Here is a 72,089-nt window from a genome sequence, read left to right on the forward strand (position 1 = left end):
CCTCCCCGGCCCCCTACTAAGTCAGGCAAACACTAAATAAAACGTGTCTTTGTGCACCACCGGTGTGGGAGACTGGGGTGTGGAAAAAGAGGAAAAATACCATCCCCTAACACTGGAATTACACATGCATCAGCAGATGACAACTTTTCTCTCAACACGCCTCCCTCTCGCTAACCTGGAGTCTGTGCTGCTCTACTCACCACTAGTAGTCCATCATTATGTACAAAGAATAAAAATAGAAAAAAAAGGTCCAATGCAGAGATCAACTCCTCCTCTTGGTTCTCCATGCAGTCTCCACAGACAGCGCCCCCCTGTGGTTTTGCCAGGCCCTACCACACTGTGCAGCGGTGACCAGAGTTCATCGGGGAGCCAGTGGGGCACTGGAAGTGCTCTGCAAAGGCTGGCGAGTTGGAGAGGGTGCCGATGACGCGGTACTTTGGGGGGCTGTGGCGGTCTGTCATGAGTCCCTGGTGGGCACGCTCTGGGGTTCGCACGGAACACCACACCTGAGAGAAGAGAGAGTCCCCCGATAAGTCAGACCGTAGCTGTTCTCCTCTCAGGACTTCAAACTGTTGTGTCATTCATTCACTTGGACTCAGTTTGGTTGAACTGTTGTGTGTCATTCATTCACTTGGACTCAGTTTGGTTGAACTGTTGTGTGTCATTCATTCACTTGGACTCAGTTTGGTTGAACTGTTGTGTGTCATTCATTCACTTGGACTCAGTTTGGTTGAACTGTTGTGTGTCATTCATTCACTTGGACTCAGTTTGGTTGAACTGTTGTGTAATTCATTCACTTGGACTCAGTTTGGTTGAACTGTTGTGTCATTCATTCACTTGGACTCAGTTTGGTTGAACTGTTGTGTGTCATTCATTCACTTGGACTCAGTTTGGTTGAACTGTTGTGTGTCATTCATTCACTTGGACTCAGTTTGGTTGAACTGTTGTGTGTCATTCATTCACTTGGACTCAGTTTGGTTGAACTGTTGTGTCATTCATTCACTTGGACTCAGTTTGGTTGAACTGTTGTGTGTCATTCATTCACTTGGACTCAGTTTGGTTGAACTGTTGTGTGTCATTCATTCACTTGGACTCAGTTTGGTTGAACTGTTGTGTGTCATTCATTCACTTGGACTCAGTTTGGTTGAACTGTTGTGTGTCATTCATTCACTTGGACTCAGTTTGGTTGAACTGTTGTGTGTCATTCATTCACTCGGACTCAGTTTGGTTGAACTGTTGTGTGTCATTCATTCACTTGGACTCAGTTTGGTTGAACTGTTGTGTGTCATTCATTCACTTGGACTCAGTTTGGTTGAACTGTTGTGTGTCATTCATTCACTTGGACTCAGTTTGGTTGAACTGTTGTGTGTCATTCATTCACTTGGACTCAGTTTGGTTGAACTGTTGTGTGTCATTCATTCACTTGGACTCAGTTTGGTTGAACTGTTGTGTAATTCATTCACTTGGACTCAGTTTGGTTGAACTGTTGTGTCATTCATTCACTTGGACTCAGTTTGGTTGAACTGTTGTGTGTCATTCATTCACTTGGACTCAGTTTGGTTGAACTGTTGTGTGTCATTCATTCACTTGGACTCAGTTTGGTTGAACTGTTGTGTGTCATTCATTCACTTGGACTCAGTTTGGTTGAACTGTTGTGTCATTCATTCACTTGGACTCAGTTTGGTTGAACTGTTGTGTGTCATTCATTCACTTGGACTCAGTTTGGTTGAACTGTTGTGTGTCATTCATTCACTTGGACTCAGTTTGGTTGAACTGTTGTGTGTAATTCATTCACTTGGACTCAGTTTGGTTGAACTGTTGTGTCATTCATTCACTTGGACTCAGTTTGGTTGAACTGTTGTGTAATTCATTCACTTGGACTCAGTTTGGTTGAACTGTTGTGTGTCATTCATTCACTTGGACTCAGTTTGGTTGAACTGTTGTGTGTCATTCATTCACTTGGACTCAGTTTGGTTGAACTGTTGTGTGTCATTCATTCACTCGGACTCAGTTTGGTTGAACTGTTGTGTAATTCATTCACTTGGACTCAGTTTGGTTGAACTGTTGTGTGTCATTCATTCACTCGGACTCAGTTTGGTTGAACTGTTGTGTGTAATTCATTCACTTGGACTCAGTTTGGTTGAACTGTTGTGTGTAATTCATTCACTCGGACTCAGTTTGGTTGAACTGTTGTGTAATTCATTCACTTGGACTCAGTTTGGTTGAACTGTTGTGTGTCATTCATTCACTTGGACTCAGTTTGGTTGAACTGTTGTGTGTCATTCATTCACTTGGACTCAGTTTGGTTGAACTGTTGTGTAATTCATTCACTTGGACTCAGTTTGGTTGAACTGTTGTGTGTCATTCATTCACTCGGACTCAGTTTGGTTGAACTGTTGTGTGTCATTCATTCACTTGGACTCAGTTTGGTTGAACTGTTGTGTGTCATTCATTCACTTGGACTCAGTTTGGTTGAACTGTTGTGTGTAATTCATTCACTTGGACTCAGTTTGGTTGAACTGTTGTGTGTAATTCATTCACTTGGACTCAGTTTGGTTGAACTGTTGTGTGTAATTCATTCACTTGGACTCAGTTTGGTTGAACTGTTGTGTGTCATTCATTCACTCGGACTCAGTTTGGTTGAACTGTTGTGTGTCATTCATTCACTCGGACTCAGTTTGGTTGAACTGTTGTGTGTCATTCATTCACTTGGACTCAGTTTGGTTGACACTTCTCTCAAACAGTAGTTGTAATAGTCCACTCTTACTACCACCCCAGAACACATTCACCCCCGTGTCTTATTCCATGAAGCAGGGCCAGAAATTCATCCTGAGCAGGACCTGACTAGGAAAAACTTTTACATTATATATATATGTATATGCATTCATACACGTATGTGGACACGCCTTCAAATTAACGGATTAGACTATTTCAGCCACACCTATTGCTGACAGGTGTATAAAAATCGAGCACACAGCCATGCAATCTCCATAGACAAACATTGGCAGTAGAATGGCCTTGCTGAAGAGCTCAGTGACTGTCATAGGATGCCACCTTTCCAACAAGTCAGTTTGTGAAATTTCTACCCTGCTAGAGCTGCCCCGGTCAACTGTAAGTGCTGTTGTTGTGAAGTGGAAACTTCTAGGAGCAATAACAGCTCAGCCGCGAAGAGGCCACACAAGCTCACAGAATGGGACAAGTAGTCTGTCTTTACCACAGAGTTCACAACCGTCTCTGGATCAATGTCAGCACAAGAATTGTTCGTCTGGCGCTTCATGAAAATGGGTTTCGGTGGCCGAGCAGCCACACACAAGTTTAAGACCACCATGCGCAATGCCAAGCACCGGCTGGAGTGGTGCTCGCTGCCATTGGACTATGGAGCAGTGGAAACATGTCCTCTGGAGTGATGAATCACGCTTCACCACCTGGCAATCTGACAGACAAATCTGGGTTTGGTGGATGCCAAGAGAATTCTACATGCCCGAACGCATAGTGTCAACTGTAAAGTTTGGTGGAGGAATAATAATTGTCTGGGACTGTTTTTCATGGTTCTGGCTCGGCCCCTTACTTCCAGTGAAGGGAAATCTTAATGCTACAGCAGACAATGACATTCTAAACAATTCTGTGCTTCCAACTTTGTGGCAACAGTTTGGGGAAGATCCTGTTTCAGCAATGACAATGCTCCCATGCAAAGCGAGGTCCATACAGAAATGGTTTGTCGAGATCAGTGTGGAAGAACTTGACTGGCCTGCTCAACCCCTTCAAACACCATTGATATGAATTGGAACACCAACTGCAAGCAAAGCCTAATCGCCCAACATCAGAGTCCGACCTCACTAATGCTCGTGGCTGAATGGAAGCAAGTCCCCGCAGCAGTGTTCCAACATCTAGTGGAAAACCTTCCCAGAAGAGTGGAGGCTGTTATAGCAGCAATGTTCCAACATCTAGTGGAAAGCCTTCCCAGAAGAGTGGAGGCTGTTATAGCAGCAATGTTCCAACATCTAGTGGAAAGCCTTCCCAGAAGTGTGGAGACTGTTATAGCAGCAATGTTCCAACATCTAGTGGAAAGCCTTCCCAGAAGAGTGGAGGCTGTTATAGCAGCAATGTTCCAACATCTAGTGGAAAGCCTTCCCAGAAGAGTGGAGGCTGTTATAGCAGCAATGTTCCAACATCTAGTGGAAAGCCTTCCCAGAAGAGCGGAGGCTGTTATAGCAGCAATGTTCCAACATCTAGTGGAAAGCCTTCCCAGAAGTGTGGAGACTGTTATAGCAGCAATGTTCCAACATCTAGTGAAAAGCCTTCCCAGAAGAGTGGAGGCTGTTATAGCAGCAATGTTCCAACATCTAGTGGAAAGCCTTCCCAGAAGAGTGGAGGCTGTTATAGCAGCAATGTTCCAGCATCTAGTGGAAAGCCTTCCCAGAAGTGTGGAGACTGTTATAGCAGCAATGTTCCAACATCTAGTGAAAAGCCTTCCCAGAAGAGTGGAGGCTGTTATAGCAGCAATGTTCCTACATCTAGTGGAAAGCCTTCCCAGAAGAGTGGAGGCTGTTATAGCAGCAAAGGAGGGTCCAACGCCATATTAATGCCCATGATTTTGGAATGAGATGTTCGACGAACAGGTGTCCACATATTTTTGGTCATGTAGTGTATTTGACTTGAACTCTAACAGGATGCGTGTAATGCATTCTGTTGACAGTCCCATGACCCACCTGGGCGAATCCCACAAAGAACAGTTGGTCATTGGTCAGGTTGACCGCCGGCAGCCTCTTCTCCTCACCGTTGTCCTGCACCCATGACTGGTACGCCTGAACAGAACAGAAAACACCATTACCTCACTGCTGCTCGATCATTCTATTTTTCCAACTTAATTGAGGAAAATAAGAACAATCCTAAATTTATTTTTGACACTGTCGCAAAGCTAACTAAAAAGCAGCATTCCCCAAGAGAGGATGGCTTTCACTTCAGCAGTAATAAATTCATTAACTTCTTTGAGGAAAGGATCACGATCATTAGAAAGCAAATTACGGGCTCCTCTTTAAATCTGCGTATTACTAAATGTAATGTGTTATCAAGTCGGGAGACCCACTCACATTATAGGCTGCCTTTAGGCCGCCGTTGTCAGCAATGTTCTCTCCCAGCGTCTGCTTGCCATTTATATGCGTCCCATTGATGGTAAACCCGTTGTACTGCTCCACCATGCATTCCGTGCGATTCTTAAATGCGTCCACAGAGGAATTTTGCCACCATGGCCGAAGGTTCCCGTCTTTGTCGTATCCCCTGCCTGATTAAGGAAAACAAATATATATATATATATTTAAAAAGCACACCTGGTGATCATGTACAGTATATGTATACATGCTGGTGTGTGTTGGTCAGTGGGTGTGTTTGTGAGTTCTGTGAAGTGTAAGTTAAAGGTGGACACTAACCCTGGACACCAAAGGCATGAGTGAGTTCGTGTCCCATCACCACTCCGATCCCCCCCGAAGTTCAGTGCTCTGCAGAGAATTCACATGGGGTCAGAAATGCACACACTCGCATGCACACACTCGCATGCACACACTCGCATGCACACACTCGCATGCACACACTCGCATGCACACACTCATATGCACACACTCATATGCACACACTCATATGCACACACTCATATGCACACACTCATATGCGCACACTCATATGCACACACTCATATGCACACACTCATATGCACACACTCATATGCACACACTCATATGCACACACTCATATGCACACACTCATATGCACACACTCATATGCACACACTCACTTGGGGTGATGCTGGGCGTAAAAGGGTGCCTGAAGGATTCCAGCTGGGAAGACAATTCCATTCTTGTTGGGCATGTAGTAGGCGTTGACTGTGGGAGGGGTCATACTCCATCTAGGGGGATGTGGCGGAGACTAGTGTAAGAGAGCAGACCAGTTGAGGCTCTTGAGAGGACAGCTCATAGTCATTTCTGGAATGGAATGTAGTATGAAGTGGTGTAGTATGTGTTTGTTTTTGTTTTTTATAGCGAATAGAGTGCTATTTGGATTTGCTCCATGAGAATATCAAACAATATATTTTTTTTAATGTAATCAGATTACAAATACTGTTGATAAACTGGATGATTACTTTTTAAATTACTTTTGAGCGAGAGAAAAAAATACATTTGGACACCTTTCAGTTCTCTCTCGAGGAAGGTTTAGTTTTTTATGGTAGTAAAGTAAATGTCGGATAAAAAATGACAGGCCTGATGGAGGAAAAAATACACCAGACAAGGTGGGATCTTTATGTGTTGGTAAAATGAATTACTCAAATTTCAGTGGAAAAGATTTTATGCGCAAATATTGATATAATAACCATCATATCGAAGTAAACTCCTCCCACTACAATTTATTAGGATTAAAGTAGCAATATGTACCTTTTTGGGCGATTTGACCAAATTCACATAGAAATGGGAGTTTTAGATCTATCATTCTACTTGAAAGCAAGTCTAAAATGGGGTAGATCTGTTATTGGGGGGCCATTTCTATGTCTTTTACTTGATGTTTTGTACACCAGCGTCAAAACAGACGAAACAACAATAGAATTGGTTATAGAAAATATATTTCAACGTGGTTAAGATGGTACAATGATTCTCTACACTATACTAGCTTATCTAGTCACAGACTGAAACTAAGCGAACAATTTTAGAAACCAGGAAATGGCGGAGTGATTCCTGCATAGCGCATTTTTAAATGACGAACTTCACAGGGCGGTGAACGTTCAAGATGAGCTTGATGCACCTTTCCAATAAATATCGATGGTCTTATTCTGGGGACATTATAATCTATTACTATCCTTATTTCCATAATAATAAATCGAGAGCTATTGGCTACAGTGCACTTGCCGATCCCAGAGGGTGCACACTCGCTATATAAACGCAAACATGTTAGTTAGAAAACCCTTCAGTAGAGTTAAAAATGCGAGTGTGTAAGGTACATGGGAATTTCACTGCAAATGTTATTTCATGTGCCCTACGTCATCTCACACAGCCTTTTACCAGCAACACGTCAATTTGATGGAAACATCTCTGGTGGGAAAATGTGCATATTGTTTTTAGAATATTCACATGAAAATCTGTCTAATTGGATGGAAACCTAGCTACTGACATTCAATTCAGTATTTGAAAAAAGGCGCAAGTTTAAATTCGTTCCACCTTAGCAGGTCTGACCACAAGTCAGAGACCATTATGATGATACACCAAATGCGCTTGATGGATCCTATTTGTCTTCTTCTAATGAAGCTTCAAGGGGAAAGTAATCCAAAACTAACAATACTGATTACAATTTGACAGGTAACTAGTAACTAAAGGATTACATTTAGAAAGTAACCTACCCAATCGTGGTTAAGGTCAAGAATCAAGTTCATTTACAGTACAAATATGCACTGAGGTATAGTGATGGTGATGATGTGTGTAGCTGATGAAGACTCACTGGTCACTGTTGGGTGGCTTGCGGAGATGATCGGCCATCACCCTGGCGGAGAAGTTGTAGAAGTTGAGCGTGTTCTGGAAAATGTTGTCTTCTGAGACGTCATACTGTGGACAGAGATGGATATACAAACAAAGACAGACAGAGAGAGAGAAATAATTACTCACTGATCTACGGGGCCCTTGTCATTTGACCTTCAACTCGTCAATCATGACAACTGAACAAAAAAGGCACCCACTCACCCAGTCGTAAACATCATCCAGTTCTTTGGGGTCCAGGATAAAGTCAGGGAATCCAATCATGTTGTAGATGGTGTCCGCCTAAAGATCAGGGGGACAAAGTGGATAAGAGAGAGGGCAAGATGGAGGAATGGGGCTGGAAAACCTCCTCGTTCCATTATCTGGAGATCTAAACAAAGAGGGCTATCTATTCAAACTGCTGTATTATAACCTGTAACCCTATAATACTCCCTACCTGTCCTCTTACACACACGCAGAAACGCAGACACACGTGATACCCTGTGGCAACCATGCATCCAGTAGGAGACATCCTGTGGCAACCATGCATAGCCTATCCAGTAGGAGACATCCTGTGGCAACCATGCATAGCCTATCCAGTAGGAGACATCCTGTGGCAACCATGCATCCAGTAGGAGACATCCCTGACCTTGTCTTTGGCTGCCATCCGTGTCTGTTTGTCCATCCACTTGATGTGATCCAGAGCATCTTTGAACGCAGTACGGATCTCATTGATCATCCCCTCTACCTGATAGTGGGGTGAGAGACATACATTAAATGTAAGAAGGAAGAAAGATGGAATAGATCATTCTTCTACAAATAGACTCTGATATGTAAATACCCGCGGCAATCCGAACCAGCCCGTCCCTCAAACATAAGGAAGTTTTGATAGAAACGTGTAACCACTAAAAATATGAACAATTGTGAGTGACAGTCTATAACCCCCTTGCCGGTCCTCACACTGTGCCTCTCCGCTTCCATGTCTCCCTCTTCTACTTGCCCCTCTTTTCTCTACCCAACAACAATCTCTCCTTTTAATAGTCCACTTTTTCTCTTCTTTATCACTCTATATATCTCCCTCCCCTCTACAGGACAGGGAACTAAATTAGTATTAGTATTTCATTCATTGTAAACATCTATAAGACATTAGCATAGGCGATCAGCATTATTAAAGTTACAATTCATAAGCATTTATAAAATCATACAAAGCATTTATAGGCATTCATAAACATTGATAATAATTTAAAATAGCTTATTATAATAAAGTGCTAGCAAATAGGGTTATTTTATGATGGCTGTGTTTACAGTGAGACCCCATGACATTTCACTACACATGGTAACCACTAGGAGGCAGTCATACATCGTTCATCTGGTTCTTAAAAAAACACAACAGGCTTGAATAGACATAAATGCAGTTGTACGCCTATCAAACTCACAATCTTTTTGCTGTGTTTATCAAACGTCGCTTTTACAAAGAGCGCTCCCAGGGCGAAGCCGAGCGTGTCATCTGTGTTCCCAATGCAGGTCTGCCATCGAGGTGTGCGGGACTGAGCGAACACACGCAGAGACAGACAGACAAGTCTCACACCAGCTGTTTACTCTATCATTTTGGTTGTGAAAAGTGTGTGTACTGCAAGTTTGTGGAGGTAGCACACATTGCTTGCTAGGAGCCCAAAAAGTCTCACATACAAATTGCAAGTGCTGGTCTCCCGGACACAGATCAAGCCTTGTCCAGTACAAAAAAATCAGCTCAACAGAGGATCTCCATTGAAATAGCTCTTTAGTCCTCGACGAGGCTTAATATGTGTCCGGGAAACCAGACTTAACCAGGTATTTCACAAAGCAGGGTTAATCAACGGCATAAGTAAAAATATGGTTGCGTCCGAAATGATACCATATTCCCTAGTGCACTACTTTTAACCAGGCTCTAAGGGCCCTAGTCTAGGGTAGTGCACTACATAGGGATTAGGGTGCCATTTAGGATTCAGCCTATAAAAAAATCCCACACCTTCTTGGTTCCATACAGGCGCTCTAGCAGCTTGTCCTGGGTGTTCTCAAAGCGCTGGTCCAGACTGGACGCTCCCTTCTGCACCAGGTTCCAGATCATGTAGTTGTTGAGCAGGCTGAGAGACAGAAGAGACGGGGAGAGACGAGGAGGGAGGAAACAGGAGGACAAGTGGGTGACAAGAATAAGCAATCCAATGACTGTTTTCCCACAGTGCCAAACTGGTTGCAAGGATGTTATTATGACGTTTTTCCATTACATTATGGTCAGATTGTATTGGATGTCATTATGACGGTTTTCCATTACATTATGGTCAGATTGTATTGAACTGTGCCTTCAGAAAGTATCACAACCTTAAAAATGTGGTTTAAAAAAAATGGGATTAAAATAGATTTGTCAACAATCTACACAAAATAGTCTGTTGAAGTGGAAGAAAAGATCTAACATTTAATAAACATCTATTCAAAATAAAACAATATCTTGTTAGATTCACCCCCCCTGAGAAAGAACATGTAGAAACACCTTTGGCACTGATTACAGCTGTGAGTCTTTTTGGGTTAGTCTCTCTTTCCACGCCTGGACTGTACAATATTTGCCCATTATTCTTATTAACATTTTTCAAGCTCAGTCAAGTTGGTTGTTGATAATTGCTAGAAAGTCATTTTCATGTCTTGGCAGAGATTTTCAAATAGATTTAAGTCAAAACTGTAACTCGGCCAACATCCAATGTCTCCTTGGTAAGCAACTCCAATTTAGATGAACACTCTGTCAAAGTGACCATCAGCTTATTGGTCACCTCCTTGACCAAGGCTCTTGCCCCCCGATTGCTCAGTTTGGCCAGGGGGGCCAGCTTTAGGAAGAGTCTTGGTGGTTCCCAACTTCTTCCATTTAAGAATGATGGAGGCCCCTGTGTTTTTGGGGACCTTCAGTGCTGCAGAAATGTTTTGGTATCCTTCCCCAGATCTGTGCATCGACACAATTTTGTCTTGGAGCTCTACAGACAATCCCTTCAATCCCATGGCTTGGTTTTTTCTTTGAAATGCACTGTCAACTGTGGGACCTTCTATAGACCGGTGTGTGCCTTTCCAAATCATGTCCAATCAGTTGAATTTACCACAGGTGGACTCCAATCAAGTTGTTGAAACATCTCAAGGATGATCAATGGAAGGACGCACCTGAGCTCAATTTCAATTCTTATAGGAAAGGGTCTGAATAGTTATGTATTGTCATTAAGGTGCATTGTGTGTAGATTTGATGAGAATACTTTTTTTGAATCACTTTTAGAGCCTGTAACGTAACAAAATGTGGAAAAAGTCAACAGATCTGAATACTTTCTGAAGGCCCTGTATGTGCTACAGTAGGCTACTAAATAAACTCGCCAGTGGCACTGACTCACCCAATTATGAAACCTAGCATACTCGGGGATGGCAAATGCTCTAGTGACAATAGCCTATCCGAAGATAAGCTACTTTTAAAAACAGTGCCGTTTGTTCTGAATCGCTGAAAACTCTATTATTATTATTTTAGCTTCTACAGACAGATTAGTCATCTCTTTTCAGCAGTAGGCATTTGCTTTCCCCCAAAAAACATTTTTGCATTTTGCCAAAGACAAACTGACAGCCGCAACCAACCATATAAATACAACCAATAGATGGCAGTTCCCATTCAAATGACCGGCAGCCACATTGGTCAAAATTGCCAGGATTCGAGGTTCCAAAATCCTTCTATGGATTATATGTCTATGGCCACAAGGCAACAAGCTGTTTGGCCTGCATGCTGCCCAAATTGTGGCCTTCCACAGCTATTGATCCTCTGCGGCTAAAGTATGCTCGCTGGTGAAGTATTTTATTTCTATGTCTGTTCAGACAAGAGTTAAATCATTTTTGAAATAAATCTTTATGTTTTTGGAAAAATTATTTTTACTTATCAGGGGGTGCTTCCTGCAGCTATGGAAGTAGTACTTCATAACCACGTGACCTGTGACCCCCTTTGGCTGTAGGGGGTAAGGACGACGAGGTTGGCTCCCGTCCAGGTCCTCACCTGCGATCAGTCTTGTTGATCAGGTCAGACTCCTGCTGCATAGAGCACCACGGGCTCCGTGACGTTCAGGTCCAGAGGGGACAGGACCGAGGACAGGTAGTCCAGCCAGTCCACCGCCGGAGCCAGCAGCTGATGGCGAGAGAGCTTAAAGGTCAGAGGTCACTTTTGTGAAAAGGAAAGTTCACCACAAAAACTACATTTTCAGACATGTTCGGAATCCAAAAGTGGCCTCACGTCGAGTCTGTGTCCCACATTGCTTCATGATTTCACACACGAAATTGTGTCAATCGATCCAATTCATGAGGCATATTGTTGGATCCGCACAACAGATGGCAGACAGAATTAGGAATTAGAATACTAGACAGGACATTAACCTTAAAGTCAGCCATTTTGGTAAGGCAGTTGGTCAATCATGGTTTGCCAGTGCTGTGTTAAGATAATATTCACATTCATTGTTTTAAACTATCTGCACTGTATGTTTTTTAGCAGGCAAGCCAGCCAGTTTTAGAGAAATTATTCCATTAATTTATCAAATTAACTACCAATAGACCAATATTCCAGTCAAACGATGCAGTCAATCCATACATTTATGGCATGTTTACATATTATTTTAGAGGCTATTTATACAGCAAATTGGTATACAAGATGCATAAACTACTTATAATTATATGATTAGTGGAGACCTGTCATTCAGGGAAGGTGGGGCTGCCCCACATTTTTGCAAAGAATTTAATAAAAATAAAAAACTTGGGGGGGGCTTGGCCTGTTTTGCGTTAACACATGTAAAAAGAATAAGAGAGTTAATAAAGCTGCATATACAAACACAGCCTCTTTTTGTTTCCTTGAGTAAGCCAGCTCCAGAATGCAGGTGGTTCAGCCTAGCTCAGTGCTTTCTGTGGTGGGGGCAAGCCAGCAGAAAATCCAGAGCATTGCGCCGTGATTGGCTCAGTGTTCTCTCACTCATGGGGACAGTACGTCACCACCAAGGCTAAAGGTAGAGCTCGAAAATTCAAGCCACTTGGGTGCTGCCATAGAGTTACATTAGGAGTGCCCATCCAAGAAGGCTCAAGGTCATTGGCCACAAATACAATTACGTCAAATCATGTTAAATCTACAGTAGCTTTGATTGGACTGATACTTTCAAAATCTTAGCTAGCAGTCATCATCGACAATCTACTGGCATATCCTTTTTAATCCTTGTCATATGAAGAGAAATAATTAAGAGAAATTACACCTAAACGTATCAGTGCTCAACGACCATTGGACATAAACATTACACAACAAGTTGGAAATCGCAAATTCAACAATGAGTGGTTTGGAAGGAATCAGTGGCTAACTGCAAGCATTGAAAAGCAATCAGACTGCTATTCAGTGGAGTAGCTGTGTGGTCCCAAGGCTAAGGGTCTCTTTTCCTAGTTTAAAATGATAAACATTCAACATTGGCCATGCTGTTAAGGAAGCATGATCTGTGCCGTGCTCATAACAACTTAACTCGCAACTGCAAAAACTGACTTTAGTGAGTTCAAAACTACTGAGAACACGGGGAAAAACGAGGTACGCCTGGGAAAATACGTTTGAACTTTCCTCCAACTCGAAATTGTAAATCTGGAACTCGGGTTCCCAGTTGTCTTGAAAGCACTATCAATCCAGAGAATACCAGACTTTGATAACAGTTTCATGACAACATTTGCCCACGAAGGACCGCCGTGCCACCTTCCTGTTCAAGTGAGCACAGCACAACAAGGTGAGTTCAAAAATGTATTGTATGCTACTGCATACATGATGTAATATGCCAGGAAGATATGTATAATAGCCAATGTGCCTCACCCTAAAATGGTCTATTTCACCTACTGTTCTGACTTGGTGGTGCACATGTAGCCTATAACCCGTTTTGAGAAATGTAATCATCTAATTTTGTAGAGCTTTCATTGTCTGCTTATATGACTCTTTTATTCATCCTACCGTTCTGACTTGGTGTACAGGGAGAATCCTATAAGAACAAGCCATGTTCTGAATTCTGTCACTGTACACATCAAAAGTGCTGAACAAAAAGTTATATTGACTACGTCCATCCTAGCTCGCTCATTAATGTCTTAATCGAAATTACAGATTGCCTCTTCTCCGCTTGTCGTCCCGTTATGCCATAGTTTGTACATCTCAATTGTCAGTGGAAACCACATTTGTTTAAGCAAGTCAGCCATATCAGCTATGTTTTTTTAAAGGAGGTAAATGAGTCTGAATTAAATGTTTGACTGCCACACAAGGCTCCGCTGATAGCCAGGTGTAGGGGGTGTTGGGACTCAGCTTTATGTAGGCACTAACTGTTTCTGGGCACTGTTTGTCACCGTTATAGTGCAATTCATGTATTGTTAAGTGTTGTGTAGTGGCTTTGCTGGCATGCATCCCACATTTATTCATTTTTTTAGCCCACCAAGAATTACATTCTAAAATTGGCAGTGTATATGACAATGTTTTATGTTGATATTAATTTTATTAAACATATCACATGCCTAACTTTTATTTTCCTGTAAAAGCAGGAAATGCATCCCCTAATCCTCTGCCATTCAATTCCAATTAAAATTATTTGGATTTCTCCCGGACACAATAGCTACCATTTTCTAACTTTGTGGGTTTCATGATATAGCCCCTCTAGTAATTTTATATGATTAGACAGCTCAACATAGTTTTTTTAAGCAGTGTGAAATACTGAACGTAGATTTTTTGGGGTGGTTTTGGCAACAATTCTGAATCCCTCGTCCCTTAACGTGCTTAAATCCATGAGGGGGAGTGTAAAAGGAATGGACTAGTGTGAGGAATAAGGAGGAAACGGCCGTCAGGCCAAATGACCAGGGTCACTGAGCTGGCCCTCAGGCCAAATGACCAGGGTCACTGAGCTGGCCCTCAGGCCAAATGACCAGGGTCACTGAGCTGGCCCTCAGGCCAAATGACCAGGGTCACTGAGCTGGCCCTCAGGCCAAATGACCAGGGTCACTGAGCTGGCCCTCAGGCCAAATGACCAGGGTCACTGAGCTGGCCCTCAGGCCAAATGACCAGGGTCACTGAGCTGGCCCTCAGGCCAAATGACCAGGGTCACTGAGCTGGCCCTCAGGCCAAATGACCAGGGTCACTGAGCTGGCCCTCAGGCCAAATGACCAGGGTCACTGAGCTGGCCCTCAGGCCAAATGACCAGGGTCACTGTAATAACTGTTCGAATAGCAAAAAAAAAAAAAAAGTAAACCATAATCTTCTACTCCGCTCCTGACTGTATGTGCTGCCATAGAAATAAAATGAATAGAACATGCATCCCCAAGTCAATTATGGCATAATGGATGGACTGGCTGCCATTGCAAGTGTACCCACAGAGCAAAGCAGGAAGTAAAGTATGTGCTAAAATACACTGCACAAAAAAATAGAGGGAACACTAAAATCCTAGATCTGAATGAATGAAATATTCTTATTAAATACTTTTTTCTTTACATAGTTGAATGTGCTGACAACAAAATCACACAAATCACACAAAAATGATCAATGGAAATCAAATTTATGAACCCATGGAGGTCTTGATTTGGAGTCACACTCAAAATTAAAGTGGAAAACCACACTACAGGCTGGTCCAACTTTGATGTGATGTCCTTAAAACAAGTCAAAATGAGGCTCAGTTGTGTGTGTGGCCTCCACGTGACTGTGTGACATCCCTACAACACCTGGGCATGCTCCTGATGAGGTGGTGGATGGTCTCCTGAGGGATCTCCTCCCAGACATGGACTAAAGCATCCGCCAACTCCTGGACAGTCTGTGGTGCAACGTGGCGTTGGTGAATGGAGCGAGACATGATGTCCCAGATGTGCTCAATTGCATTCAGGTCTGGGGACGGGTCCATAGCATCAATGCCTTCCTCTTGCAGGAACTGCTGACACACTCCAGCCACATGAGGTCTAGCATTGTCTAGCATTAGGAGGAACCCAGGGCCAACCGCACCAGCATATGGTCTCACAAGGGGTCTGAGGATCTCATCTCGGTACCTAGTGGCAGTCAGGCTACCTCTGGCGAGCACATGGAGGGCTGTGCAGCCCCCCAAAGAAATGCCACCCCACACCATGACTGACCCACCGCCAAACCGGTCATGCTGGAGGATGTTGCAGGCAGCAGAACGTTCTCCACGGTGTCTCCAGACTGTCACGTCTGTCACATGTGCTCAGTGTGAACCTGCTTTCATCTGTGAAGAGCACAGGGCGCCAGTGGCGAATTTGCCAATCTTGGTGTTCTCTGGCAAATGAAAAACGTCCTGCAAGGTGTTGGGCTGTAAGCACAACCCCCACCTGTGGATGTCGGGGCCTCATATCACCCTCGTGGAGTCTGTTTCTGACCGTTTGAGCAGACACATGCACATTTGTGGCTTGCTGGAGGTCATTTTGCAGGGCTTTGGCAGTGCTCCTCCTTGCACAAAGGCGGAGGTAGCGGTCCTGCTGCTGGGTTGTTGCCCTCCTACGGCCCCCTCCACGTCTCCTGATGTACTGGCCTGTCTCCTGGTAGCACCTCCAAGCTCTGGACACTCATTGAGCTATACAGAGAAAAGAGCCGGACCGAGAATTGAACCCTGCGGCACCCCCACACTACGCTGACAGACACAGGATCTCAAAATAGGGCTACTTAATGTTAGAGCCCTCACTTCCAAGGCAGTTATAGTCAATGAACTGATCATGATGCGATTGGCCTAACTGAAACATGGCTTAAGCCTGATGAATTTACTGTGTTAAATGAGGCCTCACCTCCTGGTTACACTAGTGACCATATCCCCCGCGCATCCCGCAAAGGCGGAGGTGTTGCTAACATTTACGATAGCAAATTTATATTTACACACAAAAACGACTGCATTTTCATCTTTTGAGCTTCTAGTCATGAAATCTATGCAGCCTATTCAATCACTTTTTATAGTTACTGTTTACAGGCCTCCTGGGCCATATACAGCGTTCCTATCGGACCTTGTAGTCATGGCAGATAATATTCACATTTTTGGTGACTTTAATACTCACATGGAAAAGTCCACAGACCCACTCCAAAAGGCTTTCGGAGTCATCATCGACTCGGTGAGTTTTGTCCAATATGTCTCTGGACATACTCACTGCCACAGTCATACTCTGGACCTAGTTTTGTCCCATGGAATAAATGTTGTGGATCTTAATGTTTTTCCTCATAATCCTGGACTATCAGACCACAATTTCATTACTTTTGCAATCGCAACAAATAATCTGCTCAGACCCCAACCAAGGATCATCAAAAGCCGTGCTATAAATTCTCTGACAACCCAAAGATTCCTAGATACCCTTCCAGACTCCCTCCACCTACCCAAGGACATCAGAGTACAAAAATCAGTTAACCACCTAACTGAGGAACTCAATTTAACCTTACGTAATGTCCTAGACTCCTGACTAGCTTGGAAAGACAGTAACGTGCAGTATCGAAGAGCCCTCACTGCTACTCGATCATCCTATTTTTCCAACTTAATTGAGGAAAATAAGAACAATCCAAAATGTATTTTTGATACTGTCACAAAGCTAACTAAAAAGCAGCATTCCCCAAGAAAGGATGGCTTTCACTTCAGCAGTGATAAATTCATTAAATTCCATGCCGTCCCTAGGAGGGATGCATCACTTGAGTGGGTTGAGTCACTGACGTGATCTTCCTGTCCGGTTTGGCACCCCCCCTTGGGTTTGTGCCATGGGGGAGATGTTCGTGGGCTATACTCGGCCTTGTCTCAGGATGATAAGTTGGTGGTTGAAGATATACCTCTAGTGGTGTAGGGGCTGTGCTTTGGCAAAGTGGGTGGGGTTGCATCCTGCCTGTTTGGCCCAGTCCGGGGGTATCGTCAGACGGGGCCACAGTGTCTCCCGACCACTCCCCTCTCAGCCTCCAGTATTTATGCTGCAGTAGTTTGTGTCGGGGGCTAGGATCAGTCTGTTATATCTGGAGTATTTCTCCTGTGTGAATCTCTCTCGCTATTCTGGCCTGATGACTCCTGGCTGTCCCCAGTCCACCTGGTCGTGCTACTGTTCTGCCTGCGACTATGGAACCCTGACATGTTCACCGGATGTGCGACCTGTCCCAGGCCTGCTGTTTTCAACTCTCTAGAGACAGCAGGATCTGTAGAGATACTCTGAATGATCAGCTATGAAAAGACAACTGACATTTACTCCTGAGGTGCTGACCTGTTGCACCCTCGACAACCACTGTGATTATTATTATTTGACCCTGCTGGTCACCTATGAACATTTGAACATTTTGGCCATGATCTGTTAATCTCCACCCGGCACAGCCAGAAGAAGACTGACCACCCCTCAGCGCCTGGTTCCCCTCTAGGTTTCTTCCTAGGTTTCCTAGCCACCGTGCTTCTACGCCTGCAATGCTTGCTGTTTGGGGTTTTAAGCTGGGTTTCTGTACAGCACTTTGTAACATCAGCTGATGTAAGAAGGGCTTTATAAAAAAAAAATTGTTCCTTTATTTTGGCAGCTACATGTATATTGGCCCACTTACCCTCTTGTTACAGACCAAGGGTAACAAAGTCAACCTTGAAGTTGGCCAAGTTGACCTGTTAAATGTGACTTGATGGTGGCTCTACCGTTTAACATCTCCGATAGGTTGATTTGTTATTGAACATACAAATGACTCGTGGTAGCAGGGTGGCTATTTGTGCCAGGTTTTCCTATGAGAAAAGCTAGGAGCTAGCCACTTTAGACCAAAGGTCTAAACCTCCAGTCTAAGCACAAGTTTGCAAGTATGGACCCACACTGTATAGCCTGGAAACATGTGCCACACCCCGCGGGCCCATAGAGTAAATCAAGTACACATACATATAGGCTTACAGATGGCTAGCTCAGATGACCGCGTCTGCAGCCGGTGACCGTCAAGCAATTAACTTCCGGTCTCAAGGTAATTGACCATTAATGAACAAACACATTCAGCATCTTCTGGCTTCCACACACAACCTACAAGTCTCTAATGCAGGACTTCTACATCTACATTTTAAAAGTCTCATATAATATAGCTCCATCACAATAAATCCATTATATATTTATTTTAGACAGGTCTAAAGAAACATGATATAAAGAAAATGTAGTCTATTTCAGAAGAACAGAACAGCATACTCTGAGTTGTCCTTATGTTAGGTCCTGATCTGGCTGTGGGCTACATGAGTTCATGTAGCTGGCAAGATTTGCTTAGAATTTTATAGTATGAAGAATATAATTGAACATAGCTGAATAACATAGAAAGGGTATTTTCTCCAAAATTATGAGGGAGTGCGCACATGTGGCTATTCTGTGTTGAGCGATTAACAAATCGTTCAACACAAATCGCTTTTTTACTTCATTTCACCTTTATTTAACTAGTAAGCCAGTTGAGAACAAGTTCTCATTTAGACTGCGACCTGGCCAAGATAAAGCAAACCAGTGCAACAAAAACAACAGAGTTACAAACAAACGTAGAGTCAATAACACAATAGAAAAATCTATGTATAGCGTGTGCAAATGTAGAAGATTATGAAGGCAATAAACACGCCATAGAGGTGAAATAATTACAATTTAGCATTAACACTGGAGTGATAGATGTGCAGATGATGATGTGCAAGTAGGGATACTGGGGTGCATAAGAGCCAGAAGATAAATAACAATATGGGGATGAGGTAGTTGGGTAGTGCTATTTACAGATTGGCTGTGTGCAGGTACAGTGATCGGTAAGCAGCTCAGACAGCTGATGCTTAAAGTTAGTTATAAGTCTCCAGCTTCAGGGATTTTTGCATTTCGTTCCAGTCATTGGCAGCAGAGAACTGGAAGGAAAGGCGACCAATGGAAGTGTTGGCTTTGGGGATGACCAGCGAGATATACTTGCTGGAGCGCGTGCTACGAGTGAGTGTTCCCATGGTGACCAGTGAGCTGAGATAAGGCAGGGCTTTACCTAGCAAAGACTTATAGATGACCCGGAGCCAGCGAGGGACAGCCAACGAGAGCGTACAGGTCGCAGTGACAGGTAGTATATGGGGCTTTGGTGACAAAACAGATGGCACTGTGATAGACTGCATCCAATTTGCTGAGTAGAGTGTTGGAGGCTATTTTGTAAATGACATCACCGAAGTCAAGGATCGGTAGGATAGTCAGTTTTACGAGGGTATGTTTGGCAACATGCGCGAAGGAGGCTTTGTTGTGAAATAGGAAGCCGATTCTAGATTTCATTTTGGACTGGAGATGCTTAATGTAAGTCGAAGGAGAGTTTACAGTCTAACCAGACACCTAGCTATTTGTAGTTGTCCACAAAATCTAAGTCAGAACCTTCCAGAGTAGTGATGCTACTCGGGCAGTCGGGTGCGGGCATCGATTGATTGAAAAGCATACATTTAGTTTTACTAGCATTTTAAAGCAGTTGGAGGCCAAGGAAGAAGTGTTGTATGGCATTGAAGCCCGTTTGGACGTTTGTTAACACAGTGTCCAAAGAACGGCCAGATGTATATAGACTGGTGTCGTCTGCATAGAGATGGATGAGAGAATCCCCAGCAGCAAGAGCAACATCATTGAGCTATACAGAGAAAAGAGCCGGACCGAGAATTGAACCCTGCAGCATCCCCATAGAGACTGCTAGAGGTCCGGACAACAGGCCCTCCGATTTGACACACTGAACTCTATCTAAGAAGTAGTTGGTGAACCAGGCGAGGCAGTCATTTGAGTCTGCCGATAAGAATGCAGTGATTGACGGAGTCGAAAGCCTTGGCCAGGTTGATGAAAACGGCTGCACAGTACTTTCTTTTATCGATGGCGGTTATGATATCATTTAGGACCTTGAGCGTGGTTGAGGAGCACCCATGACCATCTCCGAAACCAGATTGCATAGTGGAGAAGGTACAGTGGGATTCAAAATGGTCGGTGATCTGTTAACTTGGCTTTTGAAGATTTTAGAAAGGTAGGGCAGGATGGATGTAGGTCTATAACAATGTTACTTCAGCTGCGATTCCAATGGAGTATATGTTCTGATTTTTAATACATTATAAGGCTGCATGATCCGACTAATTATGATTTGAAGAATGTCGAATGAAAGGCATGAGCTCTGCTTTGTTTTCACATGACAGGTCTTTCCAACAGGCTACATGTGAAGACCAATACACCGGGGATGCAACTGCGCGCTTCCTTAAAACCAATTTCAAGGTGCATATTGAAGATATTGGAAGAACTGTACACATTTACTTCACGTCAGCCAACAAGATGAGCAGGCCAAACGAACAGCAAAAGCATATGTCAATCTACTATCCCCCATAGTACAAAGGTTGACCTATTCTGTGCGTGAAATAAATATTCCAAACCGTCTGGGACAGTTGTGGGATGCAATAGATCCTAAATGAATACCACCATTAGCATAAAAAAAAACATTTTAAAGTAATGAGTGACGCAACAGATCAGAAAGTTTATCGACATTAAGCTAAACGATTAGGCCATTTCTTCAAATTATAAGCGCAGCAATGCACACATGCTATAAGCTCAAATGTTCCATTAGCAGGACACCACCATTCTCAAAAGTGACCGCAGATGCAATTATGCATGTTATGCTTTTCTTATAAAAGGTGCATTTTTATGGTGAAAATTATCTTCCCCAAACTTGAAACTCACGCACTGCTTATGTATTCCAGTTAGGCTCTACACCCCTTGTAAAGAGGATTAAGGTAATTCATTTTAAGAAGTTATTTGGCCACTTCAGTTGTGATACAAACCTTATCAAAACATATAGGCCTATGGGCTAGACTACATGAGGTGTGATAATAACCTTATAGGACTATGGACTAGACTACATGAGGTGTGATACTAACCTTATCAAAACATATAGGCCTATGGGCTAGGCTCCATGAGGTGTGATACAAACCTTATCAAAACATATAGGCCTATTGGCTAGGCTCCATGAGGTGTGATACTAACCTTATCAAAACATATAGGCCTATGGGCTAGGCTCCATGAGGTGTGATACTAACCTTATCAAAACATATAGGCCTATGGGCTAGGCTCCATGAGGTGTGATACAAACCTTATTAAAACATATAGGCCTATGGGCTAGGCTCCATGAGGTGTGATACTAACCTTATTAAAACATATAGGCCTATGGGCTAGGCTCCATGAGGTGTGATACTAACCTTATCAAAACATATAGGCCTATGGGCTAGGCTCCATGAGGTGTGATACTAACCTTATTAAAACGTATAGGCCTATGGGCTAGGCTCCATGAGGTGTGATACTAACCTTATCAAAACATATAGGCCTATGGGCTAGGCTCCATGAGGTGTGATACTAACCTTATTAAAACATATAGGCCTATTGGCTAGGCTCCATGAGGTGTGATACTAACCTTATCAAAACATATAGGCCTATGGGCTAGGCTCCATGAGGTGTGATACTAACCTTATAGGACTATGGACTAGGCTCCATGAGGTGTGATACTAACCTTATAGGACTATGGACTAGACTACATGAGGTGTGATACTAACCTTATAGGACTATGGGCTAGGCTCCATGAGGTGTGATACTAACCTTATAGGACTATGGACTAGGCTACATGAGGTGTGATACAAACCTTATTAAAACATATAGGCCTATGGGCTAGGCTCCATGAGTTGTGATACTAACCTTATTAAAACATATAGGACTATGGGCTAGGCTCCATGAGGTATGATACTAACCTTATAGGCCTATGGGCTAGACTACATGAGGTGTGATACTAATCTTATAGGACTATGGACTAGACTACATGAGGTGTGATACTAACCTTATTAAAACATATAGGACTATGGGCTAGGCTCCATGAGGTGTGATACTAACCTTATAGGCCTATGGGCTAGACTACATGAGGTGTGATACTAACCTTATTAAAACATATAGGACTATGGACTAGACTACATGAGGTGTGATACTAATCTTATAGGCCTATGGGCTAGACTACATGAGGTGTGATACTAACCTTATTAAAACATATAGGCCTATTGGCTAGGCTCCATGAGGTGTGATACTAACCTTATTAAAACATATAGGACTATGGACTAGACTACATGAGGTGTGATACTAACCTTATTAAAACATATAGGACTATGGACTAGACTACATGAGGTGTGATACTAATCTTATAGGACTATGGACTAGACTACATGAGGTGTGATACTAACCTTATTAAAACATATAGGCCTATTGGCTAGGCTCCATGAGCTGTGATACTAACCTTATCAAAACATATAGGCCTATTGGCTAGGCTCCATGAGGTGTGATACTAACCTTATCAAAACATATAGGCCTATTGGCTAGGCTCCATGAGGTGTGATACTAACCTTATCAAAACATATAGGCCTATTGGCTAGGCTCCATGAGGTGTGATACTAACCTTATCAAAACATATAGGCCTATTGGCTAGGCTCCATGAGGTGTGATACTAACCTTATCAAAACATATAGGCCTATGGGCTAGGCTCCATGAGGTGTGATACAAACCTTATTAAAACATATAGGCCTATGGGCTAGGCTCCATGAGGTGTGATACTAACCTTATCAAAACATATAGGCCTATGGGCTAGGCTCCATGAGGTGTGATACTAACCTTATTAAAACATATAGGCCTATTGGCTAGGCTCCATGAGGTGTGATACTAACCTTATTAAAACGTATAGGCCTATGGGCTAGGCTCCATGAGGTGTGATACTAACCTTATTAAAACATATAGGCCTATTGGCTAGGCTCCATGAGGTGTGATACTAACCTTATCAAAACATATAGGCCTATGGGCTAGGCTCCATGAGGTGTGATACTAACCTTATTAAAACATATAGGCCTATGGGCTAGACTACATGAGGTGTGATACTAACCTTATCAAAACATATAGGCCTATGGGCTAGGCTCCATGAGGTGTGATACTAACCTTATTAAAACATATAGGACTATGGGCTAGGCTCCATGAGGTGTGATACTAACCTTATAGGCCTATGGGCTAGACTACATGAGGTGTGATACTAACCTTATTAAAACATATAGGACTATGGACTAGACTACATGAGGTGTGATACTAACCTTATAGGCCTATGGGCTAGACTACATGAGGTGTGATACTAACCTTATCAAAACATATAGGCCTATGGGCTAGGCTCCATGAGGTGTGATACTAACCTTATTAAAACATATAGGACTATGGGCTAGGCTCCATGAGGTGTGATACTAACCTTATAGGCCTATGGGCTAGACTACATGAGGTGTGATACTAACCTTATTAAAACATATAGGCCTATGGGCTAGACTACATGAGGTGTGATACTAACCTTATCAAAACATATAGGCCTATGGGCTAGGCTCCATGAGGTGTGATACTAACCTTATTAAAACATATAGGACTATGGGCTAGACTCCATGAGGTGTGATACTAACCTTATAGGCCTATGGGCTAGACTACATGAGGTGTGATACTAACCTTATTAAAACATATAGGACTACGGACTAGACTACATGAGGTGTGATACTAATCTTATAGGACTATGGACTAGACTACATGAGGTGTGATACTAACCTTATTAAAACATATAGGCCTATTGGCTAGGCTCCATGAGGTGTGATACTAACCTTATTAAAACATATAGGACTATGGACTAGACTACATGAGGTGTGATACTAACCTTATTAAAACATATAGGACTATGGACTAGACTACATGAGGTGTGATACTAATCTTATAGGACTATGGACTAGACTACATGAGGTGTGATACTAACCTTATTAAAACATATAGGCCTATTGGCTAGGCTCCATGAGGTGTGATACTAACCTTATCAAAACATATAGGCCTATTGGCTAGGCTCCATGAGGTGTGATACTAACCTTATCAAAACATATAGGCCTATTGGCTAGGCTCCATGAGGTGTGATACGAACCTTATCAAAACATATAGGCCTATTGGCTAGGCTCCATGAGGTGTGATACTAACCTTATCAAAACATATAGGCCTATTGGCTAGCCTCCATGAGGTGTGATACTAACCTTATCAAAACATATAGGCCTATGGGCTAGGCTCCATGAGGTGTGATACTAACCTTATCAAAACATATAGGCCTATGGGCTAGGCTCCATGAGGTGTGATACTAACCTTATTAAAACGTATAGGCCTATGGGCTAGGCTCCATGAGGTGTGATACTAACCTTATTAAAACATATAGGCCTATTGGCTAGGCTCCATGAGGTGTGATACAAACCTTATCAAAACATATAGGCCTATGGGCTAGGCTCCATGAGGTGTGATACTAACCTTATCAAAACATATAGGCCTATGGGCTAGGCTCCATGAGGTGTGATACTAACCTTATTAAAACATATAGGCCTATGGGCTAGACTACATGAGGTGTGATACTAACCTTATCAAAACATATAGGCCTATGGGCTAGGCTCCATGAGGTGTGATGCTAACCTTATTAAAACATATAGGCCTATGGGCTAGACTACATGAGGTGTGATACTAACCTTATCAAAACATATAGGCCTATGGGCTAGGCTCCATGAGGTGTGATACTAACCTTATTAAAACATATAGGCCTATGGGCTAGACTACATGAGGTGTGATACTAACCTTATTAAAACATATAGGCCTATTGGCTAGGCTCCATGAGGTGTGATACAAACCTTATTAAAACATATAGGCCTATGGGCTAGGCTCCATGAGGTGTGATACTAACCTTATTAAAACGTATAGGCCTATGGGCTAGGCTCCATGAGGTGTGATACTAACCTTATTAAAACATATAGGCCTATTGGCTAGGCTCCATGAGGTGTGATACTAACCTTATCAAAACATATAGGCCTATGGGCTAGGCTCCATGAGGTGTGATACTAACCTTATTAAAACATATAGGCCTATGGGCTAGACTACATGAGGTGTGATACTAACCTTATCAAAACATATAGGCCTATGGGCTAGGCTCCATGAGGTGTGATACTAACCTTATTAAAACATATAGGCCTATGGGCTAGACTACATGAGGTGTGATACTAACCTTATCAAAACATATAGGCCTATGGGCTAGGCTCCATGAGGTGTGATACTAACCTTATTAAAACATATAGGCCTATGGGCTAGACTACATGAGGTGTGATACTGACCTTATTAAAACATATAGGCCTATTGGCTAGGCTCCATGAGGTGTGATACAAACCTTATTAAAACATATAGGCCTATGGGCTAGGCTCCATGAGGTGTGATACTAACCTTATTAAAACATATAGGCCTATGGGCTAGGCTCCATGAGGTGTGATACTAACCTTATCAAAACATATAGGCCTATGGGCTAGGCTCCATGAGGTGTGATACTAACCTTATTAAAACGTATAGGCCTATGGGCTAGGCTCCATGAGGTGTGATACTAACCTTATTAAAACATATAGGCCTATTGGCTAGGCTCCATGAGGTGTGATACTAACCTTATCAAAACATATAGGCCTATGGGCTAGGCTCCATGAGGTGTGATACTAACCTTATAGGACTATGGACTAGGCTCCATGAGGTGTGATACTAACCTTATAGGACTATGGACTAGACTACATGAGGTGTGATACTAACCTTATAGGACTATGGACTAGACTACATGAGGTGTGATACTAACCTTATAGGACTATGGACTAGGCTACATGAGGTGTGATACAAACCTTATAGGCCTATTGGCTAGGCTCCATGAGGTGTGATACTAACCTTATCAAAACATATAGGCCTATGGGCTAGGCTCCATGAGGTGTGATACTAACCTTATAGGACTATGGACTAGGCTCCATGAGGTGTGATACTAACCTTATAGGACTATGGACTAGACTACATGAGGTGTGATACTAACCTTATAGGACTATGGACTAGACTACATGAGGTGTGATACTAACCTTATAGGACTATGGACTAGGCTACATGAGGTGTGATACAAACCTTATTAAAACATATAGGCCTATGGGCTAGGCTCCATGAGTTGTGATACTAACCTTATTAAAACATATAGGACTATGGGCTAGGCTCCATGAGGTATGATACTAACCTTATAGGCCTATGGGCTAGACTACATGAGGTGTGATACTAATCTTATAGGACTATGGACTAGACTACATGAGGTGTGATACTAACCTTATTAAAACATATAGGACTATGGGCTAGGCTCCATGAGGTGTGATACTAACCTTATAGGCCTATGGGCTAGACTACATGAGGTGTGATACTAACCTTATTAAAACATATAGGACTATGGACTAGACTACATGAGGTGTGATACTAATCTTATAGGACTATGGACTAGACTACATGAGGTGTGATACTAACCTTATTAAAACATATAGGCCTATTGGCTAGGCTCCATGAGGTGTGATACTAACCTTATTAAAACATATAGGACTATGGACTAGACTACATGAGGTGTGATACTAACCTTATTAAAACATATAGGACTATGGACTAGACTACATGAGGTGTGATACTAATCTTATAGGACTATGGACTAGACTACATGAGGTGTGATACTAACCTTATTAAAACATATAGGCCTATTGGCTAGGCTCCATGAGCTGTGATACTAACCTTATCAAAACATATAGGCCTATTGGCTAGGCTCCATGAGGTGTGATACGAACCTTATCAAAACATATAGGCCTATTGGCTAGGCTCCATGAGGTGTGATACTAACCTTATTAAAACATATAGGCCTATGGGCTAGGCTCCATGAGGTGTGATACTAACCTTATCAAAACATATAGGCCTATTGGCTAGGCTCCATGAGGTGTGATACTAACCTTATTAAAACATATAGGCCTATGGGCTAGGCTCCATGAGCTGTGATACTAACCTTATCAAAACATATAGGCCTATTGGCTAGGCTCCATGAGGTGTGATACTAACCTTATTAAAACATATAGGCCTATGGGCTAGGCTCCATGAGGTGTGATACTAACCTTATCAAAACATATAGGCCTATTGGCTAGGCTCCATGAGGTGTGATACTAACCTTATCAAAACATATAGGCCTATTGGCTAGGCTCCATGAGGTGTGATACTAACCTTATCAAAACATATAGGCCTATGGGCTAGGCTCCATGAGGTGTGATACAAACCTTATTAAAACATATAGGCCTATGGGCTAGGCTCCATGAGGTGTGATACTAACCTTATCAAAACATATAGGCCTATGGGCTAGGCTCCATGAGGTGTGATACTAACCTTATTAAAACATATAGGCCTATTGGCTAGGCTCCATGAGGTGTGATACTAACCTTATTAAAACGTATAGGCCTATGGGCTAGGCTCCATGAGGTGTGATACTAACCTTATTAAAACATATAGGCCTATTGGCTAGGCTCCATGAGGTGTGATACTAACCTTATCAAAACATATAGGCCTATGGGCTAGGCTCCATGAGGTGTGATACTAACCTTATTAAAACATATAGGCCTATGGGCTAGACTACATGAGGTGTGATACTAACCTTATCAAAACATATAGGCCTATGGGCTAGGCTCCATGAGGTGTGATACTAACCTTATTAAAACATATAGGACTATGGGCTAGGCTCCATGAGGTGTGATACTAACCTTATAGGCCTATGGGCTAGACTACATGAGGTGTGATACTAACCTTATTAAAACATATAGGACTATGGACTAGACTACATGAGGTGTGATACTAATCTTATAGGACTATGGACTAGACTACATGAGGTGTGATACTAACCTTATTAAAACATATAGGCCTATTGGCTAGGCTCCATGAGGTGTGATACTAACCTTATTAAAACATATAGGACTATGGACTAGACTACATGAGGTGTGATACTAACCTTATTAAAACATATAGGACTATGGACTAGACTACATGAGGTGTAATACTAATCTTATAGGACTATGGACTAGACTACATGAGGTGTGATACTAACCTTATTAAAACATATAGGCCTATTGGCTAGGCTCCATGAGGTGTGATACTAACCTTATCAAAACATATAGGCCTATTGGCTAGGCTCCATGAGGTGTGATACGAACCTTATCAAAACATATAGGCCTATTGGCTAGGCTCCATGAGGTGTGATACTAACCTTATCAAAACATATAGGCCTATTGGCTAGCCTCCATGAGGTGTGATACTAACCTTATCAAAACATATAGGCCTATGGGCTAGGCTCCATGAGGTGTGATACTAACCTTATCAAAACATATAGGCCTATGGGCTAGGCTCCATGAGGTGTGATACTAACCTTATTAAAACGTATAGGCCTATGGGCTAGGCTCCATGAGGTGTGATACTAACCTTATTAAAACATATAGGCCTATTGGCTAGGCTCCATGAGGTGTGATACTAACCTTATCAAAACATATAGGCCTATGGGCTAGGCTCCATGAGGTGTGATACTAACCTTATTAAAACATATAGGCCTATGGGCTAGACTACATGAGGTGTGATACTAACCTTATCAAAACATATAGGCCTATGGGCTAGGCTCCATGAGGTGTGATACTAACCTTATTAAAACATATAGGCCTATGGGCTAGACTACATGAGGTGTGATACTAACCTTATCAAAACATATAGGCCTATGGGCTAGGCTCCATGAGGTGTGATACTAACCTTATTAAAACATATAGGCCTATGGGCTAGACTACATGAGGTGTGATACTAACCTTATTAAAACATATAGGCCTATTGGCTAGGCTCCATGAGGTGTGATACTAACCTTATCAAAACATATAGGCCTATGGGCTAGGCTCCATGAGGTGTGATACTAACCTTATTAAAACATATAGGCCTATGGGCTAGACTACATGAGGTGTGATACTAACCTTATCAAAACATATAGGCCTATTGGCTAGGCTCCATGAGGTGTGCGACTATGATCTGAAAAAGTCACACAAAAAAGGCATTTTCTTGCCTTAAAGCTGGGCATCATTCACAAGAGATAATATATTCATAGGGGCGGCAGGGTAGCCTAGTGGTTAGAACGTTGGGCTACTAACCGAAAGGTTGCAAGTTCAAATCACCAAGCTGCCGAGGTACAAATCTGTCGTTCTGCCCCTGAACAAGGCAGTTAACACACTGTTCCTAGGCTGTCATTGAAAATAAGAATTTGTTCTTAACTTATATGCCTAGTTAAATAAAATAGAGGAGATGGGCTAAAAGTGTCACCCATCAGACTATTCTTGATTTAATCTGGTTTTTACATATACTAAATAATATATGTCTGAAATGTGTTTTGATTTAGAATGCACCTGTCTCGAAACAGGGAGAGGGGGGATGAAATACAAATGGAGGATGCTTTCCCCGGGGTTCATTTTCATGCCAGCCAGATAGGCTACACTCCTGTTGTAAAGATAAGCAATGTGCTTAACATTAGGAAAGATGAGAAATAAATATAGTAGGCCTAGCCTATAGAAGGCTGATGGGATCCTCCTTTTAAAAGGCCACCACTCTGTTTTCTCAGGCAATTGCATAGCCGATAGAAATGTAGCGTAACATGAGGTCATGAAGTGATCGATTAGATTTTCGATTAGATTTTCATTGATGTCAGACTGATTAGAGCTACAATAGAATGCTGAGGACCAGGCAGTTAGCAAGTTTGGTAAGCTACTAATGGCCACCAGCAGCATCAGAGCTTGGAGAAGCCTATTTACCGTGACTAATTGGTCACATGGAATTTGACTATAGTTATGACTTGTGACTGCCAGTGTGGCAGTAATACGGTCATTGTAACAGCCTCATGCATGCATGCCTATGTGTGTGTGTGTGTGTGTGTGTGTGTGTGTGTGTGTGTGTGTGTGTGTGTGTGTGTGTGTGTGTGTGTGTGTGTTAGCCCATGTCTTTTAATTTAAAATAGACCCAAAGCCGGAGCAACTGACCTGGATGACGTTGCTATTGGAATTCTTGGGGTCCACACGGACTCTGACTGTGAAGAAGGGCTGGGCGCGGTAGGGGCCCGACACGGTCTTCAGCACCTCCATGAAGTTGTCCTTCTCCCAGGGCCCTGTGATGCTCCAGCCCCCTGTCTGAACACACACAGACCAAACAGAGGGACAAGTTCAGAGGCACAGATAAATGTATTACCTTTGGTCAGTTTTGCATTTTCCCCCACTAAGGAGAGGGGAACTGATTCCTAGATCTGTACCAGTGGAGGCTGGTGGGAGGAGCTATAGGAGGATGGGCTCATTGTAATGGCTGGACTAGAATAAATGGAATGGGATCAAAATACATCAAACATATGGGAACATCGTTTGACTCCGTTCCATTATTCCATTCCAGCTATTACAATGATCCTGTCCTCCTATAGCTCTGTCCCACCAGCCTCCACTGAGCTGTACCTAGGGACAAATTCTCCTCGGAGCATTGATTTCTCTACACTATAGTCAGAGCATTGTCTTCCGATTAATGGCTTCCATTAATCGCACAATAAAGGACTCCTACAGAGTTGCCGACACTATTCCTGTCCAGTGTGGAAATGCTCGTTTAGTTCCACCCTCCAAACAACATATGGCTACTTACAAATATTGATTAAATCGGGCATGCACATCTCCACCTTCCTCTGTGTGCACAGCCCATACGGTCTATGGCACAGCCCACACTTCATGAGTAAACAAAACAAAAAGGCCAGGGTCATGGTAGCGTCGCTAATCGCTACAGAGCACAGCTAGCTACGACAAGAGAGGACCATCCACTCTCCTCCTCCCTCTTCTGCAACGGAATTGAATGATCAACGATAAGCTCCACAATCTACTCCTTTCACCAATAAACCAGGTAGCTACCAGTAACTATTAGTACCTGTAACCAGAGCCATATATTTAGTGTAACGTTTTGAATATTGTTCTAATTCTAGACATTCGGTTACATAGCACTGTTTAAATATTCCCCATGTAATGTAAATGGGGAGCGAACGTGGCTGCCATAGAACGTTGAAGTGTCATGTACTGTAAAATGCATCATATTGAAACTGGCCCAACTCTAAATACATGGCTTTGCCTGTAAATCAAGTGCAGAGCTAGTTCATACAGGGATCCCGAGTACTGGCTTCCGCGATGCATCAGCTGACGTCGCACCAATCATATTCTACAAACACTCCTGCCTTAATATGGTCGTCTATATTTAGCTGATCAGTTTTCCTCACTCATTCTGTGCTGCCTCCACTGCTGTTGGGTGCTCGTTAGGAGCTGCTAGGAGCTGGTGTTCTTGGTGACATGCTAATGCTGTAGCATGCATGTCTGTGTTCTGCTAGTTCTAATTGTTTGCTTCTGTTCCACAGTGGTGTTTGACACTCGCCTGGGTTGTGCATGTGCTTTATGTTGCCATGTTTGGCGGGTTTCGCCGTGTTCTTTGACCGGTCTCTGTGGCTTGGTATTCTTTCAATGCAGCAACATTATGTAGCTAATGGTACTGCATTACGGAAAGCCAAAAGGTTCAAAGTACTTAATTATCTGCATCAATAGTTTTAGGTCTTGCATTTTATCAATTTTTTTACTCATTTTTCATGCATTTTACATAGGTAGTCCTAGTCCCTCAGTCGTTAGTTCTACCAGTAGTAATTACTGTAGCAACAGCATAATCCCATTCATATGCTATGCTATATATGCTAGTATAACAATGTTTTACTGTTTTACATGGATAAGCAGGCATCATCGCTGATATGACTTGTATTCACAATGTTCTAAATATAACTTCAAAGCTATCATGTTCCCATGTCTTGTGCCCAACTTCATCTTCCTTATTTGGATTTTAAAATGTTGGGGTGCAGTCCAATATTAGAAGCTATCTCAGTGGCGTGATTACGGCGGAGTGTAGATTTTCATTTACAAAGATGGCAGGTTAATCTTGCCAAGGGCTGTGGCTTCCACACATGGCATACAAGCCACTGATGCAGACCTTTGGAACATCTACAGCCTAATAAATCCATGTACTATAGCCTACGCCTTCACATAAATTCCATTATTTTAGACAGGTCAAAAGCATGATATGAAATAAATGTCGTCTGTTCGGTCCCGATCTGGCTATTTTAAATGGCTGTGGGCGACACTAGTTAATTTAGCAGACAAGATTTGCTTAGAATTCCGTGGCATTTTATAGTATGAAGAATACAATTGAATAAAATAGAAAAGATATTTTCTCCAAACGATTTGAGGGAGTGCACACATGCAGTTATTCTGTATTGAGCGATTAACAAAGAAATAGGTAGTTCTATATGCTTAATGTAGAGTTATTAATGTAACTTTAGTTGTGATACAAACATTGAGCTAAATGTTTTGATTGTTAATACATTGTTAATACATTATAAGGCTGCATAATCTGACTAATGATGATTGGGGAAAAAAAGTCAGCATGAGCTCTGCTTTTTTTGCGCAGGCTGTACACACTACATTAGTCTCTCATTCACAATTTGACAAGCACTTGATAATGCTTAGAATTTCCCAGCGGCATCCCCTGGGAAATTGTGTGGCTGTAATCCACCCAAAAAGAATCCGTGGTCGTTGTGCCCTTCTCACTGCACTCAATCACACGGCTCTCTCACAGGCTACCAGTGAAGACAGACACGTCGGGGACACAACTGCGCGCGTCCTTATCCAATTCCGAGGAACATATTGAAGATATTGAAAAGAACTGTCCACATTTACTTTTCGTCAGCCAACAAGATGAGTAGACCTAACGAACAGCAAAAGCACTAGCCTATGTCAATCTACTATCCCCCATAGTGCAAAAGTTAACCTATTCTGTGTGAGAAATAGATATTCCAAACATAGTATGGGACAGTTGTGGGATGCAATTGATCCCAAATGAATACAACCACTAATATCAAAAAACCTTGACACAACAGATCAAAACGTTTAGCTTTAAGTGTTGATAAACTATTAGGCTAGCACTTCACATTATAAGCGCAGCAATGCGCACATGGTAGTAGGCTATAAACGCAACTGTTCCATTAGCAGGAAAACACCATTCTCAAAAGTGACAGCAAATACATTTATGCACGTAATGCTTTTATTATAAAGGTGCATTTTCATAGTGAAAATGATCTTCCCCAAACTTGAAACTCACGCGCTGCTTATGTATTCCAGTTAGGCTCTACACCCCTTGTAAAGTGGATTAAGGTAATTCATTTTAAGCAGTTAGCAGTTATTTGGCCAATTTAGTTGTTATAGTTGTGATACGCTGCTGCTGCTACTCTCTGTTTATCATATATGCATAGTTATTTTAACTATACACTCATGTACATACTGCCTCAATTGGGCCGACCAACCAGTGCTCCCGCACATTGGCTACCGGGCTATCTGCATTATGTCCCGCCACCCACCACCCACCAACCCCTCTTTTACACTACTGCTACGCTCTGTTCATCATATATGCATCGTCACTTTAACCATATCTACATACGACCTCAATCAGCCTGACTAACCAGTGTCTGTATATAGCCCCTCTACTGTATATAGCCCCTCTACTGTATATAGCCCCTCTACTGTTATAGCCTCTCTCCTGTATATAGCCCCTCTACTGTTATAGCCTCTCTACTGTATATAGCCTCTCTACTGTATATAGCCTCTCTACTGTATATAGCTTCTCTACTGTATATAACCTCTACTGTATATAGCCTCTCTACTGTATATAGCCCCTCTACTGTATATAGCCTCTCTACTGTATATAGCCTGTCTTTTTACTGTTGTTTTATTTCTTTACTTACCCATTGTTCACCTAATATCTTTTTATGCACTATTGGTTAGAGCTTAAGTATTTCACTGTATTCGTGCTGTATTCGGTGCACGTGACAAACGGTGCACGTGACAAACGGTGCACGTGATTTGATACAATCCTTATCAGAACATATAGGTCCTAGGCTACATGAGGTGTGAAACTATGATTTAAAAACGTCACCCCCCCCCCAAAAAGACATTGTTTCTTATGCTGGGCATCATCCACAGGTGATTATATATAATTCACAAGTAATAGGTTAATATTGTCACCTATCAGTCTATTCTTGATTTAATCTGGTTTTTACATATACTAAATAATATATATGTTTGGATTTAGAATGGACTACTATCAAAACAGGGGCAACGGGGAAAATGAAATGTCATCGATGCACTTAAATAGAACATGGAGGTAGCGTTCTCGTGGTTAATGTTTGTGTAGGCTATACTCCTGTTGTAAATATAAGCAATGTGTTTAACCCTTTGACACGTATGATCACGTATTTGTGATCATTGAAGAGTGGTTCCTGCAGCGCATGATGCAACAAACGCATCTAAACAGCATTGTCGGAAAAGCATCTGTTTTGTACTGATGGGGAAGAAAGGTCTTCAAATTTATTCCTCAAATTAACCTTTTATTAAAAAATGCAAACTTCATCATTCAAACTAGAGGTCGACCGATTAATCGGAATGGCTGATGAATTAGGGCCGATTTCAAGTTTTCATAACAATCGGAAATCGTTTAAAAAAAATAAAAAATGTACAACTTTATTTACATTTACATTTGACATTTAAGTCATTTGGCAGACGCTCTTATCCAGAGCGACTTACAAATTGGTGAATTCACCTTATGACATCCAGTGGAACAGCCACTTTACAATAGTGCATCTAAATCATTTAAGGGGGGGGTGAGAAGGATTACTTTATCCTATCCTAGGTATTCCTTAAAGAGGTGGGGTTTCAGGTGTCTCCGGAAGGTGGTGATTGACTCCGCTGTCCTGGCGTCGTGAGGGAGTTTGTTCCACCATTGGGGGGCCAGAGCAGCGAACAGTTTTGACTGGGCTGAGCGGGAACTGTACTTCCTCAGTGGTAGGGAGGCGAGCAGGCCAGAGGTGGATGAACGCAGTGCCCTTGTTTGGGTGTAGGGCCTGATCAGAGCCTGGAGGTACTGCGGTGCCGTTCCCCTCACAGCTCCGTAGGCAAGCACCATGGTCTTGTAGCGGATGCGAGCTTCAACTGGAAGCCAGTGGAGAGAGCGGAGGAGCGGGGTGACGTGAGAGAACTTGGGAAGGTTGAACACCAGACGGGCTGCGGCGTTCTGGATGAGTTGTAGGGGTTTAATGGCACAGGCAGGGAGCCCAGCCAACAGCGAGTTGCAGTAATCCAGACGGGAGATGACAAGTGCCTGGATTAGGACCTGCGCCGCTTCCTGTGTGAGGCAGGGTCGTACTCTGCGGATGTTGTAGAGCATGAACCTACAGGAACGGGCCACCGCCTTGATGTTAGTTGAGAACGACAGGGTGTTGTCCAGGATCACGCCAAGGTTCCTAGCGCTCTGGGAGGAGGACACAATGGAGTTGTCAACCGTGATGGCGAGATCATGGAACAGGCAGTCCTTCCCCGGGAGGAAGAGCAGCTCCGTCTTGCCGAGGTTCAGCTTGAGGTGGTGATCCGTCATCCACACTGATATGTCTGCCAGACATGCAGAGATGCGATTCGCCACCTGGTCATCAGAAGGGGAAAGGAGAAGATTAATTGTGTGTCGTCTGCATAGCAATGATAGGAGAGACCATGTGAGGTTATGACAGAGCCAAGTGACTTGGTGTATAGCGAGAATAGGAGAGGGCCTAGAACAGAGCCCTGGGGGACACCAGTGGTGAGAGCGCGTGGCGAGGAGACAGATTCTCGCCACGCCACCTGGTAGGAGCGACCTGTCAGGTAGGACGCAATCCAAGCGTGGGCCGCGCCGGAGATGCCCAACTCGGAGAGGGTGGAGAGGAGGATCTGATGGTTCACAGTATCGAAGGCAGCCGATAGGTCTAGAAGGATGAGAGCAGAGGAGAGAGAGTTAGCTTTAGCAGTGCGGAGCGCCTCCGTGATACAGAGAAGAGCAGTCTCAGTTGAATGACTAGTCTTGAAACCTGACTGATTTGGATCAAGAAGGTCATTCTGAGAGAGATAGCGGGAGAGCTGGCCAAGGACGGCACGTTCAAGAGTTTTGGAGAGAAAAGAAAGAAGGGATACTGGTCTGTAGTTGTTGACATCGGAGGGATCGAGTGTAGGTTTTTTCAGAAGGGGTGCAACTCTCGCTCTCTTGAAGACGGAAGGGACGTAGCCAGCGGTCAGGGATGAGTTGATGAGCGAGGTGAGGTAAGGGAGAAGGTCTCCGGAAATTGTCTGGAGAAGAGAGGAGGGGATAGGGTCAAGCGGGCAGGTTGTTGGGCGGCCGGCCGTCACAAGAAGCGAGATTTCATCTGGAGAGAGAGGGGAGAAAGAGGTCAGAGCACAGGGTAGGGCAGTGTGAGCAGAACCAGCGGTGTCGTTTGACTTAGCAAACGAGGATCGGATGTCGTCGACCTTCTTTTCAAAATGGTTGACGAAGTCATCTGCAGAGAGGGAGGAGGGGGGGGAGGAGGATTCAGGAGGGAGGAGAAGGTGGCAAAGAGCTTCCTAGGGTTAGAGGCAGATGCTTGGAATTTAGAGTGGTAGAAAGTGGCTTTAGCAGCAGAGACAGAGGAGGAAAATGTAGAGAGGAGGGAGTGAAAGGATGCCAGGTCCGCAGGGAGGCGAGTTTTCCTCCATTTCCGCTCGGCTGCCCGGAGCCCTGTTCTGTGAGCTCGCAATGAGTCGTCGAGCCACGGAGCGGGAGGGGAGGACCGAGCCGGCCTGGAGGATAGGGGACATAGAGAGTCAAAGGATGCAGAAAGGGAAGAGAGGAGGGTTGAGGAGGCAGAATCAGGAGATAGGTTGGAGAAGGTTTGAGCAGAGGGAAGAGATGATAGGATGGAAGAGGAGAGAGTAGCGGGGGGAGAGAGAGCGAAGGTTGGGACGGCGCGGTACCATCCGAGTAGGGGCAGTGTGGGAAGTGTTGGATGAGAGCGAGAGGGAAAAGGATACAAGGTAGTGGTCGGAGACTTGGAGGGGAGTTGCGATGAGGTTAGTGGAAGAACAGCATCTAGTAAAGATGAGGTCGAGCGTATTGCCTGCCTTGTGAGTAGGGGGGGGGGGGTGAGAGGGTGAGGTCAAAAGAGGAGAGGAGTGGAAAGAAGGAGGCAGAGAGGAATGAGTCAAAGGTAGACGTGGGGAGGTTAAAGTCGCCCAGGACTGTGAGAGGTGAGCCGTCCTCAGGAAAGGAGCTTAACAAGGCATCAAGCTCATTGATGAACTCTCAGAGGGAACCTGGAGGGCGATAAATGATAAGGATGTTAAGCTTGAAAGGGCTGGTAACTGTGACAGCATGGAATTCAAAGGAGGCGATAGACAGATGGGTAAGGGGAGAAAGAGAGAATGACCACTTGGGAGAGATGAGGATCCCGGTGCCACCACCCCGCTGACCAGAAGCTCTCGGGGTGTGCGAGAACACGTGGGCGAACGAAGAGAGAGCAGTAGGAGTAGCAGTGTTATCTGTGGTGATCCATGTTTCCGTCAGTGCCAAGAAGTCGAGGGACTGGAGGGAGGCATAGGCTGAGATGAACTCTGCCTTGTTGGCTGCAGATCGGCAGTTCCAAAGGCTACCGGAGACCTGGAACTCCACGTGGGTCGTGCACGCTGGGACCACCAGATTAGGGTGGCCGCGGCCACGCGGTGTGGAGCGTTTGTATGGTCTGTGCAGAGAGGAGAGAACAGGGATAGATAGACACATAGTTGACAGGCTACAGAAGAGGCTACGCCAATGCAAAGGAGATTGGAATGACAAGTGGACTACACATCTCGAATGTTCAGAAAGTTAAGCTTACGTAGCAAGAATCTTATTGACTAAAATGATTGAAATGATACAGTACTGCTGGAGTAGGCTAGCTGGCAGTGGCTGCGTTGTTGACTTTGTAGGCTAGCTGGCAGTGGCTGCGTTGTTGACACTACACTAATCAAGTCGTTCCGTTGAGTGTAATAGTTTCTACAGTGCTGCTATTTGGGGGCTAGCTGGCTAGCTAGCAGTGTTGATTACGTTACGTTACGTTGAAAGAACGACAATAGCTGGCTAGCTAGCCTAGAAAATCGCTCTAGACTACACAATTGTCTTTGATACACAGACGGCTATGTAGCTAGCTAGCTACGATCAAACAAATCAAACCGTTGTACTGTAATGAAGTGAAATGAAAATGTGATACTACCTGTGGAGCAAAGCGGAATGTTAACCGGGTTGTTGAAGTTCTATTCGGTAGACGTTGGCTAGCTGTTGGCTAGCTAGCTAGCAGTATCTCCTACGTTAAGGACGACAAATAGCTGGCTAGCTAACCTCGGTAAATTAAGATAATCACTCTAAGTCTACACACTCTAAACTACACAATTATCTTGGATACGAAGACAGCAAAGACAACTATGTAGCTAGCTAACACTACACTAATCAAGTCGTTCAGTTGAGTGTAATAGTTTCTACAGTGCTGGTATTCGGTAGACGGTGGACGTTAGCTAGCTGCTGGGCAGATAGCAGTGTAGACTACGTTAGGACGACGAAATACGATAATTACGCAATTATCTTTGATACAAAGACGGCTATGTAGCTAGCTAAGAAGAAATTGCTAAGATTAGACAAATCAAACCGTTGTACTATAATGAAATGTAATGAAAAGTTATACTACCTGCGGACCGAAGTGTAGATGCGACCGCTCGCTCCAACCCGGAAGTAGTGTTTAACTAGGCAAGTCAGTTAAGAACACATTCTTATTTACAATGACGGCCTAAGAACAGTGGGTTAACTGCCTTGTTCAGGGGCAGAACGACAGATTTTTACCTTGTCAGCTCTGGGATTCAATCTTGCAACCTTACGATTAACTAGTCCAACACTCCAACGCACCTGCCTTACATTGCACTCGACGAGGAGCCTGCCTGTTACGCGAATGCAGTAATAAGCCAAGGTAAGTTGCTAGCTAGCATTAAACTTATCTTATAAAAAACAATCATAATCACTAGTAATATTATCAACCATGTGTAGTTATCTAGTGTCCTGCGTTGCATATAATTGATGCAGTGCGCATTCGCGAAAAAGGACTGTCGTTGCTCCAACGTGTACCTAACCATAAACATCAATGCCTTTCTTAAAATCAATACACAAGTAAATATTTTTAAACCTGCATATTTAGTTAATATTGCCTGCTAACATGAATTTCTTTTAACTTGGAAAATTGTGTCACTTCTCTTGCAACAGAGTCAGTGTATATGCAGCAGTTTGGGCCGCCTGGCTCGTTGCGAACTGTGTGAAGACTATTTTTTCCTAACAAAGACAGCCAACTTCGCCAAACGGGATGATTTAACAAAAGCACATTTGCGAAAAAAGCACAATCGTTGCACGACTGTACCTAACCATAAACATCAATGCCTTTCTTAAAATCAATACACAGAAGTATATATATTTTAAACCTGTATATTTAGTTAAAAGAAATCCAGGTTAGCAGGCAATATTAGCCAGGTGAAATTGTGTCACTTCTCTTGCGTTCATTGCAACCAGAGTCAGGGTATATGCAACAGTTTGGGCCGCCTGGCTCGTTGCGAACTAATTTGCCAGTTATTATGACATAACATTGAAGGTTGTGCAATGTAACAGGAATATTTAGACTTATGGATGCCACCCGTTAGATAAAACACGGAACGGTTTTGTATTTGACTGAAAGAATAAATGTTTTGTTTTCAAGATGATAGTTTCCGGATTCGACCATATTAATGACCTAAGGCTCGTATTTCTGTGTGTTATTATGTTATAATTAAGTCTAAGATTTGATAGAGCAGTCTGACTGAGCGATGGTAGGCACCAGAAGGCTCGTAAGCATTCATTCAAACAGCACTTTCATGCGATGCTTCAAGCATTGCGCTGTTTATGACATCAAGCCTATCAACTCCTGAGATTAGGCTGGTGTAACCAATGTGAACTGGCTAGCTAGTTAGTGGGGTGCTCGCTAACAGCGTTTCAAACGTCACTCGCTCTGAGACTTGGAGTAGATGTTCCCCTTGCTCTGCATGGGTAACGCTGCTTCGAGGGTGGCTGTTGTCATTGTGTTCCTGGTTCGAGCCCAGGTAGGAGTGAGGAGAGGGACGGAAGCTATACTGTTACACTGGCAATACTAAAGTGCCTATAAGAACATCCAATAGTCAAAGGTATATGAAATACAAATGGTATAGAGGGAAATAGTCCTATAATAACTACAACCTAAAACTTCTTACCTGGGAATATTGAAGACTCATGTTAAAAGGAACCACCAGCTTTCATATGTTCTCATGTTCTGAGCAAGGAACTGAAACGTTAGCTTTTTTATACTGGCACATATTGCTCTTTTACTTTCTTCTTTTACTTTGTTTTTGCATTATTTAAACATGTTTCATCATTTATTTGAGGCTAAATTGATTTTGTCGTATTTTATTAAGTTAAAATAAGTGTTCATTCAGTATTGTTGTAATTGTTGTAATTGTCCTGTGTGGCTCAGTCGGTAGAGCATGGCGCTTGCAACGCCAAGCGTCGTGGGTTCGATTCCCGCTGGGGCCACCCATATGTAAAAGTAGTGGCCTCAGCCGACTTGTAAGTCGCTTTGGACAAAAGCGTCTGCTAAATGGGATTTATTATTATTATTATTATATATTATTATTATATATATTATTACAAATAAATAAAAATAAATAAAATACATTAAAAAAATTTTTTAAAAAATCGGCCGATTTAATTGGTATCGGCTTTTTTTGGTCCTCCAATAATCGGTGTCGGCGTTGAAAGATCATAATCGATCGACCTCTAATCCAAACATAACACAGAACACATCCACAGCTACTCATTCCATAAACCAGTCTAAATACCAGGTTGCACTGACAAAGCAAACATAAGTTACTGACCTAACAGCTAGACCTGTTTACAATGTACGACATCTCTGGTGAGCACAAGGGAGAAATTAAATATTGTTTCGAATAGAGATGGGTGTCAGCTAAGCTAACAGTATAGATCATGGGTGGGCAACTCCAGTACGAGGGCCTGATTGGCGTCACACTTTTTCTCCATCCCTAACAAACACAGCTGATTAATCATATGGCATTCGAAAGTGAAGATCATGATTAGGTGATTATTGGAGTCAGGTGTGTTAGCTGGCGCTGGGTCAAAACTGTGACACCAATCAGGCCCTCGGACTGGAATTGTCCACCCCTGGTATAGAAGGGATGCGATAAGAGGGTTTGTGACAAAGTAGGAGGGGCTCCTAGATTCAAACCCATGTGGTCTCGAGCATAATGTGTTAATGACATTGAATCATGGAGTGCGTGGTTGTCTCCCAAGAATATCTCCTTTCTCATGAAGTGTGCACTCGTTCATTACTCCCCACGATTGTAAAAGCACTGGATTGGTGTAGGCATAAAAGCACTGGATTGGTGTAGGCATAAAAGAGGGAGTTTCTATTTACCATTTCCTTTCAAATCCGTGAAGGATTTGCACACTTTGGCAGAAAGCGGAGATCATTAGGAGGTAACCTGAGTGTATTTGAATGTATTTGCGTGTGAAGGAGCGGGGACTGAAGCAAAACTGACCTTTGTGATGAGGTCAATAAGGGGCGTGGCTCCCAGCTCCTCAATGTGCTGCTCATTGAGACAGGACAGATAGTAGAACTGACCTTTGTGATGAGGTCAATAAGGGGCGTGGCTCCCAGCTCCTCAATGTGCTGCTCATTGAGACAGGACAGATAGTAGAACTGACCTTTGTGATGAGGTCAATAAGGGCGTGGCTCCCAGCTCCTCAATGTGCTGCTCATTGAGACAGGACAAATAGTAGAACTGACCTTTGTGATGAGGTCAATAAGGGGCGTGGCTCCCAGCTCCTCAATGTGCTGCTCATTGAGACAGGACAGATAGTAGAACTGACCTTTGTGATGAGGTCAATAAGGGGCGTGGCTCCCAGCTCCTCAATGTGCTGCTCATTGAGACAGGACAGATAGTAGAACTGACCTTTGTGATGAGGTCAATAAGGGGCGTGGCTCCCAGCTCCTCAATGTGCTGCTCATTGAGACAGGACAGATAGTAGAACTGACCTTTGTGATGAGGTCAATAAGGGGCGTGGCTCCCAGCTCCTCAATGTGCTGCTCATTGAGACAGGACAGATAGTAGAACTGAGTCTTCCTCTCCGCCGCGCTGCTGGAGTTGAAAGTGACGTTCTCTGAAGGAGGAGAGAAAAGAGGAGTAGGTTTTGATTAGGTGCGTTGACCGAAAATTCTAAACTGATGCTACCCGAGCCTGATGAGCCATACATTAAAAATACATTTTGTAATCAAAGCCCAAATGATTGTGTCTTTATTCAATACATATATGATATAAAGGAAAGGGAGATACCTAGTCAGTTGTCCAACAATGTGTCTTCCGCATTTAACCCAACCCCTCTGAATCAGACAGAGCCAGTAGGCTACTGCGCATTACACACGACAGAAAAACAAAAGCCCATAGATGTAGCTAGCTACAGTAAATGGGTCAATGAATTAAACAGTGTGGACTGTATGATATGACTGGAATTACACACCTCGTTCAAACCATGCTAAAGCTAAGAGAACATGTGATTCTGGTGCAGCACGTGGCCTATAAAGTTACAAGTAAGCTATAGGCTAGAGACTTTGATTTTAATATGGCCTCTGTATAATTAGTAGGCTGACGCATATATACACACACACACTATATACAAAAGTATGTGGACACCCCTTCAATTTAGTGGATTCGGCTATTTCAGCAACATCCGTTGCTGACAGGTGTATTACAAATCGAGCACACAGCCAAGCAACGTCAGCACAGAGCCCTGACCTCAACTCCATCGAACACCTTTGGGATGAAATTGGAACATCAACTGCGAACCAGGCCTAATTGCCCAACATCAGCACCAAAACCCACTAATACTATTGTGGCTGAATGAAAATCTGAAACGGTCCACCCACACAGACAGTGAAGGCTCAACAGCGAGGTCTTTCACCACAGGAGGCTGGAGAAATCCATCTTGGCCCCTAACGCCCTCAAACTTTTACAGATGCACAATTGAGAGCATCCTGTCGGACTGTATCACCGCCTGGTACGGCAACTGCACCACCCACAACCGCAGGGCTCTCCAGAGGGTGGTGCGGTCTGCCCAACGCATCACCGGGAGCAAAATACCTGCCCTCCAGGACACCTACACCACACGATTTCACAGGAATCTCAGAAATCGTCAACCACCCGAGCCACTGCCTGTTCACCTCGCTATCATCCAGAAGGCGAGGTCAGTACAGGTGCATCAAAGCTGCTTTACGCCTTTCTCAAACCCTGAGCATTCGGAAGTAATGGCTAAACTTAAGTTTTAAATTCCCTTTTGCAGAGTTTGAATGACAGCTAAGACACGGCACCACATGGCGTAATTAAAACGTCAAGCAATGGCGTAATTCTGTCACTGCAGTCAAGCCATGGATTGGTGATTTATTTGGAGACTGGGTTGCAACAAAAGCAGGAGAAATGGTATATGACAAGTGTCTATGTTTACAGTATGTTGACATGCCTGTGTGTTCGTGTGTGTGTGCGTGCATGTTTCGAGAGTTTCAAGTTCCTTGGTGTCCACATCAAACTATCATGGTCCAAACACACCAAGAAAGTCGTGAAGAGGGCACGACAACGCCTTTTCAGGAAAGTGAAAGGATTTGGCATGGGTCCTCAGATCCTCAACAGTACTACAGTTGCAATATCGAGAGCATCCTGACCAGTTGTATCACCGCACCTGGTGTAGCAACTGCTCGGCATCTGACCGTAAGGCGCTACAGAGGGTAGTGCGAAGGGCCAAGTACATCACTGGGTCCAAGCTTCCTAACATCCAGGACCTATATACTAGGTGGTGTCAGAGGAAGGCCCCCAAAAATTGTCAAAGACTCCAGTCACCCAAGTCAGACTGTTTTCTCTGCTACCGCACAGCAAGTTGTGCCGGAACGCCAAGTCTAGGTCCAAAACGCTCCAGCTTCTACCCTCAAGACATAAAACTGCTGTAAGAATATTTCTTTATTAAATACACAATGCAGAGGATGAGGTCAAGAGAACTAACAATCAATGGAAATAGTGTTTTTTCTGTCATATCAATGGGTCAGAGAATTTCAGAGAATTTCAGTCTGGGACCCTTAGCAAGTTCTCATTGGTCCAAATTGTTTATACATTGAACCTGAAATAGGATACTTGTTATTTGGCCATTGGCCCAGTTTTATTTCAAGGAATTCTAAATTGGTCAACCACAGGCTAGGGCTGGGTTATAAAACTACATCCTGTCCCTTTGTTCCGTGGAGAGAATCACTGAGGACAGGGGAGCATGAACATTTACCTCCCCTCATGATTGGTTCTCTATGAAAAAACCTATTTCCGCCCCCTGTTTTGCTTTGTGGTCTGTGTTAACATCAACTGCTAACACTGAAAAATGTATCAAAGGGCCACTCGGACTATTTCAATTGACACCCCCACCCCAAAGGTTAAACGAAAAAGTTGTTTACTTTAGTATATTTAGTAAATATTTTCTTAAAAGTGCATTGTTGGTTAAGGGCTTGTAAGTGAGCATGTCAGGGTAAGGTCTACACATTCTGCAGATAACATTTAATGTGTATGCTTGCGTGTGTGTGTGTACATGACTTTGGTTCCAACTCACCCAGCAGGTGTTTGAGGACAGCCTGGTTCCGGTCTCAGACGCTGTTGAAGGTGCTCCAACCAGAGCGTCCGTCGGGGAGAGGGTTCTTGCGGACCCAACCCCCGCAGGCGTACTGGTAGAAGTCCTGGCAGGGGTCAGCGCTGCGGTCCAGGCCCTCTACGATCTTACTGGCCACCGTGAAACAGGCCTTGGTCAGACACGGGCTTGGTCTTGTGTAAAGGTAGAAAAAAGCCTTCTGTAACGCTCTACTTAAAGCCTGGGCATATAATGCTTAATGGTGTGGTTATAATGGATTGTCACAAGACTTTTGTAGGATCCCATTATTTTTATTTTGTTTAACCAGGAAAAAGCCCATTGAGACCCAGAGTCTCTTTTTCAAGGGAGACCTGGCCAAGGCAACAACAATCAATACATTACATAATCAAAACATACAACAATACAACAAGATCCAGCCAGGGGACTTTAAGTAGCAACCACCCAGCAGACCATGTATGGTAACTGCTGGTGGTGAAGGACACCAGACTACAGAGGGAGTTTACCTGCTGGTGGGGAAGGAGACCAGACTACAGGGGTAAAGAGGGAGTTTACCTGCTGCTGGTGAAGGAGACCAGACTACAGAGGGAGTTTACCTGCTGGTGGTGAAGGAGACCAGACTACAGAGGGAGTTTACCTGCTGGTGGTGAAGGAGACCAGACTACAGAGGGAGTTTACCTGCTGGTGGTGAAGGAGACCAGACTACAGAGGGAGTTTACCTGCTGGTGGTGAAGGACACCAGACTACAGAGGGAGTTTACCTGCTGGTGGTGAAGGAGACCAGACTACAGAGGTAAAGAGGGAGTTTACCTGCTGCTGGTGAAGGAGACCAGACTACAGAGGGAGTTTACCTGCTGGTGGTGAAGGAGACCAGACTACAGAGGGAGTTTACCTGCTGGTGGTGAAGGAGACCAGACTACAGAGGGAGTTTACCTGCTGGTGGTGAAGGAGACCAGACTACAGAGGGAGTTTACCTGCTGGTGGTGAAGGAGACCAGACTACAGAGGGAGTTTACCTGCTGGTGGTGAAGGAGACCAGACTACAGGGGGAGTTTACCTGCTGGTGGTGAAGGAGACCAGACTACAGAGGGAGTTTACCTGCTGGTGGTGAAGGAGACCAGACTACAGAGGGAGTTTACCTGCTGGTGGGGAAGGAGACCAGACTACAGAGGGAGTTTACCTGCTGGGGGTGAAGGAGACCAGACTACAGAGGGAGTTTACCTGCTGGTGGTGAAGGAGACCAGACTACAGAGGGAGTTTACCTGCTGGTGGTGAAGGAGACCAGACTACAGAGGGAGTTTACCTGCTGGTGGTGAAGGAGACCAGACTACAGAGGGAGTTTACCTGCTGGTGGTGTAGGAGACCAGACTACAGAGGGAGTTTACCTGCTGGTGGTGAAGGACACCAGACTACAGAGGGAGTTTACCAGCTGGTGGTGAAGGAGACCAGACTACAGAGGGAGTTTACCTGCTGGTGGGGAAGGAGACCAGACTACAGAGGGAGTTTACCTGCTGGTGGGGAAGGAGACCAGACTACAGAGGTAAAGAGGGAGTTTACCTGGTGGTGGTGAAGGAGACCAGACTACAGAGGGAGTTTACCTGCTGGTGGTGAAGGAGACCAGACTACAGAGGGAGTTTACCTGCTGGTGGTGAAGGAGACCAGACTACAGAGGGAGTTTACCTGCTGGTGGTGAAGGAGACCAGACTACAGAGGGAGTTTACCTGCTGGTGGTGAAGGAGACCAGTCTACAGAGGGAGTTTACCTGCTGGTGGTGAAGGAGACCAGACTACAGAGGGAGTTTACCTGCTGGTGGTGAAGGAGACCAGACTACAGAGGGAGTTTACCTGCTGGTGGTGAAGGAGACCAGACTACAGAGGTAAAGAGGGAGTTTACCTGGTGGTGGTGAAGGAGACCAGACTACAGAGGGAGTTTACCTGCTGGTGGTGAAGGAGACCAGACTACAGAGGGAGTTTACCTGCTGGTGGTGAAGGAGACCAGACTACAGAGGGAGTTTACCTGCTGGTGGGGAAGGAGACCAGACTACAGAGGGAGTTTACCTGCTGGTGGTGAAGGAGACCAGACTACAGAGGTAAAGAGGGAGTTTACCTGCTGGTGGTGAAGGAGACCAGACTACAGAGGTAAAGAGGGAGTTTACCTGCTGGTGGTGAAGGAGACCAGACTACAGAGGGAGTTTACCTGCTGGTGGGGAAGGAGACCAGACTACAGAGGTAAAGAGGGAGTTTACCTGGTGGTGGTGAAGGACACCAGACTACAGAGGGAGTTTACCTGCTGGTGGTGTAGGAGACCAGACTACAGAGGGAGTTTACCTGCTGGTGGTGAAGGAGACCAGACTACAGAGGGAGTTTACCTGCTGGTGGTGAAGGAGACCAGACTACAGAGGGAGTTTACCTGCTGGTGGTGAAGGAGACCAGACTACAGAGGGAGTTTACCTGCTGGTGGTGAAGGAGACCAGTCTACAGAGGGAGTTTACCTGCTGGTGGTGAAGGAGACCAGACTACAGAGGGAGTTTACCTGCTGGTGGTGAAGGAGACCAGACTACAGAGGGAGTTTACCTGCTGGTGGTGAAGGAGACCAGACTACAGAGGTAAAGAGGGAGTTTACCTGCTGGTGGGGAAGGAGACCAGACTACAGAGGGAGTTTACCTGCTGGTGGGGAAGGAGACCAGACTACAGGGGGAGTTTACCTGCTGGTGGTGAAGGAGACCAGACTACAGAGGGAGTTTACCTGCTGGCGGTGAAGGAGACCAGACTACAGAGGGAGTTTACCTGCTGGTGGGGAAGGAGACCAGACTACAGAGGGAGTTTACCTGCTGGTGGTGAAGGAGACCAGACTACAGAGGGAGTTTACCTGCTGGTGGTGAAGGAGACCAGACTACAGAGGGAGTTTACCTGCTGGTGGTGAAGGACACCAGACTACAGAGGGAGTTTACCTGCTGTTGGGGAAGGAGACCAGACTACAGAGGGAGTTTACCTGCTGGTGGTGAAGGACACCAGACTACAGAGGGAGTTTACCTGCTGGTGGTGAAGGACACCAGACTACAGAGGGCGTTTACCTGCTGGTGGTGAAGGAGACCAGACTACAGAGAGAGTTTACCTGCTGGTGGTGAAGGAGACCAGACTACAGAGGGAGTTTACCTGCTGGTGGTGAAGGACACCAGACTACAGAGGGAGTTTACCTGCTGGTGGTGAAGGACACCAGACTACAGAGGGAGTTTACCTGCTGGTGGTGAAGGAGACCAGACTACAGAGGGAGTTTACCTGCTGGTGGGGAAGGAGACCAGACTACAGAAGGAGTTTACCTGCTGGTGGTGAAGGAGACCAGACTACAGAGGGAGTTTACCTGCTGGTGGTGAAGGAGACCAGTCTACAGAGGGAGTTTACCTGCTGGTGGTGAAGGAGACCAGACTACAGAGGGAGTTTACCTGCTGGTGGTGAAGGAGACCAGACTACAGAGGGAGTTTACCTGCTGGTGGTGAAGGAGACCAGACTACAGAGGTAAAGAGGGAGTTTACCTGGTGGTGGTGAAGGAGACCAGACTACAGAGGGAGTTTACCTGCTGGTGGTGAAGGAGACCAGACTACAGAGGGAGTTTACCTGCTGGTGGTGAAGGAGACCAGACTACAGAGGGAGTTTACCTGCTGGTGGGGAAGGAGACCAGACTACAGAGGGAGTTTACCTGCTGGTGGTGAAGGAGACCAGACTACAGAGGTAAAGAGGGAGTTTACCTGCTGGTGGTGAAGGAGACCAGACTACAGAGGTAAAGAGGGAGTTTACCTGCTGGTGGTGAAGGAGACCAGACTACAGAGGGAGTTTACCTGCTGGTGGGGAAGGAGACCAGACTACAGAGGTAAAGAGGGAGTTTACCTGGTGGTGGTGAAGGACACCAGACTACAGAGGGAGTTTACCTGCTGGTGGTGTAGGAGACCAGACTACAGAGGGAGTTTACCTGCTGGTGGTGAAGGAGACCAGACTACAGAGGGAGTTTACCTGCTGGTGGTGAAGGAGACCAGACTACAGAGGGAGTTTACCTGCTGGTGGTGAAGGAGACCAGACTACAGAGGGAGTTTACCTGCTGGTGGTGAAGGAGACCAGCCTACAGAGGGAGTTTACCTGCTGGTGGTGAAGGAGACCAGACTACAGAGGGAGTTTACCTGCTGGTGGTGAAGGAGACCAGACTACAGAGGGAGTTTACCTGCTGGTGGTGAAGGAGACCAGACTACAGAGGTAAAGAGGGAGTTTACCTGCTGGTGGGGAAGGAGACCAGACTACAGAGGGAGTTTACCTGCTGGTGGGGAAGGAGACCAGACTACAGGGGGAGTTTACCTGCTGGTGGTGAAGGAGACCAGACTACAGAGGGAGTTTACCTGCTGGTGGTGAAGGAGACCAGACTACAGAGGGAGTTTACCTGCTGGTGGTGAAGGACACCAGACTACAGAGGTAGTTTACCTGCTGGTGGTGAAGGAGACCAGACTACAGAGGGAGTTTACCTGCTGGTGGTGAAGGAGACCAGACTACAGAGGTAGTTTACCTGCTGGTGGTGAAGGAGACCAGACTACAGAGGGAGTTTACCTGCTGGTGGTGAAGGAGACCAGACTACAGAGGGAGTTTACCTGCTGGTGGTGAAGGAGACCAGACTACAGAGGGAGTTTACCTGCTGGTGGGGAAGGAGACCAGACTACAGAGGGAGTTTACCTGCTGGTGGTGAAGGAGACCAGACTACAGAGGGAGTTTACCTGCTGGTGGTGAAGGAGACCAGACTACAGAGGGAGTTTACCTGCTGGTGGTGAAGGACACCAGACTACAGAGGGAGTTTACCTGCTGGTGGGGAAGGAGACCAGACTACAGAGGGAGTTTACCTGCTGGTGGTGAAGGACACCAGACTACAGAGGGAGTTTACCTGCTGGTGGTGAAGGACACCAGACTACAGAGGGCGTTTACCTGCTGGTGGTGAAGGAGACCAGACTACAGAGAGAGTTTACCTGCTGGTGGTGAAGGAGACCAGACTACAGAGGGAGTTTACCTGCTGGTGGTGAAGGACACCAGACTACAGAGGGAGTTTACCTGCTGGTGGTGAAGGACACCAGACTACAGAGGGAGTTTACCTGCTGGTGGTGAAGGAGACCAGACTACAGAGGGAGTTTACCTGCTGGTGGTGAAGGAGACCAGACTACAGAGGGAGTTTACCTGCTAGTGGTGAAGGAGACCAGACTACAGAGGGAGTTTACCTGCTGGTGGGGAAGGAGACCAGACTACAGAGGTAAAGAGGGAGTTTACCTGCTGGTGGTGAAGGAGACCAGACTACAGAGGTAAAGAGGGAGTTTACCTGCTGGTGGTGAAGGAGACCAGACTACAGAGGGAGTTTACCTGCTGGTGGGGAAGGAGACCAGACTACAGAGGTAAAGAGGGAGTTTACCCAAAAGGGCTTTGTAGATGAACACATATAAATGTATCTTTCTGCGGATATAAAGTGAGGTTCCAACCTACCGTTTGGTACAATGTGCAATTGTGGGTGAGTGACTTGACATTTGTAATAAAGCGCAAGGATGCATGATAAACAGAGTCCAGTCTCTGTAAGACGGAGGAGGTTTCATTGATATACAACAAGTCACCATAATCAATTACAGAGAGAAAAGTGTCTGAACAAGCTTTTTTCAAGCCATAAGCAGAAAGCACGCCTTCTTACAAAAATAAAAACGCAATTTCAATTTAAGTTTTGTCACAAGATTAACCACATGCACTTTAAAGGACAACTTGTCATCCAACCAGATACCTAGTTATTTATAGGATGACATTTTTTCAATGGATAAGCCACCAGATGTGACAATGCTAACCTTCTCTGGCAGAGTTCTAGCTCTCTTAAAGGTCATGAATTTAGTTTTATGTACATTCAAGACCAGTTTGAGACCAGAAAGGGAGGCCTGCAGTGACTGAAAAGCAGTCTGGAGCTCTTCAACAGCCTGAACCAGAGAAGGAGCACATGAATATATGACTGTATCATCTGCATATAGATGGAACTTTGCTGGTTGCATCCCATTTCCCAAATCATTAATAAACATTGAGAACAACACAGGAGCTAAAATTGAACCCTGATGCACACCTATATTAATCTCAAGAAAGCTAGACTTGTGATTGTCAGTATATACACATTGTGTTCTGTCAGAAAGATAGTTCCTAAACCAATTTACTGCCCCTTCACTGAGACCAATGTTACTGAATCTAGCTAGGAACAATTCATGGTCAACTGAATGCATGCGTGCGTGTAACCACTGGCCTCTCACCTTTGTTGTAGCGCATGCCTAGAGTGAAGGTACATCTGAACAGGGCGAGGGCAGAGGAGAGCAGCACGCCAGCCAGCACCATCCTCTTGCCCAGGGAACTGAGAAGCTGGATGCCACCCTTCTGGAAGCCAACCTGTGGAAACACGAGTCAAAGAATAGAATAGTGGATGGGATGACATCACAAATGCCACAGAAACAGTTCAGAGGGCCTCCATTCGTGCAGAGCCGTGGTGGATTTTAACATTTATGGCACGTCACATATACCGATCTCCCCACCGGAGACCAGGGTTCAATCCCTGCATCCACTCTTCCCACCGGCCTGTATCCCCTTCTGAAATATATACAGGTATGCACTACACATTTTGTTGTGTTACAGCCTGAATTTATAATTGATTAAATTGAGATTGTTTGTCACTGGCCTACACACAATAACCCATAATGTTAAAGTGGGATTATGTTTGTTTTTTACATTTGACTAATTAATAAAACATTTAAAGCTGTGTTTTTTAGTCAACTCCTTTGTTATGCTAAGCCTACATAAGATCAGGAGTAAAAATGTGCTTAACAAGTCATACAGTTATAAATTGCTTGGACTTTGTGTGCAACAATAGTGTTTAACATTATTTTTTAATGACTACTTCATCTCTGTACCCCACACATACAAATAATTGTAAGGTTCAGTGGTGGAAAAAATAGTAAAAGACTAATTATTTGGTTTGAAATATAAACTCACCAAAAAAAAGAAACATCCTCTCACTGTCAACTGCATTTATTATTAATGGAATAATTTGTCCCTGAACAAAGGGGGGGGGGGATAAAATAAAAAGTAACAGTCAGTATCTGGTGTGGCCACCAACTGCATTAAGTACTGCAGTGCATCTCCTCCTTATGGACTGCACCAGATTTGCCAGTTCTTGCTGTGAGATGTTACCCCACTCCTCCACCAAGGAACATGCAAGTTCCCAGACATTTCTGGGTGGGGGGGTGGCCCAAGCCCTCAACCTCCGATCCAACAGGTCCCAGACGTGCTCAATTTGATTGAGATCCAGGCTCATCGCTGGCCATGGCAGAACACTGACATTCCTGTCTTGCACAGAACGAGCAGTATGGCTGGTAGCATTGTCATGCTGGAGGGTCAGGATGAGCCTGCAGGAAGGGTACCACATGAGGGAGGAGAATGTCTTTGCTGTGAGACACAGCATTGAGATTGCCTGCAATGACAACAAGCTCAGTCCGATGATGCTGTGACACACCACCCCAGACCATGACGGACCAGCCAACTCCAAAAAGCGATGCCGCTCCAGAGTACAGGCCTCGGTGTAATGCTCATTCCTTCGACGATAAATGCGAATCCAACCATCTCCCCCGGTGAGACAAAACAGCGACTCGTCAGAGAAGAGCACTTTTTGCCAGTCCTGTCTGGTCCAGCGACGGTGGGTTTGTGCTCATAGGTGACGTTGTTGCCGGTGATGTCTGGTGAGGACCTTACAACAGGCCTACAAGCCCTCAGTCAAACCTCTCTCAGACTATTGTGGACAGTCTGAGCATTGATGGTGGGATTGTGCGTTCCTGGTGTAACTCGGGCAGTTGTTGTTGCCATCCTGGACCTGTCCCACTGGTGTGATGTTCGGATGTACCGATCCTGTGCAGGTGTTGTTACACGTGATCTGCCACTATGAGGATGATCAGCTGTCCGTCCTGTCTCCCGTAGGCGTCTCACATTACGGACATTGCAATTTACTGCCCTGGTCCTCGTGCCTCTTTGCAGAATACCTAAGGCACTTTCACGCAGATGAACAGGGACCCCAGGCATCTTTCCTTTGGTGTTTTTCAGAGTCAGTAGAAAGGCCTCTTAGTGTCCTAAGACCATTCCACATGTGCATGTTCATTAATTGTTTATGGTTCATTGAACAAGCATGGGAAACAGTGTTTAAAACCTTTACAATGAAGATCTGTGAAGTTATTTGGATTTTTACGAATCATCTTTGAAAGACAGGGTCCTGAAGATATATATATATATATATATTTATATGCACATACACCACCAGTCAAAAGTTTGGACACACCTACTCATTACACTCATTTTTCTTTATTTTTACTATTTTCTACATTTCTTCTGTAGAATAATAGTAAAGACATCAAACTTATGAAATAACACATATGGAATCATGTAGTAAACAAAAAAAGTTCAATCAAAATATATTTGACATTCTTCAAAGTAGCCACCGTTTGCCTTGACAGCTTAACATACACGTCATTCTCTCAACCAGCTTCTCCTGGAATGCAGTTCAATTAACAGGTGTTCAATTAACATGTCTGCCTTCTTAAAAGTACATTTGTGGAATTTCTTTCCTTCTTAATGCATTTGAGCCAATCAGTTGTGTTATGGGTGGTATACAGAAGATGGTAATTTACCAAATAGGGCTAAGTCCATATTATGGCTGTTCCACTGGATGTCAGAAGGTGAATTCACCAATTTGTAAGTCGCTCTGGATAAGAGCGTCTGCTAAATGACTTAAATGTAAATGTAAGAACAGGTCAAATAAGCAAAGAGAAATTAGAGTCCAACATTACTTTAAGACGGTCAGTCAAGCCGGAACATTTCAAGGACTATGAAAGTTTCTTCAACAGCAGTCGCAAAACCCATCAAGCGCTATGATGAAACTGTCTCTCATGAGGACTGCCACAGGAAAGGAAGAACCAGAGTTACCTCTGCTGCAGAGGATAAGTTCATTAAAGTTACCAGCCTCAAATTGCAGCCCAAATAAATGCTTCAGAGATCAAGTAACAGACACATCAACTGTTCAGAGGAGACCGCGTGAGAATCAGGCCTTCATGGTCAAATTGCTGCAAAGAAAACACTACTAAAGGACACCGATAAGAAGAAGAGACTTGATTAGGCCAGGAAACACGAGCAATGGACATTAGACCGGTGGAAATCTCCAAATGAAAGATTTTTGGTTCCAACCACCGTGTCTTTGCGACGCAGAGTAGGTGATCTCTGCATGTGGTTCACACCATGAAGCATGGAGGTGGAGTTGTGATGGTGTGGGAGTGGGAGTGCTTTGCTGGTGACACTGTCAGTGATTTATTTAGAATACAAGGTACACATAGCAAGCATGTCTACCACAGCATTCTGCAGCAATATGCCATCCCATCTGGTTTGCGCTTAGTGGGACTATCATTTGTTTTTCAACAGGACAATGATCCAACACACCTCCAGGCTGTGTAAGGGCTATTTTACCAAGAAGGTGTGTGATGGAGTGCTGCATCAGATGACCTGGCCTCCACAATCACCCAACCTCAACCCAATTGAGATAGTTTGGGGATGAGTTGGACCGCAGAGTGAAGGAAAAGCAGCCAACAAGTGCTCAGCATATGTGGGAACTCCTTCAAGACGGTTGGAAAAGCATTCCTCATGAAGCTGGTTGAGAGAATGCCAAGAGTGTGCAAATCTGTCATCAAGGCAAAGGGTGGCTACTTTGAAGAATCGCAAATATATATTTTGATTTGTTTAACACTTTTTTTTATTTCATATTTATGATATCTTCACAATCTTCACTACTATTAAAATAGTAAAAATAAAGAAAAACCCTTGAATAAGTAGGTGTGTCCAAACTATTTACTGGTACTGTGTGTGTGTGTGTGTGTGTGTGTGTGTGTGTGTGTGTGTGTGTGTGTGTGTGTGTGTGTGTGTGTGTGTGTGTGTGTGTGTGTGTGTGTGTGTGTGTGTGTGTGTGTGTGTGTGTGTGTGTGTGTGTGTGTATATATATATATATATATTTAGTCTCCATTCCTCTTTCCGAGCGACTTTCTAATGAATCAAATTTCACTGTAAAGTTCATTTCAGAACCAAGAACCCAATAGCACTAGCACTGGCCAGCTCTCGATTTGGCATTCAATCTGTCACAAGAGATTACTATGAAGTATACATTTAGTCTACTTTAAAAACATAAACAGTAAAAAAATATATAAAAAAAATAGGTAGCCCTATATTGTTATGCACTTAGGAAGGGTGGAAGCAGGGTTTGAACCCCAGTGTCTGTTGGGCAATAATATACTGTGCCTCGCCAGGGGCCTCATTTATCAAAAAGACTAAACCTTTATTAGAAAGACTAAACCTTTATTAGAAAGACTAAACCTTTACGTGCATCAGTTTTCCCACAAAGGCAATTGTACATTTTGAATTTGATGGGAAAGTGTTGCGCATCTCCTCGCAAATCTCCAAGTTATGCTTCCGCACAACTTCTAGTGGTTGATCAACTGTATTCCGAGGAAATATTGTTACTTTGTGGGAATTATTGGTGTTTGATACCGAGGGTTAATCCATTTGAATTCAATCACTTTTTGACAGCACCCCTTTCGATTTTTTTACGAAACCTTCTTTACACATTTGTCCATTTTAGAAGTGCTCAGAAACTGACTTTTTGGACCTGATTGCCAGATCATTAAAGTGATAAAGGTGCTCAAAGTTTAATCATTTTACATACAGCACCATACCATGAGACAACCATTAGTGGAAAAGATAAACGCTTGAGATTGATATAATTTAAAAGCTTACAAACGGGGTTGGCAAACTATTTTATAATTTATGGGGAAATGTTTTTGGTCATTTTTTAACCATAAACATGATCTAAAAACACTAACTTATTTTATTCAAATTCGCATGTATTGTAGCTTAGAACCTATTTCACATAATCTGAGGTTATTGTGTTGTGTCCGCCATTGGTTGAGACAACATGCTCTTGAATACAGGGTAGGTGTAATTTTTTTGCTGATAAAATGTACTAAAATGGGAATAAAAATGGTATTTCTACTTTCAAATTGGTACCACAAACATGATTGGAGGTCCACACATCAGAGAATGTTGACTTGAAATGGGAATATCTGTTTAAACTTATACTGTCAATCCTCCATAGGAGAACTATTGAAATCATAGAAATACAGATAATAGAATATACATGACCATTTAAGTTGACATTCAACCGCGGGTGGACATCTTTGTGGTAGTAATTAGAAGTTAGGATAGGATAAGTAATCCTTCTCACCCCCCCCCCCTTAAATGATTTAGATGCACTATTGTAAAGTGGCTGTTCCACTGGATGTCAGAAGGTGAATTCACCAATTTGTAAGTCGCTCTGGATAAGAGCGTCTGCTAAATGACTTAAATGTAAATGTAAGTCAATTCAATTTAAGCTTCAATGGTGTAACAGCTCAATTGCAGTTGTCTGAAAGGATAGGTCCATTCTATGAATTATATTTCTATGATTAAAATTACACCCACTCTGCATTCAAAGGGCATCTTGTCTCAACCGATGGCAGGCACAACACAAAAACCTCAGTTTATGTGAAATAGGGTCTAATCTAGAACATATTTGCCTGCCTACCTAGACTCCTAGCTCCGGCCAAGCGTTACGGACACGGATGTTAGGTTGTTCTCCACAATGAGGGGATTAGATTAATACGGCCCGGGAGCCTGGGTAGGTGTGTTTTGCGCCGGGTGAAAGTTGATTGCATTCGTTTTGGAACCGGGCCTCTCAGGTGCCCTGTTCAGAGCCCACGGTGAAGTCAGCTCAAAACAAAAAGGTAATTAAGCATGAAGAGTACTGAACAGGAGTCTGTGTTTGCATGCAAAAGTGATTGCTTTTTTGACAAAATCACTTAATCTGCCTTCTGTTGACAATATCACCAAGCAGCACAGTTTACTGGAAGATTTGAAAAGGGCACTCCTCCCCCATCACTTTTGCCCGTTCCTCAACATTGGGCCCCTGGTGCTCAGCATAATCGAATCTGACCACATCGACGCTCGCCGGATGTGGCAGGGCTTGCAAACTATTACAGACAACAAAGGGAAGCACAGCCACGAGCTGCCCTGTGACACAAGCCTACCAGACAAGCTAAATTACTTCTATGTTTGAATGCTGTTCATTGACTACAGCTCAACACCATAGTGCTCTCCAAGCTAATCACTAAGTTAAGGACCCTGGCACTGTATTACCTTGTTAGTTACAGTGAGCAAGGACAACGCATTGCCACACATACCACAGGTGTCGTAAAAGTGTATCGTAAATCATCACTCTAGTCAATCATGAACATATCGAAACAAACCCCAACAACTCAGTCTTTGGTCCATCAAACATCACCACTGAATATTCAATCTTTCTGGAGACCCGCTGGCCCACTCAGACCTGCGCAGGGTCTGAGGCACTGTGCCCGAAGCTTCTGTGTTCTCAAAAGGTTTTGTCTATTGCGCCGATACACAGTCCCATCCTCTGTCCTGACTGTATATAACTGAGGCGCAACCTCCTCTAATACAGCAGCCTTTCTATCCCATGAATCCGGACCTAGAATTCTAACCACATCCTGAGCTGCCAACAGCAATTCTAGCGGTTTTGTCGTAGCATCATTTTTGTCTTGCCTTCAGCTGTAGGGCCCTATCCTTTACAGCTAATGGGCAGTCATTCAGGTAGAAACTAGGAAACCAGGAACACAACTTGCATCCCATTAAGATCTCTGCAGGTGACCGTCCACATTCCAAGAGAGCTGCTCTGTATGACAATAAAGCCAAGTATGGATCAGTGTGCTGCTTTTACTTAATTAAGAGTCTCTTCAGGATTTGCACACTTTTCTCAGCCATCGGTTACTTTTAGCGGACTAGAGGTTATATGTCTGAACTCCTAATGTGCTGCAAACCTCTTAAACTCACTGCAAGCAAACTATCGCCTCCAACCTTCTCCCAGGCTGAGGTGGGTACCTCTCCCATAACCTTGGCTTCCTTGGGCTGAAATTTGAGATGTGTCACAATTTCCCCCCATTTGCTCAATGTCAGAATTTATATTTAAAGGGACTCTGGCCCTTTGCTGACATTTCTCAGCTCCCAGAGGTCTTTCATGCTCTTTAGGATCTCCTGACGCATTGAAGTAGGTATTACCATTCTGTTATTCTTCAACAGCACACCATTGACAGCTCTGCGCTTCGTGGGAAGTACTGCTTACAAGAGCCTTTTTGCCAGCCATTTTCCAGATTATGAATCATCTCGCAAAGACTGGAAGATTGGGATCTATTGTGGTCTCTTCAGCTATTCTCCTCAGTTGCTGCTCAGAAACAGGAAGTGACTCCACGACCATATCCACATGTAACCTCCTCCGCAATAGACTCCTGATTGAGGATGATTTGGGCCACTACTGGTGGAGTCCTTGAGAGGGCATCTGCTACCACTAAAGTTGACCCAGGCACATAGGTTAGAACAAAATCGTAGCGTTGCAACCTCATCATCATCCTTTGGAGACGAGGAGGCATGCCATTCAGATTTTTTAGAGAGAGATTGGAATAAGGGGTTTATGGGCTGTTTCTAGGATCACCTTTGGTAAGCCATAAATGTAACAGTGAAACTTCACAACCAACCCTGGGCACTCCTTTTCTATTTGAACTTAACGCTTCTCAGCATCAGTCAAAGAAGCCACAGGCTTCCACACACCTTGATGCTCCGGAAGCAGCACGCCTCCAATACCATCTTTAGAGGCGTCCGTGGACACCTTAGTAGACCTGTCAGGTTTGAAAGAAGAAAAAAGCACTTGCTCTTCAGCCAAAATGTTCTTTACATTTGTTATGAACTTGAGTGAAGACCCAAAAGCGGTTTTAACAGAAAACAGAGTTCTTTAATGAAAATACAGGAATGGCATAAATCCTCTTCCAACGTTGTCAGCGGAACAAAAGAACGTTAGTATAGTGCAGGATGCTCCTGCCAGGCAGACTCCGACAGGACAGGACAAGGTGGAAGCAAACGAGACGACAGCTTGCTTCTGGCATCAAAAAACACAAACAAGAATCAGACACTGAAAGTAGCAGGAACAGAGAAAGAAATAGAGACCTAATCAGAGGGGGAAGAGAGAACAGGTGGGGAAGAGTGAAAGAGCTAGTTAGGGCAGATGTAGAACAGCTGAGGAATGAGAGACAGAGAAGGTAACCTAAAAAGACCAGCAGAGAGAGAGAGTGAAGAGAAAGGACAGGAACAGACATAACAAGACATGACAACATTGTCCCACTCTCTTTCGTGTTCTCTGTTCCACGAGAACTCTCTTGTTCTGAAGGAGTGTTATTAAGTTCACTGTTTGAGCTGACAGATTTGGTACACACTTCCCAAAATAATTGACCATACGCAAAACACGCCGAATGCCTTTCCAATGTGTGTGATTTGCCATCTCCCTCACCACATTGACCTTGGCATGGTCAGGCTGCACACCCTACGAAGATAGCCTATCCAAGAAATGTGATTTCCTTCACACAGAACTGACATTTAGCCTGATTTAGCTTCAAACCATGCTTCTGAACCATCTGCAATCTTTTCCAACCGCTCATTGTGTTCCTGAAGTGGACCTACAGACCACAGAATCATCCACGTACACTCAAACTCCCTCTAACCCCTCAATGGACACTTTCCGTGGCCTTGTGAAAGAGCTCAGGGGCAGAACGTATGCCAAATGGTAACGTTTTAAAGGAATATCTTCCAAAGGAGGTATTGACTGTACAAAGCTTGGTGCTGGCTGCATCCAACTTCACCTGCCAGAATCCATTTGAAGCTTCCCACTTGGAGAAATAGTGTGCGCCAGCCATTTCACCAACCATCTCCTCCCTCTTAGGAATCTGAACAGTCTCCCTTTTGCTATATTTAAGGTCCTTGGAGGTCCATACAGACTCTCAGATGTCCATTCCTTTTCCAAACACACACCATGGAATTGACCCAGTCTGTTGGCTCGTCTGTTTTCACAAGCACATCGAGTTTTGTCATTTTTCCCAACTCATTCTTTAGATCCTTCCATAGTGGCACCGGAACTCTGCATGGTGCATAGATCACAGGCTTGGAAATCTCTGTGAGAGTAATAGAGTGAATGAGAGGCAATGCTCCAAATCCTGTGAACACATCTTTGTTCATTCTCCTCCATCTCAATGGTGTGAACATTTTGTCTCCCATACCTGTCCTTTGCAAAACACATTTGTCCAATAACATTTTTTCCCCAAAGACAGGACATTTCCTTGTCTGGTGCCACACCTGTTACAATCATATTGCTTGTAAATCCTTTGCTCATAGCGCCCCCTTGTGTCCTTATGTACAAAATCCACTGCTGTGCTTTCCACCTCCATAGCAGTGCTTGCTGGTGTGGAGCTAAAGGTTTTAATATGCAATTGAGCCCGCTTATTCACCTGACATGTTTCTACTGCACTGTCCAAATGTACCTCAATTTCTCTCTAGCTCTGGAGTCATTTATACCAAACGCAATCTGATCCCGAAGCACAGATGAGATTACAAAATGACACGTCTGTGCTTTTATTTTCAAATCAGTAGGAAAGACTATATTGAGAGCAACTTCACATTCTTCCGGCTCCTTTGTAACAAAAACCTCTGCCGAAATGTTTTCCAATTCGTGTCAGAATTCCCATCCAGGCACAAAGCCTCTGGTGGCTTGATTACATCCGTTGCACTTCCATAAACTCCAACATCCACAGGAAAAAAAAAACACGATTTCCACTCCTGGAACCATGTCCTACTTTGTTAGTTACAGCGAGCAACGGACAACCCACACCATCGATCATAGTTGAACGAGTTTAAATGTTATTGCGCCATTGCCACACATACACCACAGGTGTTGTAAAAGAGTGTCGTGAAACATCACTCAGAACCACATCAATATGGAGACGAAACACCTCCCTCTGCAACTGGATCCTGGACTTCCTGACAGGCCGCCACCAGGTGGTAAGGGTAGGTAACAACACATCCGCCACGCTGATCCTCAACACAAGGGCCCCTCAAGGATGTGTGCTCAGTCCCCTCCTGTAATCCCTGTTCAATCATGACTACACAATTATCATGTCAGTGGTAGGCCTGATCACCAACAACGATGAGACAGCCTATAGGGAGGTGGTCAGAGACAAGGCCATGGGGTGCCAGGACAACAACCTCTCCCTCAACGTGATCAAAACAAAGGAGATAAATTGTTGAAAAGGAGGACCGAGTGCACCCCCATTCTCATCGACGAGGCTGTAGTGTTAACCCACTATTCCTAGGCCGTCATTGTAAATAAGAATTTGCTCTTAACTGACTTGCCTAGTTAAATAAAGGTTAAAGTCCCCGGCCACTCGGAGCGCCACTTCGAGATGAGCATTTTCTTGTTTGCTTATGGCCTTATGTTTGTTTATGTTTGCTTATGGCCTTATACGGCTGGTTGAGTGCAGTCTTAGTGCCAGTATCGGTTTGTGGTGGTAAATAAGATGGCTAAGAATAATATAGATGAGAACTCTCTTGGTAGAAAGCGTGGTCTATGGCTTATCATAAGGTACTCTACCTCAGGCGAGCAATACCTCGAGACTTCTTTCAAATTAGACATCGCGCACCAGCTGTTATTGACAAATAGACACACACCCCCGCCCCTCGTCTTACCAGAGGTGGCTTCTCTGTCCTGCCGGTGAATGGAAAATCCCGCCAGCTCTATATTATCTGTGTCGTCGTTCAGCCATGACTCTGAAACATAAGATATTACAGTTTATATCCTGTTTGTCACGTCCTGACCATAGAAGCTTTTATTTTCTATGGTAGAGTAGGTCAGGGTGTGACTAGGGTGTTGTTCTAGTTTATGATTTCTATGTGGGGTTCTTGGTTTGAATTTCTATGTTGGTGATTTGTATGATTCCCAATGATAGGCAGCTGGTTATTGTTGTCTCTAATTGGGGATCATACTTAAGTAGCATTTTTTCCCACCTGTGGGTTATGGGATATTGTTTATGTTTAATTGCCTGTTAGCACTACATTGTCGTCACGGTTCGTTTACTGTTTTGGTTTTCCTAAGTTTCACTTTCTAATAAAATATGTGGAACTCTATGTACGCTGCGCCTTGGTCCGACCATTATTACGAACAACGTGAAACTGTTGGTAGTGTTATCTTGATCGTAGGTCATCCATTTAATTTTATATCAAACCGAGTATTTTATATTTAAAAAAATACACATCGGCGTAACACACATTACCGTTGTTGATGAAGCCGTCTGTGTCATTAGGACAATAAACGAATCAAGCAAATTCTAGGTCGTCACTAGTTACCAAAGTCATAAAGCCCACCTATTTCTACAATTTATTTTCTTAAAATGTTATTTTAAACCTAACCCTAACCTTAACTACACTGCTAACCGTGTACCAAATAATAACCTTAAATTAATACCAAAAAGCACATTTTTGTTTTCTTTAATTGTTATGATATAGCCAATCTTGATTTTGTGGTTGTGGAAACCCTAATTCCATGCTTTCCTGACTAGCTCCAGATTGGTTTAGATTCAGGCAGGTGACGGCGTTACGGTGTGTTTCTAATAGTTCACTGTATCAGTCAGACTCAGACATGAGTTAGCTACCACGATAGCTGCATCCATTATTTAGTTTTGCCAAAGGCAATACAGACTACACTTGTATGAGCTTCGAACTAACTTGCCAATTCTACTGGTAGGCTAACGTTAGCTAGCATATAGCTGCTAGCATTATCAAATGATAACGTTACTTAACCAGCAATATTTAAACGATACAAAATCAACTTGTATGAGCTACGAATTAACTAAAATTGTAATGCGGTAGCTAGCAAGCTAGTTATCTAGCTACGCTAACGTTCGACTAAAACGCTACCTAGTCTGCGTCACTCATACTAGCTAACATTAGCTAGCCTGCCGAGTTTTATCAAAATACTGCTACCTACATGAAGAGATGTAACGTTACAGTGTCTTCAGAAAGTATTCATACCACTTGACTTGTTCCACATTTTGTTGTGCTCGAGCCTGAATTCAAAATTGCTTAAATCTATTTTTTCAGCACCCATCTACACATAATACCCCACATATTCCCATTATTCTTTTCAAAATTCTTGAAGCTCTGTCAAATTTGTTGTTGATCATTGCTAGACAACCATTTTCAGGTCTTGCCATAGATTTTCAAGTAGATTCAAGTCAAAACTGTAACTCGGCCATGTTTTAGGTTAAATCAAATCAAATGTTATTGGTCACATACACATGGTTAGCAGATGTTAATGCGAGTGCTTCGAGTTCCAAAATCTAAAAATTCCACAACAATTACCTGATACACACAAATCTCAAGGAATGGAATAAGAATATGTACAAATAAGTATATGGATGAACAATGACCAAGCTGCATAGGCAAGATGCAATAGATGGTATAAAATACAGTATATACAGTTGAAGTTGGAAGTTTACACACTAGCTAACGTTAGCTAGACTGCCTAGTTTTATCAAAGGTTGGAGCCATTAAAACTCGTTTTTCAACCACTCCACAAATTTCTTGTTAGCAAACTATAGTTTTGGCATGTCTGTTAGGACATCTACGTTGTGCATGACACAAGTAATTCCAACAATTGTTTACAGACAGATTATTTCACTCATAATTCACTGTATCACAATTCCAGTGGGTCAGAAGTTTACATACACTAAGTTGACTGTGACTTTAAACAGCTTGGACATTTCCAGAAAATTATGTCATGGCTTTAGAAGCTTCTGATAGGCTAATTGACATCATTTGAGTCAATTGGAGGTGTACCTCTGGATGTATTTCAAGGCCTACCTTCAAACTCAGTGCCTCTTTGCTTGACATCATGGGAAAATCAAAAGAAATCAGCGAAGACCTCAGAAAAAAAATTGTAGACCTCCACAAGTCTGGTTCATCCTTGGGAGCAATTTCCAAATGCCTGTAGGTATCATGTTCACCTGTACAAACAATAGTACGCAAGTATAAACACCATGGGACCACGCAGCAGTCATACAGCTCAGGAAGGAGACGCGTTCTGTCTCCTAGAGATTAATGTACTTTGGTGCGAAAAGTGCAAATCAATCCCAGAACAACAGCAAAGGAACTTGTGAAAATGCTGGAGGAAACCGGTACAACATTTTCTATATCCACAGTAAAAATGAGTCCTATATCAACATAACCATGACTTTTTGGAATCCAGGACTTGTTGTAGAAAGGTCCTCTGGTCCGATGAAACAAAAATAGAACTGTTTGGCCATAATCACCATTGTTATGTTTGGAGGAAAAAGGGAGTGGCTTGCAAGCCGAAGAACACCATCCCAACTGTGAAGCACGGGGGTTACAGGGGTGCTTTGCTGCAGGAGGGACTGGTGCACTTCACAAAATAGATGGCATCATGAGGGAGGAAAATGATGTGGATATATTGAAGCAACATCTCAAGGCATCAGTCAGTAAGTTAAAGCTTGGTCCCAAATTGGTTTTCCAAATGGTCAATGACCCCAAGCATACTTCCAAAGTTGTGGCAAAATGGCTTAAGGAGAACAAAGTCAAGGTACTGGAGTGGCCATCACAAAGCCCTGACCTCAATCCTATAGAAAATTTGTGGGCAGAACTGAAAAGCGTGCGAGAGCAAGGAGGCCTATAAACCTGACCAGTTACACCAGCTCTGTCAGGAGGAATGAGCCAAGATTTGCCCAACTTATTCAGGGAAGCTTATGGAAGGCTACCCGATACGTTTAACCCAAGTTAAACAATTTGAAGGGAATGCCACCAAAAACTAATTGAGTGTATGTAAACTTCTGATCCACTGGGTATGTGATGAAATAAATAAATGCAGAAATAAATCATTCTCTCTACTATTATTCTAACATTTCACATTTTTAAAATAAAGTGGTGATGCCAACTGACCTAAGACAGGGAATTTGTACTTACATGTCAGGAATTGTGAAAAACTGAGTAAAAATGTGAACAAATAAACAAAATACAGTACCAGTCAAAACTTTGGGCTCATTCAAGGGTTTTTCTCTTATATTTTCACTAATTTCTACATTGTAGAATAATTTTGAAGACATCAAAACTATGATATAACACATATGGAATCATATATTTTATATTTGAGATTATTCAAAGTAGCCACCCTTTGCATTGATGACAGCTTTGCACACTCTTGGCATTCTCTCAACCAGCTTCACCTGGAATGCTTTTATGAGTCGGGCCACAGGGTGAAGGAAAAGCAGCCAACAAATGCTCAGCATATGTGGGAACTCCTTCAAGACTGTTATAAAAGCATTACAGGTAAAGCTGGAAGGCAAATGTTGGCTATTTGAAGAATCTCAAATATGTATATATATATCTATATATATATATATTTATGATTTGTTTAACACTTTTTTGGTTACTACATAATTCCATGTGTGTTATTTTATAGTTTTGATGTCTTCACTATTATTCTACAAAATAGCACAATTATTAATAGCACTATTATTCTAGAAAATAGCACAAATTAAGAAAAAAAAAACCTTGAATGAGTAGGTGTTCTAAAACTTTTGACCAGTAGTGTATATACAGTATCTACGTTGTTAGACTGCTGAACTACCAAAACTAAATATGACACAAATTTACCCAAAACCGGCTGATATACAAGTGAATATTCTGTTATTTTGAGAGAGAAAAAACTATTAGCACAGGGGTCAAATAACTGAAATCTCCTCACTCTTTGCAACCCTACCTAATATCTATAACATCTATAATGTCTCATGTTTACACAACCACCACCTCTTCCTATGGGATTTTAAAGGTTTATTGGAAACATTGGGTCATTTGCCAAATTTAACCTGTGTGTGTGTGTGTGTGTGTGTGTGTGTGTGTGTGTGTGTGTGTGTGTGTGTGTGTGTGTGTGTGTGTGTGTGTGTGTGTGTGTGTGTGTGTGTGTGTGTGTGTGTGTGAGTGTGTGTGTGTGTGTGTGTGAGAGAGGTGTCTGTGAGTGTGTGCGTGTGTGTGTGTGAGAGAGAGAGAGAGGTGTGTGTGTGTGTGAGGTGTCTGTGAGTGTGTGAGAGAGAGAGAGGTGTGTGTGTGTGTCTGTGAGTGTGTGTGTGTGTGTGTGTGTGTGTGTGTGAGAGAGAGAGAGAGGTGTGTGTGTGTGTGTGTGTGTGTGTGTGAGAGAGAGAGAGAGAGAGAGAGAGGTGTGTGTGTGTGTGTGTGTGTGTGTGTGTGTGTGTGTGTGTGTGTGTGTGTGTGTGTGTGTGTGTGAGAGAGAGAGAGGTGTGTGTGAGGTGTCTGTGAGTGTGTGTGTGTGTGTGTGTGTGTGTGTGTGTCTGTGAGTGTGTGTGTGTGTGTGTGTGTGTGTGTGTGTGTGTGTGTGTGTGTGTGTGTGTGTGTGTGTGTGTGTGTGAGAGAGAGAGAGAGGTGTGTGTGAGGTGTCTGTGAGTGTGTGTGTGAGAGAGAGAGAGAGAGAGAGAGAGGTGTGTGTGTGTGTGTGAGTGTGTGTGTGTGTGTGAGTGTGTGTGTGTGAGTGTATGTGTGTGTGTGTGAGTGTGAGGTGTCTGTGAGTGTGTGTGTGTGTGTGTGTGTGAGGTGTGTGTTCACAGGCATTCCAGCACCTCTTCCTAACAGCCTCATGAACTTCTAAATGCCAGTTTAACTTCAAAGGCAGTGTCACCGCTCACACCTCTGTTACACCCCCCTCTCCTTCTCTCTCAATTCAATTCAATTCAAGGGGCTTTATTGGCATGGGAAACATATGTTAACATTGCCAAAGCAAGTAAGGTATATAATATATAAAGTGAAATAAACAATAAAAATTAACAGTAGACATCACACATACAGAAGTTTCAAAACAATAAAGACATTACAAATGTCATATTATATATATATACAGTGTTTTTACAATGTGCAAATGGTAAAGGACACAAGATAAAATAAATAAGCATAGATATGTGTTGTATTTACAATGGTGCGTGTTCTTCACTGGTTGCCCTTTTCTCGTGGCAACAGGTCACAAATCTTGCTGCTCTGATGGCACACTGTGGAATTTCACCCAGTAGATATGGGAGTTTTTCAAAATTGGATTTGTTTTCGAATTCTTTGTGGATCTGTGTAATCTGAGGGAAATATGTCTCTCTAATATGGTCATACATTGGGCAGGAGGTTAGGAAGTGCAGCTCAGTTTCTACCTCATTTTGTGGGCAGTGAGCACATAGCCTGTCTTCCCTTGAGAGCCATGTCTGCCTACGGCGGCCTTTCTCAATAGCAAGGCTATGCTCGCTGAGTCTGTACATAGTCAAAGCTTTCCTTAATTTTGGGTCAGTCACAGTGGTCAGGTATTCTGCCGCTGTGTACTCTCTGTGTAGGGCCAAATAGCATTCTAGTTTGCTCTGTTTTTTTGTTAATTCTTTCCAATGTGTCAAGTAATTATCTTTTTGTTTTCTCATGATTTGGTTGGGTCTAATTGTGCTGCTGTCATGGGGCTCTGTAGGGTGTGTTTGTGAACAGAGCCCCAGGACCAGCTTGCTTAGGGGACTCTTCTCCAGGTTCATCTCTCTGTAGGTGATGGCTTTGTTGTGGAAGGTTTGGGAATCGCTTCCTTTTAGGTGGTTATAGAATTTAACTGCTCTTTTCTGGATTTTGATAATTAGTGGGTATCGGCCTAATTCTGCTCTGCATGCATTATTTGGTGTTCTACGTTGTACACTGAGGATATTTTTGCAGAATTCTGCGTGCAGAGTCTCAATTTGGTGTTTGTCCCATTTTGTGAAGTCTTGGTTGGTGAGCGGACCCCAGACCTCACAACCATAAAGGGCAATGGGCTCTATGACTGATTCAAGTATTTTTAGCCAAATCCTAATTGGTATGTTGAAATTTATGTTCCTTTTGATGGCATAGAATGCCCTTCTTGCCTTGTCTCTCAGATCGTTCACAGCTTTGTGGAAGTTACCTGTGGAGCTGATGTTTAGGCCAAGGTATGTATAGTTTTTTGTGTGCTCTAGGGCAACAGTGTCTAGATGGAATTTGTATTTGTGGTCCTGGTGACTGGACCTTTTTTGGAACACCATTATTTTGGTCTTACTGAGATTTACTGTCAGGGCCCAGGTCTGACAGAATCTGTGCATAAGATCTAGGTGCTGCTGTAGGCCCTCCTTGGTTGGTGACAGAAGCACCAGATCATCAGCAAACAGCAGACATTTGACTTCAGATTCTAGTAGGGTGAGGCCGGGTGCTGCAGACTTTTCTAGTGCCCGCGCCAGTTCGTTGATATATATGTTGAAGAGGGTGGGGCTTAAGCTGCATCCCTGTCTAACCCCACGACCCTGTGTGAAGAAATGTGTGTGTTTTTTGCCAATTTTAACCGCACACTTGTTGTTTGTGTACATGGATTTTATGATGTCGTATGTTTTACCCCCAACACCACTTTCCATCAGTTTGTATAGCAGACCCTCATGCCAAATTGAGTCGAAGGCTTTTTTGAAATCAACAAAGCATGAGAAGACTTTGCCTTTGTTTTGGTTTGTTTGGTTGTCAATTAGGGTGTGCAGGGTGAATACATGGTCTGTTGTACGGTAATTTGGTAAAAAGCCAATTTGACATTTGCTCAGTACATTGTTTTCATTGAGGAAGTGTACGAGTCTGCTGTTAATGATAATGCAGAGGATTTTCCCAAGGTTACTGTTGACGCATATTCCACGGTAGTTATTGGGGTCAAATTTGTCTCCATTTTTGTGGATTGGGGTGATCAGTCCTTGGTTCCAAATATTGGGGAAGATGCCAGAGCTAAGGATGATGTTAAAGAGTTTTAGTATAGCCAATTGGAATTTGTTGTCTGTATATTTGATCATTTCATTGAGGATACCATCAACACCACAGGCCTTTTTGGGTTTGAGGGTTTTTATTTTGTCCTGTAACTCATTCAATGTTATTGGAGAATCCAGTGGGTTCTGGTAGTCTTTAATAGTTGATTCTAAGATCTGTATTTGATCATGTATATGTTTTTGCTCTTTATTCTTTGTTATAGAGCCAAAAAGATTGGAGAAGTGGTTTACCCATATATCTCCATTTTGGATAGATAATTCTTCGTGTTGTTGTTTGTTTAGTGTTTTCCAATTTTCCCAGAAGTGGTTAGAGTCTATGGATTCTTCAATTACATTGAGCTGATTTCTGACATGCTGTTCCTTCTTTTTCCGTAGTGTATTTCTGTATTGTTTTAGTGATTCACCATAGTGAAGGCGTAGACTCAGGTTTTCCGGGTCTCTATGTTTTTGGTTGGACAGGTTTCTCAATTTCTTTCTTAGAATTTTGCATTCTTCATCAAACCATTTGTCATTGTTGTTAATTTTCTTCGGTTTTCTATTTGAGATTTTTAGATTTGATAGGGAAGCTGAGAGGTCAAATATACTGTTAAGATTTTCTACTGCCAAGTTTACACCTTCACTATTACAGTGGAACGTTTTATCCAGGAAATTGCCTAAAAGGGATTGAATTTGTTGTTGCCTAATTGTTTTTTGGTAGGTTTCCAAACTGCATTCCTTCCATCTATAGCATTTCTTAATGTTACTCAGTTCCTTTTGCTTTGATGCCTCATGATTGAGTATTGCTCTGTTTAGGTAGACTGTGATTTTGCTGTGGTCTGATAGGGGTGTCAGTGGGCTGACTGTGAACGCTCTGAGAGACTCTGGGTTGAGGTCAGTGATAAAGTAGTCTACAGTACTACTGCCAAGAGATGAGCTATAGGTGTACCTACCATAGGAGTCCCCTCGAAGCCTACCATTGACTATGTACATACCCAGCGTGCGACAGAGCTGCAGGAGTTGTGACCCGTTTTTGTTCGTTATGTTGTCATAGTTGTGCCTAGGGGGGCACACGGTGGAGGGAATGCTGTCACCTCCAGGCAGGTGTTTGTCCCCCTGTGTGCTGAGGGTGTCAGGTTCTTGTCCGGTTCTGGCATTTAGGTCACCACAGACTAGTACATGTCCCTGGGCCTGGAAATGATTGATTTCCCCCTCCAGGATGGAGAAGCTGTCTTCATTAAAATATGGGGATTCTAGTGGGGGGATATAGGTAGCACACAGGAGGACATTTTTCTCTGTTAGGATAATTTCCTTTTGAATTTCTAGCCAAATGTAGAATGTTCCTGTTTTGATTAATTTAATGGAGTGAGTTAGGTCTGTTCTATACCAAATTAGCATACCCCCTGAGTCCCTTCCCTGTTTCACACCTGGTAGTTTGGTGGATGGGACTACCAGCTCTCTGTAACCTAGAGGGCATCCAGTGGGTCTGTCTCCTCTATACCAGGTTTCTTGCAGGATGACAATGTCTGTATTACCGATTTCTTTGGTGAAGTCCGGGTTTCTGCTCTTCAGGCCAAAGGCAGATGACCTCAGGCCTTGGATATTCCAGGATGAAATAGTAAAGGCTTTTGTTCCATAAAGTGTCCAATGTTGTTGGTCGTGGTTTGGCCTCAGGCCAGTAAGTGTGAGCAGAGCCTGCTGAGCATCTGGTACATGCCATTGGCTTGGGCGAGTGTGAGAGTGGGGGTTGGGACTGTTTGCCCGCTCACTACCTGGGCGTATGTGTGGGTTCCATGTTGAGGCCCTCTTTGCGGGGGTGGGGTGCATGGGGTGGGCAGGAGTGGCATAGGTCTGATCTGAGGGGGCCTAAATGGGGTGTGGGCATGATTGACGTGGGGGGTGTTGATTGGTTGGAGTAGGGGTGTGGATGTGTCTGGGTGTGCGGTGGTCTGGATGTAATTCCTCTTGGCGTGGGTCCTCTATGTGTAGGTCCAGGGGGGTCCTGCAGGTCTGGGAGGGTGTCTCGCTGGTCTGGGTGGGGTGTCTATTGATCTGTTGCTCCTGTGTGAAGTGTTGGGGATACGTTTGAGAGCGATGTCCTTTAGAGTTCGGGCAAAGATGGGCACTGCTGCCTTGTAGAGGTGGACCTGGTCATAGAGGCTGTTCAAGTCCAGGGTGGAGTGGTGGGCCAGGAAAACGTTTGGTTTTGAGGCACAGTCACGGGAAATACTTGCGTTTACCCGCTGTATTGTGGCAGGGTGGAAGTCTTTTCGTGGTAGCAGGGTGGAGATAACCACTTGTGCGTTGGGGAAAGTAGAAGAAGCCTTTTCAATCACTCCCTTCAGTGCTGTGGCCACTCTTTCCTGCTGGGCCCTCAGGTCGTTTGTGCCTGTGTGTATTATTATGTGGCTAGGTGAGCCTAGTTTGGCCTCAGACAGAAGGTCTATGGCGCTCTGGGTGTTTGGACACCAGAGTTTAGACACACTGTGTTTGGGAAAAAGTTTTTTTTTCTTCTATATATTTCCCATTTGAGTCCATAAGTAGTACAATCTGTGTCTTGTGTTTGTCCTCAGTGGGTGTGGGGGTTGTCAGAAGGGCTATCAGGGTGGCTGACAGGGGGTGCTCAGAGGGGGTGAGAGCCGCTGGGCTTGGGGTTCTTCATTTGTCTGTTCTGCTGTGATGTCGAGATTTTTGTTGGGTGATGAGGTGGGCTGTTCTTCTGGCTTCTCTGTGGGGGTGGCCACCTCTCTAGTGGGTTGTTCTCTGTCACACGCCATCCCCCTCAACCTCTCCTCCATCCCCCTCAACCTTTCCTCCATCCCCCTCACCTTCTCCTCCATCCCCCTCAACCTCTCCTCCACCAGCAGTCTGATACTCTCCTCTAGGGCTCTGTTCTGCTCCTCTTTCTCCTGTTGTATTTGTCTCACCACTGTCCAAAGTGCAGATATGTCTCTGTCCACCTCCAGCTCTCCTGGTCTGGTTAAGGGGCTGTTGTTGTGCTGGGCTGTTGTCTGGGTCTGTGCTGACTGAAGTGTGATCACCTGCTGTTCCAGCTCCACCTGCCTTATCTCCAGCTGGGTGAATTTGTCTTTCATTTCAATGAGGGAGTGGTAATCTG

General features: G+C 43.8%; 1 pseudogene; it reads right to left on the reverse strand.

Annotated features, from left to right (window-relative positions):
* Positions 1-329: 329 nt before the first annotated feature.
* Positions 330-58,913, reverse strand: LOC135543825 (endothelin-converting enzyme 2-like; annotated as a pseudogene).
* Between the last annotated feature and the right edge of the window lie 13,176 nt (positions 58,914-72,089).

Source organism: Oncorhynchus masou, chromosome 8, assembly GCF_036934945.1.
Source record: "Oncorhynchus masou masou isolate Uvic2021 chromosome 8, UVic_Omas_1.1, whole genome shotgun sequence".
NCBI classification, from domain to species: domain Eukaryota; kingdom Metazoa; phylum Chordata; class Actinopteri; order Salmoniformes; family Salmonidae; genus Oncorhynchus; species Oncorhynchus masou.